We start from the raw sequence: 70071 nt of genomic DNA, 5'->3' as shown, positions 1-70071 counted from the left end.
ATAGAAGCAAGAAATATTTAAGTACTCATTGGAGTTCACATGTTTGGGAGATTTCAGGGTTTAGAAAGAGATATTGGAATTCACACCTCCCTTGAAGTTCTTAGGACCAGAGAGCACTCTGGGAAATAACCCATAATCCCTCTTTCTCAGAGGACCTTTAGGAGATCATATATATAGAGGAAGCTCTTAGAGCTTAGAGAGTCTTACTTCAGAACATTGACTGGGGTCGGGGAGGAGCACTCTGGGAGGAAGCCCACAAGCCCTCTCTCAGAGACAAGAGAAATTCATTGCATCTTCCACCTTGGTGCTGGTTGGAGGCTGAAGAAAGCAGTTTATTGTTTCTCTTCTTATCTTGTCTGCATTAGTTTTGTTTGTATAAAGACTTTTTACTTTAATATATCAAAATTACCTATTTTGTGTTCAATAATGAACTCCAGTTCTTTGGCCACAAATTCCTTCCTTCTCCACAGATCTGAGAGGTAAATTATCCTTTGTTCTTCTTTGCTTATAATATCAATCTTTATGTCTAAATCATGAACCCATTTCGACTTTATCTTGGTATATGGCCATCTCCCTTCAATCAAAAGCAATCATAACATTGGGCTCATCAGTTTGTATATCCTTCAAAGGGTAGGTATTCAATGAGGAACTGAGAGTGACATCATGTCACCCTTGGACAGAGAAACTCATTTCTATACCCAGACCACCCCAGCCTTGGGCAATCTATTCAAAGAATCTGTCAACAAGCCAGCTGTAGAACATAATGGCTACTTGACCATTAATTGGGTTCTTGAAGAAAAAAGTTAATGCAATCTCATTATCAGCAATGTCCTTCAAGAGACTGATTTTTTAAAAAATCAGTACTTTAGAAGGGGAGAACTCTGAATATCCCCAAATCATTGGTCATTAATAATTTCTCTCATATGTAAGTGCACACCCTAATGCTCTTTCCAGTACACTCTCTTGTCTATACTGTTTGTCCTATGAATCTAACTCTCCTCTCTACACAGATAATTCCCTAATCTCAATATGCAGCTTGTGTTTTACTGTTTAATTTCAGACTAACATCAGCAAATATCGAGTGGGTATTTTTACCAGCAAATCCAATTTTTACAATGGTTCCCAATAATTTTTTTGTTCCATAAACCCCTTTTTAAAAACAAAAATGTACAGCCAAGATAATTTAGCATTCTAGATAATCTTTACAATTATTTGCTATTTAAAGCCCAGATTAAATTGAGGATTCACAATCCCATATGGGGTCTCATAACTGAATTGGGGGGGAAAAATTATGATTTATTATCAGTAAATCTTATATTTATTTTATATACCTGGGATCATGTAAAAATTTCCAGGGTGAAACAGACTCAGTGGAAAAAAAGTTGAAAAGTCCTAGTTTAAAGCATCATTAAAGAACCTCTTGGATCATCATTTCCAACCCTTCTTCCCCTCTATCCAGGGTTCTTTTGAGCATCTCATAAGCATCTTATAAGCATCTCAACCTCAACAAATCTAAATTAAAGCTTGTTATCTTTTCCCTACTATTGGGGAAGGGACCACCTTCCTGGGAGCCACTTAAAGCCTCAGTATTATCTTTAACTTCACCTATCCAATGGGTGGTCCCATCTTGCTCATTCCCTGTTCACAGTATTTATAGGATAAGCTACTTCTCTTTATTCATATATTCCCCACCCCAATTAATAGGACCTCACCACCTACTGCAAAGCCTTTTAGCTCTGTCCAGCTTCAAGCTGAGTTTCCAAAAGCCCAGATATGACCCTGTCATTGCCCTACTCACAAAGGTCCCGTGGAAACTTGTTATCTCTAAGACAAAATGCAGGAAAGCCCTTTACAATTTTGGCTCCAGCCTGTCTTTATAGATGTTATTGAATGCTATTATTGTCTGGGGACGACATACTCCAGCAAACAGGGCTGTACACGATATTCCATCTTCTGTCTTCGTGGTTCCCAAAGCTACATCCTCCTCACATTTTCCTTTTAGAATTCCTAAGACTTCTTTCAAAAGTCAAGTCAAGCACTTCTTCTTACATGAGTCCTAATCTCATTCCTCTCTTCTCCAAGTTTTTAGTGCTCTCCCTCTTGGATATGATGTTGTGAATATATATATTTTTTAAATATTTACTGTGTAGTGTTTTGCCTTCCCTCAATAGAATGTAAGCTTTTGAGGGCAGGAATTGTTTCATTTTTCTTTGTATTCCTAGCACTAGTATAGACAGTGCCTGGAAAGCAGTAGGCACTTAACAAATGCTCATTGAGTAAGTGAATTCAATGGCAAATTAAATTTATTTCAGCCATTACAAATTTATAATGAGTAGCATCAGCTGGGTCTTTGCCATAGTTCAGGCATCTTCCCACTCTATTGTCATCCACACAGTGATGGTTCCGGTCTCTCTTTTTTCCTGTCCCCAACCACCACCACCCACACTTAGAGAAACCCAGAATCATGTTTCACAAACAAGAATGAGGTCATCCAACTTGAACTCCCTTCTTTAAAACTTCCCACCATCATCGCTCACTCTTCTCTCCTCTCTGATCTTTGGAGAAAAGATTTCCTGATTCAGTCTTATTTGAAGAAATATCAATGTGTATGTTGATGTCTTTGAGTACAGTCATGGACAAGAGTTTAGAAAAGGGAAAAAAGACTTAGTACTTATGAAAGGGAACAGTTGGGAGAACATAAAACAGCTTTCCCTTGGAAAAGCAGGGGCATAAGTGGCCATAAGGATGCAGGAGAAGGAATTAGGTACCTGAACCCAGATTTTCCTTGATGTTGGGTGGACAACTGCTCTCATGTACCTTTATTGAGTCTGGTGTGCGACCAGACATGAGAATATTCATCTTTGAATATCCCTCAGTTGTATCCTGAAAATAGAGAACCCAAGTTCTCATGGAAGTATCCAAGTGATTGAGAATCACAGGTTGGAAAGTCTTGGATTTCCCAGGGGGAATGGGAAGAGATTAATTCAGAAGTCTAGTAAATACCCATTTTTAAAGAAAATGATTTGGAGTCTTGTAAGCTTCCTCATCCCCTGGGAACTCGACCTCTGCCTTTCCCTTAAGTATAATGTATCCTAACCCTCCCACATTTTTTAAGCCAAGATATTATCATGCTGGTCTCAGCTGACATCCCTGACCTTCTCACAAAACATTCTGTTATATTCAGGTTTTCTGAGTTTATATCCTGAGAAAAACACAAAATAAGGTGGAAATGTATGAGTAAACATCCTGTCTCTAGCTCTTCTTACTAGATGATGAACCTAAAAAGGAGGCAGCGTTAGCGGCTGCCTCCTTGGTTCTGGACTCAGAAAGACCGGAGTTCAGATTCTACATCTGGCACTGAGGGTCTTTGTGGCTTGGACCCCTTTGTGCCTCAGTTTCCTCAACTGTAAAAAGAGGAGCTTAGACAAGCCTCTGGCCTTCCTTCCAGTTCTGGATCTATGGTTTTCATCACTAAAAGAACGCCCACCATTTCCCATTATTACCCTGTCTGGCCACCAGCTGAAATGTTATTAGCATGGGCTTCTCTGATGCTTTGAAAGGGCCCAGGACAGGGGAGCAGCTAGCCTGGGGCTTTTCTGTAGAATCAGAAGCTGGAGTTCTCTGGGGCTTGAACCCTTTGATCTCCTACCCTAATGGTTACAAGACCGCAAGTAACAGGTTTGGCTGGCTAATCTCATCTGCCTGTGTGGGCTCTTGCTGCCTGATCTGGGGGAGTTTCTCCTCTTTTGGGGAGAAATAAAATAGCTTACTTTTTCTCTCTGGAGGCAAAAGCAATTCTTTAAGTGCTGGGGAGTGCAGAAAAACATCCTGTGAAAAAATTTGCTAGAACTCTGCGTGCCTTCTTTCCACGGTGACTAAACCCCTGGAGCTCGGCTGACTCCCACGGAGGCTGTGTGGGCTGCAGGCAGCCATTGGTTCAAGGAACCTTTAGATAAATTCATGAAAGACAGATGGAGTGTGGACTGCTAAGGAAAAGGGGAGCTGTACAGGCTATGGCATCCTGGGAAAAGAGAGCTGCCTGTGGAGACTTAGGGTCTGGAGACCAAGATGGGCTCCTTGTGTAGCCTTTGTTACACACACACACACACACACACACACACACACTTTATTTCTATATACACACACACAGAGCCAGAAACAGACATAGATATATGTATATATAGATATAGATATAGATATATATACATACACACGCTCTTGATGGTGTACCTGCACACACACTCAGACACACTCAGACACACACACACACACACAAATCCAGACTTGGATGCATACTAGCTGTGTGATCCTGGGCAAATCACTTTGTAAAATGAGCTGGAGAAGGAAATGGCAAACCATTCCAGCATCTCTACCAATCTACCACAAAAACCCCGAAATGGGGTCATGGAGAATCAGATGAGACTGAGAGGAGTGAACAAAACCATGGACATGCATAATGCATGTATGTATTTTGTAGGTATGTATGTGCACATGCACAAAGACATACAAAAACATGCTTATATGAACCTTGGTGCACATGTGTGTGATGCACACACTGAATGAATAGACCAGAGGAAGTACAATAAGTTATGAATCTAATAATCCACCAGAAACTCAGGTGCTGGGATGGGGGGTGAGGAGAAAGGTAGCCCATATACTTGAACCTTTTAAAGGCACTTTTGAAGTATTTCTATCCACCCCAGTGTGACAAATGTATGAATGCATGCACACATACCAATATACACACACACATGTAAAACAATGGTACGGGGCAGCATGAGTAAGGGTGTGACCATCCCTTAGTGCTTACCAGACTCCAGTGGGGTCACAAACAGTAGGCCCCTCATTTGAGGTAACATGGAGTGGGGTACAGCCCTGGCCTCGGAGTCAGCTGAGTTCCAATCCCAGCCACAAACAAGTCCTTTCTTTCTCTTGGCCTCAGTTGGTCTCAGTAAAGTGGAGAGAATTTAACCACCTCACAAGACTTGAACAAGGTATAGATGAGACAGTGAATAGAAAAGGTTTTGCCCACTTTAAAGCCTTTGTGACTATTACTTAGTACATTCTGTTTCTTCATCTGTAAACGGGGAGGTCTGATGAAACTTTCCAAGAGCTATATCTCCACAGAAGTGGCAAAGGGTCATTTATAATCATTTTAACTATAGCTAGCATTTATATAGCACCTTCTGTATGCTAGGTACCGTGCTAAGCACTTTACAATTATTCTTATTTGATCCTCACAATGATCTTTTGAGGGAGGTACTGTTATTATCCCCATTTTTACAAATGAGGAAATTAAGGCAGAGATGAAGTGACTCACCCAGGATCACACAGCTATTAGTGTCTTAAAGATGGATTTGAATTCAGGTCTCTCTGATTCCAGGCCCAGTGCTATCCAGAGCTGGAAGAGGATTGGGGACATCTAATTCAACCCTTTCGTATCTTTTCAGATGTGGACCCTGGGTCCCTAAGAAAATGACATTTTTGTGGTGGTTTTCCTGGAGGCAGCCTTATTGAAATAAATAATTACTCCAAAATCGCAGCCAGCTGGTAAAAATGCAAACGTTTATTTCTCCTTCCAAATTAGCCTGGTTAGTTGAGGCCTATCTCTCTGCCTGGCTCCAAGAGATCTTGCAGTTTTGTCTTTGGCTTCTGCCTCTGCTTTCTTCAGCCTCCAGCCAGCTCCGACTCGTGGCTTCTCAATCTCCAGTCTACATTGAGCTCTCAAATGTCCAACTTTTCCACACTGAAAACATCGACGAATTTCTCTAGAAGTTCCTTGCCAAGAGGGACCCTGTCTTTCCATGTTCATCATAGTTTGGGTAAAATAAGCATTTGTGCCCACTGTGGCACACATTTTTCTCCCTCTCTCTTTTAAAAAAAATATTTTATTCTTAATTTGTGGAACAAAACAATTATTTCCATAACATAAGACAATAAAAAAGATGAAGAAGCACTAAGTCTATCAGAGTTGATCATCTTGTTATTGTGAACAATGTTTTCCTGGAATAAACCCATTTTAAATATTCCACTAACAAGTACCAACTATATTCTAGACCCTGTGCTAGGTGTTGGGTATACAAAGATGTTACCTGCCCTCAAGGGGCTTACCTGCTTTTTGGGGAAATGTATTTGCAAAAGAGATACAATGTGATTTTTGCAGGGAGGCCATCAGGGCTCAGGGACAGGAAAGGTGAATCCTTGAAGATGGTCAAAACTTTTTCATTTTCAGGTCAGGTGAGCTCTGTTAACTCCAGGTATATGTATTTTATTATAGCTTTTTATTTACAAGATATATGCATGGGTAATTTTACAGCATTGACAATTGCCAAATCTTCTGTTCCAATTTTTCCCCTCCTTCTCCCCATCCCCTCCCCCTGATGGCAGCTTGACCAATACATGTTAAATATGTTAAAGTATAAATTAAATACAATATAAGTATACATGTCCAAACAGTTATTTTGCTGCATAAGAAGTATCAGATTCTGAAATAGTGTACAATTAGCCTGTGAAGGAAATAAAAAATACAGGTGGACAAAAACAGAGGGATTGGAAATGCTATGTAGTGGTTCACACTCATCTCCCAGAGTTCTTTCTCTGGGTGTAGCTGGTTCAGTTCATTACTGCTCTGTTAGAACTGATTTGGTTCATCTCCTTGCTGAGCACGGCCACGTCCATCAGAATTGATCATCATATGGTATTGTTGTTGAAGTATATAATGATCTCCTGATCCTGCTCCTTTCACTCAGCATTAGTTCCTGTAAGTCTCCCCAGGTCTTTCTGAAATCCTCCTGTTGGTCATTTCTTACAGAACAATAATATTCCATAACATTCATATACCACAATTTGTTCAGCTATTCTCCAATTGATGGGCATCCACTCAGTCTCCAGTTTCTGGTCACTACAAAGAGGGCTGCCACAAACATTCATGCACATAGAGGTCCCTTTCCCTTCTTTAAGATTTCTTTGGGGTATAAGCCCAGTTAACTCCAGGTATTAATAATTTTTAGGGAGTTCTCTTTTTCGTAGATAGATTCAAGATTCATTGTGTGTTGGGGCCAAAGGATGAGAGGATGGCCTAATCCAACAGCTTCTTAAGAGTATTCCTTTGGGGAGGTATGAGTGTAACACATTACAGATTTAACTAAATTTATGGTTAATAAAAACCATAGTTTTTATAAAAACCTGAAAAAAACTTGTAGATTTTGGCACAATGAGAATTTTACCACTGATTTCCATTATAAAATGGGAATATGTTCCTCTGGAAAGTAATTTTGGTTCTAAAATATATTCGTTTATTGGCGAGACCTACATGAACTGATGCTGAGCGAAATGAGCAGAACCAGGAAATCATTATATACCTCAACAACGATACTGTATGAGGATGTATTCTGATGGAAGTGGATTTCTTCAATTATTTATACCTTCTAAATCCAATTCTCTAAGGATGGACAGAAGCAGCTACACCCAAAGAAAGAACACTAGGAAATGAATGTAAACTGCTTGCATTTTTGTTCTTCTTCCCAGGTTATTTATACCTTCTAAATCCAATTCTCTCTGAGCAACAAGAAGAGTGTTTGGTTCTGCACACATATATTGTATCCAAGATCTACTGTAATCTATTTAACATGTATAGGACTGCTTGCCATCTTGGGGAGAGGGTGGAGGGAGGAAGGGGAAAAATCGGAACAGAAGTGAGTGCAAGGGATAATGTTGTAAAAAAATTACCCTGGCATAGGTTCTGTCAATAAAAAGTTATTTAATAAAAAAAAATAAAATAAAAATAAAATATATTTGTTTATTATTATTATTATTATTATTATTATTATTATTTTGCAAGGCAATTGAGCTTAAGTGACTTGTCTAAGGCCACAGTATTAAGTATCTGAGGCTAGACTTGAACTCTCTCCTCCTGATTTTAGGGTGGATGCACTATCCATTACATGATCTAGTTTCCCCTAGGATATGATATACTCACACCCAAGAAGACAGCAAATATTGTGAAATCTCATAGATATTTTTTTAAGATGAGAATTTTCTTTAAATGTTTATTTTCATCTTTTTTGTCTTTACATCATCTTACTTTTATCCCTTCTCCATCTCCTAGCCAGACAAATTGGGGTAGAGTCCCCCCCACAAACCTCACTTGGTTGTTGTTTGGACTGTGGGTGACCGTTCTGAGTGTCTTTCCCTCCCAGATTGAAGTTTTGTTTTTTGACTAGGTAGAAAAGGCCATTCTCTGCCTCTTTTCTTGCCTAGCCTTAATCACTGCATGAATGTTGCCTTAGTGAAACTGAGACCTGTTGAAGACCTTAGCTTTAAAAGCCTAAGGTCTCACTGCATCCAGGGCCATCTCCAGTCATCCTGATCCATATCTTCCACTGGACCCAGATGGTTCTGGAAGAGAAGGCAGGTGACTTTGCTCAGCTCTCCTTCAGTTAAATCCAACTCACTTGCAAGTCATGGCAGCACCTTCCTAATGTCAAGATCCTCTCTGAGAATGAAGGACAAACAACAATGACTCAGATAGAGAGCAGTAAGCAAAGCCAACCGATCATGTCTGATACTCTGTGTCATAATCCATATCCATAGTTTCTCACCTCTGTAAAGAAGGTCAAGAAAAACATTTTCTGATTTAAAAAATAGAAATTATATAAGAATAAGTAAAATTTCAAAAAATATCTCCAACAAATAAGATAGAATAAAATAAAAATAAATAACAAAACCTTTTTAATTACAAAAACTTTTGGGAGGTTTTTGGCCAGTGTGTTCTGCATAAAGATGTGATAGATTTTTAGGGGCAAATTCATGGACAATGAGTATCTTCAGATACAGAAAGCGTTTTGACCTTGGGCTGAATCAGAGGAGGAATCAATGTATCCACAAGTTCAAGCAGCCGGACTTCTTCCCATGACCTTGTTTTCAGGCCTTCCCCTTCCCTCCCTCCCTCTAGCTATGAGCTCCACTGAATGCAGGAAGAGGAGGATGCTGGGGAGATGCTTGTGTGGGAACTTCTAAATACTGTTTTAGTTTCCAAGTTTTCAACACTTCCATAGGTCCCTGATCTCAGTGATGGAGCGCTCCATCCAGAGGGGCAGATCTCAGGGTGACCGTGTCTTCTCATCCTGTGGGATGCTTTATAGACTTCCATAATCCCTTTTTTCTTCTGTAGAAAATTCCCTTGAAGTCTTGGAGGAAGGGGCTTTTTAAGTTGCTTGGTGATGGGTGAGCCAATTAGCCTGCCACATGTCATCCCTAGTCCTTGCTAGATCACTGGGCCACTTCTTGTCAATGCATGAAATAAATAGTGGGTATCCCAAAACCATTAAGTTATAATAGTTTAAAATCACACTAGTTGGAATTTTGAGACACTCTGAATTTTGTGCCACTTTATTTGTAGAAATCATCTTGGACAAGATCCTGCAGTTTCTTTATACCCAGTGTACATGTGAAATTGTAAAAACAGATACCCATCAATCAACAAGCATATTAACTGTCCAGTATGTGTAAGGCACTGTGACAAATGTCAGGGGCACAAAGACAAAACATCTGCATAACTTTTTTTATTTACTTACTTATTCATTCATTCATTCATTCATTTATTTGTCTTTATTCATTTATAACTTTTTCTATCTTCCCAGGGAATTGTGCTTTATACCAAAGACTTTTTTTTTATTCTGTCAAGGTGAGAGAACAAACAGTTCAGCAAAGTTAACCAACACATCAGTTGTATCTGGGATCAGGAACCTTGGGTCCAAATTCCTGTGTGGTTTCTTACCTCTATAACTTTGGACAAGTTGGCTTTTTGTCTCTAAAATGGGCTCACAGGCCTTGGAGGTCTATGTCTGTGACCCTATGGATCTAAGCAGAACTGGTCAGCTGAGCACCTCTGCAAGGGAGGGAGGGAGGCACATTCTCCTATCTCTTCTTCTGCAACAGGCTTGGCCATTATCAGTACACTGTGTTCATCAGTGTTATTCTTGTTCTTTCCACTCAGATCATTGGTGGGGTTTGTATTGTTTTGTCTGATTCAGCGAATTTCATTTCCTTGAGGAGAGCTACTGACCTAAGTGCCCCCTCTTTTAAAAATAATAATAGCTTTTTATTTTTCATAATACAAGCAAAGACAGTTTTCAACATTCACCATTGCAGAATCTTGTATCCCAAGATTTTCTCCCTCCCTCACTCCCTGTATCCTCTTTTCCTTGACAGCAAGGAATCCAATATAGGTTAGAAATGTGCAATTCTTATCATATTTCCACATTTATCATGCTGCACAAGAAAAAATCAGATCAAAAGGGGGAAAAATGAGAAAGAAAAATGAGCAAGCAAACAACAAAAACAAGAAAGGTGAAAATACTGTATTGTGATCTATATTCAGTCCCCGTAGTCTTCTCTCTGGATGAAGATGGTCCTCTCCATTAGAAGTCTATAAGAAATGGCCTGAATCACCACACTTTGAGAAGAGCCAAGTCCATCACAGTTGATCATCACATAATCTTATTGCTGAATACAATGTTCTTTTGGTTTTACTCACTTTATTCAGCATCAGTTCCTGTAAGTCTCTCCAGGCCTCTCCAAAATCATCCTGGTGATTATTTCTTACAAAACAATAATATTCCACAACATTCATATGCCAAAACTTATTCAGCCATTCCCCAGCTGATGGGCGTCTCATCATTTTCTAATTCCTTTCCACAACAAAAAGGCTTCTACAAATATTTTCCCACATGAGTCCTTTCCCCACTTTTTTATGATCTTTTTGGGATACAGGCCAGTAGAGACACAATTAGATGAAAGGGTATGCGCAGTTGATAGCCCTCTGGGTATAGTTACAAATTGTTCTCCAGAATGATTGGATTAGTTCACAATTCCACTAACAAAGTATTAGTGTTTCAGTTTTCCCATATCCCTTCCAACATTCATCATTATCTTTTCCTGTCATTTTAGCCAATCTGAGAGGTGAGTAGTGGTACCTCAGAGTTGTCTTAATTTGCATTTTTCTAATTAATAGTGATTTAGAGCATTTTGTTCATATGAATAGAAATGACTTTAATTTCTTCATCTGAAAATAGTCTGTTCATATCTTTTGTTCATTTATCTTTTTTTTTTTTTTTTTTTAATTAAAGCTTTTCATTTACAAAGCATATGCATGGGTAATTTTTCCAGCACTGACCTTTGCATGACCATTTGTTCCAAAGATTTTCCTCCTTCCCCCCATCCCCTCCCCTAGCTGGCAGGTAGTCCAATATAGTTAAATATGTTGAAATACATGTTAGATCCAATATATGTATACTTATTTATACAGTTATCTTGTTGCACAAGAAAAATCAGATCAAGAAGGAAGAAAAAGAAAAACTGAGAAAGAAAACAAAATGCAAGCAAATCAACAAGAGAGAGAGTGAGAATACTATGTTGTGTTCCACACTCTGTTCCCTTGGTTCTCTTTCTGGGTGTAGATGGCTCTCTTCATCATTGCACAGTAGAACTGGTTTGAATCATCTCAATGTTGAAAAGAGCCACGTCCATCAGAATTGATCATCTTTGACCATTTATCAATTGGAGATTGGCTTGAATTCTTATAAATTTGAATCAATTCTCTATATATTTTAGAAATGAGGCCTTTATCAGAATCCCTTGGATGTAATTGCTTCCCTTCAAATCTTGGCTGTGTTGGTTTTGTTTATACAAAAACTTTTTAAATTTAATATAATCAAGATTATGCATTGTGCATTTCATAATGTTCTTTAGTTCTTTGGTTATAAATTGCTTCCTTCTCCACAGATCTGAGAGGTAGATTATTCCTTGTTCTCCTAATTTGCTTATAGTAGCACTATATCTAAATCATGAACCCATTTTGACCTTATCTTGTTATAAAGTGCAAGCCTAGTTTCTGCCATATTGTTTTCCAATTTTCCCAACAATTTTTGTCAAATAATGAGTTCTTATCAGGGTCTCCTTTTTAAGTGGAGGTTCTGGGAAGAACTGTCCATCAGATGAAAGGGGCCCAGCATCAGAAGACATCTTCTCCCTGCTCTTCCCTATTTGGAGGTGTATCTTTTTGCCTTTATTTGTGTCCTGGCCAGTGCCTGGAATGTATGAGCTTTGTCAATCCCTAAATTATTACTTTCCCCACTTGTGACATGGTTTTGCTTATTTTTTTCCTTAGTTTTAAGCATTTAAATACTACTACTGAGTTTGTATGAGAGATGAGCCATGCTGAGTGTGATTCCCTGGGTGACATAATAAATTTATAAATAAATGTATATGTTTATATATATATGTATATATATATATTTATATTTATAAGTAAAAAGAATAGAATAGATTCTAATTTATATTAGCAGAAGGATTGTCCTTTCTGAGAATTCCTAATACCACTGTAATCACAGATTTGGTTTAAATATAATAGCAACACAATTTGAAAATAATGCATTCAGTCATTTCAGATTCTTTGTGATCTGGCAAAAAAAAAAAATGGTTTTGTCATTTACTTCCCCAGCTCATTTTATAGATAAGGAAACTGAGGCAAACAGGGTAAAGGGATTTGCCTAGGGTGATACAGCTAGCAGTATTTGACACTAGATTTGAACTGGGAGAGGTGAGTCTTCCTGACTTCAGACCTGCTGCTCTATTCACTTCACCACCAAGCTGACCTTTGAAAAATATAGTGAACCAGCATTTATTAGTGCCAGGCACTGTGCTAAGTCCTCAGGATAGAAAGAAAGGCAAAAACACAGTAGGCTTTCCAGAAACTCATATTCTAATAGAGGGAAACACATACAAATAACTAGTTATCTATAAAGTAAAAAATAAAAACAAAAGCCCAGTATAAGGTGGAATTGATTAGTTTATTCACTCAAATAATTCCTTCCCACCTAAAGTGATAAGATCTTCAATTACAGACTTTAAACCAGCTTTTCTCAAACTTTAGTCTCAGGATCTCTTTACATTCTTAAAAATTATAGCAGATCCCCAATAAGTTTTTTTTAATATAAATTACTTATATCTATCGATAACTATCATATTAAGGATGTAAATATCTTAGTATTATTATGAAATTATTTTTGGTCTCCTGACCCACTAAAAGGATCTGTGAACTCCTAAGGGTCTCCAGAACATAGTTTGAGAAACCTAAGTATAAAAAATCTTAAGCCACTGGAAAAGTAAAATGACTCTAGACAGGAAGTCTATTCCAATTGCCTGAAGGCTTCCATCACACTTTCTGGATCTTGTATAAAAGCACAGAGTGAGCCAGCAAACAGGCAGTTCCATTAAGTGGCATAACAGGAGAGAGAAGGTTTCAACACATTCCTGAGTGAGAACCACCTTAGAAAGAAAGGAGACAGCTTGGCCACTGGCATGGCCTGAATCCCCTTTTCCTTCTCCTTCCTCTTCCTGCTTTGGACAAATTAGGACCTGGTGAGCTTCAAGGGAAGACTTGGCTCCCCCCTTCTTCCCAGTCAGTTGTTTACAATGTCTGCTTTGGGATGCATGGAGCCCAGCAAAGAAATCATGTTTGTGTAAAGGGAATTGAGCCTCCCATGAAAGGGAAAAAAGATCTGGCAGCCAAGAATTGGTACATGTGCCCCCTAAACTTGAACCCACTTTCCCAAGGACTTTGTATGTACTTAGGGGAGAGTATGTCTCAGACTTCTGTGGGGATTTTTTAATATCAATTATTTCTCCTACTCATTGTAAGGGTACTTCTTTTAAAAAGCAGCTTCAGATGAGCTGATTAAACATGCTTCTCAATTGATAATCTTGGGGGGGGGAGGGGCGGGAGTAAACTGGTGGAGTTCAAGACAATAATATGAAGGAGTCATTCCCAGAATCCCTTCTGATACCTTAGATATTTGGAGAGGGGTCATTCCCAGAATCCCTTCCGATACCTTAGAAATTTGGAGAGGGGGCGTTGTGTAGTTTTTCTCTGTGATTTGAGATTTTTCTGTAGGACTGAGAACTGGGATAAGAATCTAAGAGCTTCTATGCACAAAAGTGTAAATGGAAGGCAAAAGCTCAGAAGAGAGCAGCAAGTTTTTAGTGAGGAGAAAGGGCTGGGAAAGGGCTCCTGAGGAAGGTGGATGTTAGATCTGGGTCATAAAGGAAACCAAGGAAATTAGAAGTCAGAGCTGAGGAGAGAGAGAGTCTAAGCACGGGAGCCAGCCAGTGAAAAGATGTAGTCTGGAGTGTTCTATGCAAGGAATAGCAAACAAGGGGGCCCTTACGTCATTACATCAGTTTGAGGAAGAGAGGAAGACTGGACAGGTATGAAGGGGACAGGTGGTAAAGTACTTTAAATGCCCAGTAGAGTAGTGAATACATATTCACTGGTGGTGATCCTGGTGGTAATAAGGGAACCTTGTTATCTGTTAAATGTGGGACTTCATGGTCACATTTGAGCTCCAGGAAAATCAGTTCTACAGCTCTCTGAAAAATGAGGCGGAATAGGGGGAAGATGAGGCAGGAAGGCCAGAGAGAAGATTGTCCCAATATTCCAAGCTCTGCCCGTGGCAGAGGTCCAGTGGGGGTGAGGAGAAGGGGCATTAGTAGTAAGGCTGTGGGATGGATGGAAGGACAGATTATGATCAGAGAAGGGAATTTTCAGAGCTCGGGACATTTGGGGTTTAACTGTTATGGGCAGTTAGGAAGGTCCCTCTGGCAGCCTGATGCAGGACGTCTGGGAATCGAGGAGACCGGGGTGTTTCCAGGGCAGTAGGTGGCGCCCCGGGGCCCCGAGGACCAGGCCTGGCACATGCAGCACCTGCCCCCGGGCTGCTCTGAGGCTCCATTAACCCCCACAAGGGGCTCCGCACCCGGGGACTTTTGGGGTGGTTTCAGCCCCGGGCGCCGCGTCTGGGACCGGAGTCACGTGCTAATGCCTTGTGGTGAGCGAGTGTCCGAGGCCATATTGGAATCTTCCTGACTCCCGGCCCGGCGCTCTCTCCACGGCGCCACCTAGCGGCCCCTGAGGGCGAGCTGCTACTACTGGGGCAGGGAATAGGCTGTTTCTCTTGGAGTCGTTGCCTGGCATGAAGGCGACTATTCAGCCTCCCCTTCACTCCAGGCTTATGCAGAGTTAGTTACATGTTGGCCGGGCCTATCTGATGAGACTTCTTTCTCGTACCCTGAGTAATTTATGGCTTCCACACTTACTGAAGGCCCCGGTTAAGCTCCTTTTTCCTGATTCTCCCTCGTTTGACCTGTTTTATTGACCTACTTTTCACTTTTTAACCAGTCTCCAAACGGCTCTGATTGTAAAGCGCTTTGCAACCTTGGAGCCTCTTATTGGTGTTAAGTAGGATTCTCACAGGGCGAGTCAGATTACACGCGGGGTATCAATGATGACTCTCTACATTCAACCCTCCCCTGCACCCTTTGGTCACTTCCCTGACTCCCTTCCTGAGGATCAACTAGGGACAAATCTTCAGAAGTTCATTCAGTCGACTGGATATGTTCGAGCCAACCCAAAGCTGCTTTTGTTTCTGGGGGAGAAAACTGAAAGTTAAAGGAAGATTTATATGAATCATTAGCGTAGGATCCAAGAAAAAGGCTACAGGCACCGGCCAGACAAGAGAACCTACCTTATAACTCTACATGAGTGGAGTCTTCCAGGGTCACAGAGACTGTAGTTTTATTTTCTTATACTGGAAAGCTCATTCTGGTTGTTTCAGTAGATTTTCAGTATCATGTGATTCTTTCACACCTCTCCCTAGAGAGAAATTTTTATTTCTCTCCCTAATTATTAAAATTGGGAAGACCCAACCTTTTCTCTCCTTTCCTATTTCCTTGTCAAATCTCTCAAGGACAGGGCTTCTGGGTGAGCCAGTGTCCGAGGCCGTATTTGAATCTTCCTGACTCCAAGCCAGATTAGCTTTCTTCTTGTTCTGAGGATTGCTGTTCTTCCCAACTAGATCAGACTTTTAATCTAAGGTGAAATCCCCTTCTACTCAGGTTTGGGTGGGAGATAAATTCTTTGAAAAGACTAAGACTGGGATAAACTTGGAAGTAATGGTAAAGTTCATTAAAATAGGTTCAGCCCCTCACTGTAACATTCATTCTTTCATTAAATGTTAGCCAGAGTTGAATGCCACTCTTGGGAACCCCTCTTCCAAGGGCATATAAGCCATGAACCTGTCACCAGGAGGGCCTTTGGCATTCCAGAGTGCCATTTAAAAAGCTGGCATTAATAATAAAATGATTAGATTACCTAGAAATTATCTCTCTCAAACTTTTTAACCATCCTTCCCTCTACTGACTTGTGTCAATCAATGGATGCCTTTTGATCACTAAAAGTCCTCTTTAATTTCCTAGATGAAATCCAGCTTGCTTTCTGCCTATTTAGTTCTCAGTTACCATCCTCATCCAACTGTGGCTAGCTGATCAAGACAGATACTGCTGAAAGTAAAATCTAATAAACTACCCATCAACTACATGCAGGTCTAATCAACATGAATTTTTTTTTTTTAAGTGCACTTGGTTCTTCCTATGTGCATTGATGTCTCACTCTCAATTGAGAAGCCATCAAATGATCTTATTACGGAGGCTTGATACAATTAGTAAAATGTCATCTATAGAAAGGCTTACCTGGAAGACATCCATTTATCAGGAATCCTTCTCACATTTATATTCCACATGGACATCCTCTATAGTGCTAAGATTTAAGCCAAATTGGACCAGTAACCATTCTCAGAACTTGGCATTCTCTGCTACCTCTATTTTCCTTGCATTCTACTTCTGATTTTTCTCTCTCCCTATGAGTGTAAAAGCCCCTTGAAAGCAGTAGTTGGTTCCTGAGTTCTTGGTATCTCTAATGCCGGCACAATGCTTTACAGATAATGGCAGCTTAAAAAACCTTGAATGGCCTACGTACAGACCAAGGGCAGCCTTGATGAAAATATGACATGGGAATAGAGAAGCACTTGGGCAAATTTCCCTATCAAGCCACACGTTTATAGTTCTAACACAGATTGACTGAGAGGGGTAGAAAACTGGTGATCTTTTGGTTGTGGATCACAAAACAGCTTTTGACAGGGTGGAACAAAATGCTTCAGGCTCTGACAATTTTTCTCACACATATGTAAAATCATATATTCCTTGCCAAAGGCAAGCAGAGATAAGGGTTGTCTTATTATCTAGCCAGCAGGGAAATAGAAAAAAAAATTCCTCTAGGTAGGTAACATGTTTCCTCCACTTTGTTCCTGTGTTTCTCTGACCTCCCTTATTTTCCCCTCCTCAGCCTCAGTTCTTGTCTTGATAATTGGGGACCAAGCTAGAATAGGATCTGAGCCCCTTAGCTGACGTTGTGCCAGAACTGGATCCTCCTGAAGTCCTAAGCCCAGCAGTTGGGCTCCAACCTGACCCCGACACATCCACTCTAGCTTGCAGCTGTTGCCATGGGCATGGGATTGCCCTCTCAATGTGGCTTTGCCATCTGGCTGAATCTCCCTGCCTGGAATCCTCTCTTCCTGGGTCCTTTCTCCATCTCAGCTGTGGGTGCTCACCTCCTGCCTCCCCAAGAAAGGCGGTCCCTACTATTTCTCCCCTAAACATACACACTGAAGTTCCCAGCAGAACATAAGTTCCTTAGTTTTTCTTCATATACCTAGAAACAAGCACAGTGGCTAGCATATAACAAATACCTAATTAGTACTTGTGGAGCTGAATGGAGTGAATGTTCAAAAGGACATGATTAAACTCCAAATATTTAAGAACATTAAAAAAAGGCAATTGATGAGGTGTCAAGAGGGGCACCAGAGCTGGAGCTGTGAACCAGCATGGTGGATTCAGCCTAAGGAAACCGGGCTCCCAGAGCCTGCCCTGCTGGACCTCGCCGAAGCCCTTGGGAGCTCTCCAACAAGAGGGGCTGTGGCTTTCCCCTCCCTGTCCCAGCGTCACTAAAACAACTGTTTGGAATACTGGCTTCCACTAGGGTCATGGCAAAAACAGGACACCACACAGCATATTCAAAGCTTTAGCATCTTTTGTCCAAAATGGAAGAACATGACACGGTCTCATCCGCCCTCACAACATCCCTGTGAGGTAGGTTAACAGGTGGGTATCAATCCTTTCTTTTATAAATGATGAAATGAAGGAGAACAGAACAGAAGAGCTAGTAGCCTGCCCAGGTTACCCCCGAGCCAAGATTCATGGGTAAATAATGACCCCACTTTCACAGCTCTTGACCCTAGCTCTGTTTGGAAATAAAACACCTTCCCATTCTGCCCTCCCACGAACATTAGTCCTTATCTAAATACCCAGCTTTGGTCTACCTCTTAGCATGCTTATAAATGAGCTGCCACAAGAAAAACGATCTTTGGGACTCCATTCACTTCACTTTTCTTCCCATAACACCCAGGTCTGGCTGGAATCAGTCCCTTGGACCCACAGCAGATTCAAGCACCACAATTGATTACTACCTATGCCCAAAGGGAACTGCCAGGACACTGGGCTCATGGGTCTAAGGTTTTTTCTTGGAGAAAAAGTAGGACTTAGAGTCACAAAACCAGGGGAACTTTTTCCAAGTGCCAGAATGTCAATATGGAATGTTTCCAGAGACTGAGGGACAAAGCCTTAGCTGGTGGGAGAGTGGCTAGCTTTAGTCTGCAGCCCCAAAAATGTGTAGTGAGACAGAAGGGGGTGGGGGGGGGGTAAGGAAAGGGGGAAAACAAAGGAGAGATCCTATTATGACGTCCCCCTTCCAAAAGCCCCGATTCCAGGCCACCCTGGACCAAGGGAGGGGGGGCAAGAGCAAGTGCAGCAAGGATCTCTCCCGTCTCCTTGCTCCCTTCTTAAGTCCAACTTTTCCTTGCTCAGACCTTTGCGGCCCCCAGCCTTTTGAGGTTAGCCTGGGCTTGGACCAGCTGCTGATTCAGCCTCTGACGGGTGGTTTCTGTGGGGCCCCGTTTGAGGAGCCCCCGTATCTCCTCCACTATAGCCCTCTGGCCCGTGGTGTTATGGAAGACCCTCACCACTCTGTCTCCACAGGAAGCCAGGAACCGACCTGTAGTGTCAAAGGTCATTTCAGACACATACTCCCCATGGACCTTGTGAAAGTTTTCTTCTTCCTCGCCTCGCTTTGTGTTGAAGAGCCGAATGTTGTTGCTGCTGGCCAGAGCCAAGACCTGGGCATCCGGGGAGAGGGCCAAGATGCAGGGCATGATGGCTGCCTCATCATACTGGCCTGTCAGCAGGAGGTAGGGGTCTTGCTGCTGCTTGTAATCCACATCTGTGGCCCACAACTTCCACTTCCCATCCTTGGAGACGGTCGCCATCCTAAAGCGGGAAAAAGAGGTCCTCACTTGGGCCCTGCCCACACATACCAGGCAGAGAGCACTGGCCGCCAGGCTGGCAGCGGCAAATCCCTGGCAACGGGCCAAGAGGGCCTCTACTCACCGGCAGGAGTCGCTGGAGAAAGCCAGGAAGTGGATCCCGGCAGTGTGGCCCTTCAGTTCAAAGGCACGCGCCACTTCCCGGAATTGCCCACTTTTGCTAAAGCAAATTTCCCACACTTTAGCGTCTGGAGTGAAGCCACACGAACCCACGAATCTGCCGCAGAGAACCAGGGTCACTGTAAGGCTCGGCTCCATCATGCAAAGGCCCCCGCCCCCCTCCTCCGGCTCCTCCCCTCCTCCTCACCTGCTACAAGGGGAGATGACCGCATAGGTATTGTTCATCTGGTTCGTGTTGATGATGGACAGCACGTCCCCTTTCAGGGTCCAGATAATGATGGTTGTGTCACTGGAGACAGACATGATGAACTTTCCTGAGGAACAGGCAGGGACAGGCTGGTGACAAAAGGTCGGGGAAGGGGGGGAGGGGGAGAAGAGGGGAGGGGGAACGAAGGGACAACATTCCTCAACGGCTCCCTCTGCTGGCTACTGTCTCTCTGACCCTCCTCCCTCCATCTGGGGGTAGATCACATCTCAATGTTCTCTCCTTTCTACCACCATACCTGTGACTTACTGTGACCATGACTGGGGAGGTCTCAGTGCTATCTTGGAAAGCAGGACCTCAACAGAGAGGTCCCTTTCTCCCCGTTGGGTCTCAACAGGCCTGGAAACCTTCAAATTTTTATCTTTAGTATGTAGATATATACCTTATATATATATATATGTAGAAATATATACCTTAATTTTACAATCAATTCCTTAATTGTGTCCCTGGTGATGTGTCTGTGAACTCACGATGACATAAGTCTATTGTTTGTACATACCCATGTGCACGTATATATGCGTGTGTGAGTGTGAGTGAGAGACAAAGAGGCAGAGAGACAGAAAAGGGGGCCGCCCAACACCGTGAAAGAGAACTGGTCACAGAAGTGGGGGAACTGGGTCACTATCTTGCCTCAGACAAAATGAACTGTGTGATTGTGGGGCGGTCACCTAACTTCTCAGGGCCTCAGTTTCCTCATCTGTAAAAGAAAAGGTGGCCTGGGCTCCCCTCCAGCTCTCGCTCTCTGATGCAGAGAACTGTGCTCACCTAACTCTTCCATTCAAAGCCGTACTTTCCCAGGCCCTGAGCGGGTTGCCCACAGAGGCTCTGTCCTGGGGGTCTCTCACCTGTCTCAGCAATGCCAATGTTGATAACTGAAGCTTTGTGCTTCTTGGGAAAGTCTTCTGCAAGGGGCTGGAAACTATTGCTGCCATCTTCTTTCTTGTTCATCTTGAAAACCCGGATGGTATCCGCATTAGCCAGCCAGGTGACTAAGGCTCTGGACACAGGCGGAAACAATCAGGTTACAAAGACTTCTCCCGACTCTGCCCATCAGATCCTTCTCAGAGACTGGTCTTGGTTCTCCCACACCCCTGCCCCCCCCCCAGTCAGTCTCCAAAGTCAGAAAGGATTTGTTCTCCAAAGGAGACTGTGGGGATGACCCCGGAAGCCCAAAGGAGGCCATACGCACAGGGGCGCTGCCGCACCGCCCTCCTTCCAGAGACCCCCTGCCAGGCGCCAAGGGCCGCGAGAGGCCCTCTCCGAGCAACCCCAGAAGGAATGGCCCCGGGAGCTGGTGAGGGCTTGAGGCCCCACCCCATCCCACCTGCAGTCAGGGCTGAAGCGCACCAAGGTCGCATGGTCCAGTTTCACGTTCACGCGGAGGCTCCGATGCTCCCGCTGCAGGAAGTCCTTGGTGCTCCAGATGTGGATGGTGCGGTCCTCGGCACAGGTGGCCAGATATTTACCATTTCTGCTGAAGTCCATGCTGGTGACATTCCCGCCATGGCTCTGGGAGAGAGAGAAGGGGGGTTGGCCCAAGGCCCCCAAGCGGCCCCGGAAGCCCGCCTCCGCCAAGCCTGCAGGAGTGCCCCCCCCAGACCCAGGAGTGCAGGAGCACCAATCCCCGGCATTAAGGCTGGCATGGTGAGGAGGCCAGGAGGGTCCGGACTGACAGAGGAAGCAGGGGAAAGGTGCCCCCGCGGGGATGGAGCAGCTGGATTACCTTCAGTTCGGCAGCCAGGAGAGCATGAGTAAACGTGTGCTGATGAGGCCTTTCCTTCCGATACCGCTGCTTTTGTTTTCTGTGCCCTTGGCATTTAGGGAACGAGATGCCGTTGGATTTTGTGTCTGTAAGAGAGGAGACCCGGTCCCTCACACAGACCTGGGCACGCAGGGGAGGGAGCTCATGGCTCTCTGCGCCTCCGGGTTCTGGTTCCCAACCTTGCTGTCATTCTCAGCCTGGGATCGGGCGCTGGGCCCATCTCTCCCAGCTGCCCCCTTTTCTCCAGTCCGTCGGTCCCGGGCCGCTGCCATAGACTCCTAACTTGCCAATCTCAGACTTTCCTAAAGCCCGGCCCGTAGGCCTGGCCAAGGTGCTGCTCCCTCCCCGGCTCCACAGGTACACAAGTGTCTGCCCAGTGACCCGGTTTATTAGCAAGCGCTCCCCCTCCCGGACCTCCTCCCGGCAGCTCCGGCACAGGCTGTCCCAGCCTCCTTCCTGGCCCTCACCTCAGGCTCCCAGGGACCCACTCCCCGCGAGACGGGCAAACGGGCCGAGACATCCGGGAAACTGGCAACAAGGCCAGGGAAACTACCCGAGCTCCTCCGAGGGGGGTGGGGAGGCGGCCCAGCCCCTGCCCGACTCCCGACTCCCAGAGGGAGCTTTCCTTCCGATTCACTAAAAGGCGGCTTTTTGGACACGTTGAGTCCGGGGGGGGGGGGGGGGGAACTCGGAGGGAAACTGATGTGAAGTTTGAACTAAAACGAAACGCGCTTCTTGCGTCCCGGCCACTTCCCGCTTCCGGGCGCCCGCAGCGGCGGGTTAGCCCCAGGGAAGCTCCCCGAGGGCGGGCCACGGAGCCCTAACCCATCATTCATTGCTGGATCCATAGCTAGTCCTCACAGAGGGGCGGGACGAGGGAAACTGAGGCCTGGGGAATCAGAGTTTGCTTAAGCCAGGACCGCGTCCCAAGAACAATGTTTCCTCCTGGGGGAGGGAAAAAGCCAATCAGCCTCGGCCCGCGCCAGGCGCCACGTCACAGACTCTTCCGCACGCAGAGAACTCACGTCCCCTCCCGGCCCCTGTGATTTCCCTCGCTCCCCGGACCCCGCCCGCCTTCCCGGCCCACACAGCCGGCAACTTCTCCTAGCCGCCTCCCCCTTTTCGGCATCCGTAGCTTCTTCCGGTCTCCGCTTCCCTCATCCTTCCGGGCACCCGTAGCATTGCCTAGTAACCAGCCCTTCTCCGCTTCCGGGCTTCCGTAGTTTCTCCCGGCCACGAAGCTTCTCCGTCCCTCCCGGCACCCGTAGCCCCCGCTCACAGCTCGTGAGATCCTCGACAGCAGCACCTAGGCCGTGCCGTCGGTTAAACCGCCTCGGAATTCCGACGCTTACCGTCCCGGTGGCTGCGGGACCTCCTGTACCAGCCCTTCCGACCCTGCGCTGCGATCGCCACTACCAGCAGGGCGAACAACCCGAACAGCAGCAACGCCATCAGCAGCTCCATTACCTCCATCTTTCTGTTGCTGCTGCCACCTCGATGGGGGGGTGGGGGAGGGTCGCGGTGGCGCGGCCAGGGCGGGGCCGGGCGCGGGCACGAGCACGCCCGCCGCGGGGCTGCGCTCTTCGGGTGCAGCAGGGCGCAGGCGCAAGCCGTGGGGGGGAGGGGCGCCTGCTGCATTCCTCCGCTTGGAGGGAGGGAAACGGGATCCCCTCTGGAGTGTCTGGCCCCCAACAATACACGTCTTTATCCCGGGCGGACCGTATGACTATGGGCTAGTCATTGCCCCTCTTTAAGTCGGACATTACACATTTATTAGTCTCCTGCTGTGTACCCGGCAATGTGCTAAGCGCTGGGGACAAAAAGAGCGCCCCCTGTTAGTGGGGTCTGGCCGAAACCCCCCTGGGCGACCCTGTGACCTTGGACAAGACCCTCCCTCTCGACGAGGCAGTGGACTAGATGATGTCGGAGCTTTAGATCTGGGAGGTCAGCTGCCTTTCCCCCAAATTCTGGGGTCATAAATGGGGGGCCACACACAGTAGGTGTTTAAAAAACATTAACTAAATGACCAAGTCTGACCTCCCTGACCTCTTCAGGGATTTTCTTGGCAGAGACTCTGCGGCGGTTTCCTTTTTCTTTCTGACTCATTTTACAGAGGTGGAAACTGAGGCCAACAGTGACCTGCCCAGGGTCACGCAGCTCGGGCACGTGAGTCCCTGATGCAAGTCCGCGCTCTGTGCCCTATGGCGCCCCTTAGCGGCCGCGGTCCAACCCTAGCAGGAAAAACCGAATCCCGGCCCAGTGGCCGGGTTTCCCCCATTGGTGGCGAGGCCTGTGCAAGGGGCGGGGCGTCGCTTTCCACCAATGAGGAGGGGGTCCCGGCCAATGGCCTTTGGGACCGGACTTGCACATACCCCTGCGCAAAGTCAGTGAGTGTGCAATTGCTATCGTGGAACAGGAAGAGGGGCCGGATTGTCTTTGGGAAAGTGGAGTTTTCTGTGTTAGTGATTTCCCTGTAACCAAGGATGGCCCTTCTGTTTCATCCATTTTTATTTTCAAAATCTCGTGGGCCTTTCTGTCATCGCGAGGCTTCCAGGTCAGATGTATCCCTCATCCTTCAGATCTTTGCGCCTAGGCTGAGTAAACGAAAGGCGAGGAAAGCGGCAGAACAAGGGCACGTGCTGTTTCACACCCCTCGGCTCCCACCTCTCCAGAAAGAGAAGGCAGCTTTCGGGCTGAATTTTGTGATTACAAGGAGAAAGCTTGTTCGGTTTCATTTTTCTGGGGGTAGGAAGGAGTCGTTCAGTTCGCTTTGCTGTAGCGACCGCCTTTTGCTTTCCTTGTTCGGCCGATTTCCCTCAGGCTTCTCAGACTACTACATTGCATTTGTGCATCAAAGTTTGTTCAGCCATTCTTCCATCTCTGAGGCCTGCCTTTCCGAACATTCTGTTGGTGGACGGTTGCAAATCGTGGAACCAGACAGTTGCTGAAGTATTAAAATGGGGGATCATTCCGTGGGCCGTGGAGAGGGGCGTGGAGGGCATGACTAGGCTGCAACACATCGCAAACCGATAATCACGTGGGAGAAGTTGCGTGAAGGTAACACCCAGTGAATGTCCATCAAAAAAGATGCGCTGTTTTGTGGTAAGACGGTCGAGCTCCGTTGGCACCCGGGCAAAGCATCCTTGGGTCAGGAGCATGAGGGGAATGGATGGCTTCAAATCTGCATTTTTGCAGGGAACACCCACGTGGTGAAGGCCAAGGAGCCAATGGAGTGGATGCTGTAAGATGCAAAGGGAGACATACTACAGGGAAATGCTAATCCTAGGAATGATAAACATTGGAGACTCTGCAAATAGTCCCGAGAAAGAATCTTCACATTTTTCATCTAGTATTGTCTAGGGTAGAGAGAGCTCTGATTCTAGTGAACAATAATCTTTTTCCTCCATAAGTAGAGAATGGGGTTTGACCAAGTCACTCCAGCAGTCAAGGAAATATCTTTTAAGAACAGGTAGTCCTTGTTTAATCATTTCAGTTGTCTCTGACTCTGTGGTCCACCCTCCTTTTTTCTTTTATATATATATCTATAGATAGATATTTTCTCCCAGTTACCTGTAGAATAGTTTTAACATTCATTTTTAAAACTTGTGAATTAAAGATTCTCTCTCCACTCTCTTCGATTGAGAAGACACATGTGAAATTGTACAAAACATTTCCATAAAAGTCTGTTGCAAAAGAAAACACAAATCTCTGCCCTCCCTCCCCCCAAAAAAAACCCTCAAGAAAAATAAAGTTTTTTAAAAAGTAAGCTTTGTATTCAAACACAATTGGTTTTCTGGATGTGGATAATATTTTTCATCATAAATCCTTCAGAGTAATCTTGGATCATTGTACTGCTGACAATAGCAGCTATTCACAGCTGATCATCTCACAACATTGCTATTACTTTGTACAAAGTACATTTCAGTTTGCTTGAGTTCATGGGGTATTTTCCAGGTTCTTCTGAGCATCCTGCTCATTTTCCATAGAACAATAATATTCCATCATAATCACATGCCACAATTTATTCAGCCATTTCCCAATTGATGGACATTCAATTTCCAATTCTTTGCTCTAAGAAGAGAGCTGCTATATATATTTTTTGTGCATGCAGGTTCCCCCCCACCCCTTTTTTTTTCAAATCTTGGGATTCATGCCAAGCAGTGATATTGCTAGGTCAAAGGATATGCATGATTCCATAGCCCCCAAGGCATAGTTCCTATCTTTTGACCATTCAACTGGGGAAGGGCTCTCATTTCTTACAAATTTCACTTAGTTCCCATATGCAGGAGAAATGAGGCCATGAGAGAAACCTGCTTCAAAATAATTTGTACAATTTCTTTCATTAACTATTTCCCTCCTCTCCTGTATGTCTTTTTCTGTTTCCTTTCACCTATCCCACCTCAAAAAGTGTTTTGCTTCTGATTGCCCCTTCCCCTAATATACCCTCCTTTCTAACATCCTCCCCCTTTCTCATACCCTCTTCCCAACCTGATTTCTCATAGGATGTTAGATTTATATATTCTTATTGGGTGTGTATGTTATACTGCTGAGAGTAAGGTTCACTTGATCCCCTTCTCTTTTCCTCTTCCCCTCCACTGTAAAAGCTTTTGCCTTTTTTAGAGCAGATAATGAATGCCATTCCACCTCTCTCTTTCCCTTTTTCCCAATACATTCTTCTCTCACTCCTTTTTGGGGTCTTCTTGGCAAAAATAGTGATTTTCCATTTTCTTCTTCACTTTTTTTTTTTTTTAACAGATGAGGAAACTGAGGTAAACAGGATGTGTAATCAAAAGATCCGGTGGAACTCAGCAGGGTTGGGAAGTAAGCCCAGGGCATTGCTTCCCCACTTGCAAGCTAAGCCAGTAATAGTATTACAACCAATGCTCTTTTAGAAGAATCCTTTATTCAGTGATTCTAGTGAGAAGCAGGTGAGGTCAGAGGCAAGACACACTCCAAGTGCTGAAAGAGAGCAAGCTTTATACAGTTGGTGTGATTCCTTATTCTTCCCTTCACGGTTCAGATTGGTCTGATTATAATCCTCTCTATTCACCCATGGACCCTAGCCAGATTGGGTCAGTCTAAACCTGGGCCCCTTTGTTGTGTAGTCAATTCCTTGACACTCACCGTGATTAATTGGAGATATTTTTTTTTTTTTTTAACAATAGCTTTTTATTTTCGAAATACATGTAAAGATAGTTTTCAGCATTCACCCTTGCAAAACTTTATGTTCCAAATTTTTTCTCCCTTTCCCCTACCCCCATCTCCTAGACAGCAAGTAATCCAATTTCTTCTATACATATTTCCACAAATATGCTGCACAAGAAAACTCAGATCAAAAAGGAAAAAAAAAATGAGAAAAAACCAAAAGCAAGCCAACAACAAAAAAGGTGAGAAAATATGTTGTGATTCACTTAGTCCCCACAGTCCTTTGTCTGGGTATAGATATCTCCATCTTAAGTCCATTGGAACTGGCCTGAATCACCTCACTGTTGAAAAGAGTCACGTTCATCAGAATGGATTATCGTATAATCTTGTTGCTGTGTATAATGATCTCCTGGTTCTGCTCACTTCACTCAGCATCAGTTCATGTATATGTAAGTCTCTCCAAGTCTTTCTGAAATCATCCTGTTGATTATTTCTCATAGAACAATAATATTCCATAATATTCACATACTATAACCTATTCAGCCATAATCTCAACTGATGGGCAGCCATTCAGTTTCCAGTTTCTTGCCACTACAAAGAGGGCTGCTGCAAACATTTTTGCATATGTGGGTCCTTTCCCCTTTTTTATGATCTCTTTGGGATACAGACCTAGTAGAGACACTACTGGATCAAAGGATGTGCACAATTTGAGAGTTCTTTGGGCATAGTTCCATTTTGTTCTCCAGAATGGTTGGATCAGTTTACAATTCCACCAACAATGTATTAGTGTTCCAGTTTTTTCCATATTCCCTCCAACATTTTTCCCTGTCATCTTAGCCAATCTGAGAGATATGTAATGGTACCTCAGAGTTGTCTTAATTTGCATTTCTCTGATCAGTAGTGATTCAGAGCATTTTTTCATATGACTAGAAATGGTTTTAATTTGTCTAAAAATTCTTCATATCCTTTGACCATTTATCATTTGGAAAATGGCTTATAAAATTTATAAATTCTTATAAATTTGAATCGATTATAATTTTATAAATGAGGCTTTAAGAACCCTTGAATGTACAGATTTTTCCCCCAGTTTTCTGTTTCCCTTCTAATCTTATCTATATTGGTTTTGTTTGTACAAAAACTTTTTGTGAAGGACCATGCCTAAGTGAAGGGGCAGGTCAGTTCTCTGAGGGTCTCCACAGCTGGGAATCATCACACTTGAAGGAGTTGCAAAGCAGCTTTTAGACGCAGATGTTCCTTGTGGAATGGGAATTAAATTGGAGGCAAGAGGGAAGAGAAAAAAGATCATACAATACAACTGCCTCTCAGTGGAGCGGTCAGAGAACTACGTCTCTGTCTCCTTGTATCATCCTCTCACATGAAGAGATCCATTCTACAGGTCTGAGTTAGACCTCCAGCAGCCACTGACAGATGACTCCTGTATCACAACAACTTTTAATATAATCAAAATTATCCATTTTTCACTTCATAATGTACTCTAGTTCTTCTTTGGCCACAAATTCAAGGTAAGTAAATGTATTGTGCCCAAGTTAGAAATGAGTTGAGCCTTGGAGAGTTTGTCTTACACACTGTCAGGCAAATTGTGTTAATGTCTTTAGAGAACCACTCACTAGAACCATGGGATTTAAAGTCAGAAGCGCCTTTAGAGGCCATGCAGTTCATTTTCTCCCCATTTTATAGCTAAAGACAGGCCCAGAAACTGAGCGCATCAACCTAGTCTATATAGTAAATAGTAGAGGACCTACTCTAAAAGTAGGTAGTACTTAAATCTACTTTAAAAGTAGATTTAAATCTGCTTCTGTGACAGGACAATCACTATCTTAATAGATCTGTTTCCCTTTTTGTATTAAATAACCTCTGAAGTCTCTTCCCCCAGCACCAGATCAGTGATTCTACATATATGAAAGGATTTAGGGTCTTCTATCTCTGGATCTCTTGATTCTAATAGCCTATCTGATCTTTTTCCCATTATAAATACATTGACCACCTGATTCATTAGTCTCTTATGGACATAAGTAGTATGAAAGAATTGCTTATTGCCTGGTTATTCCCCTAGAATCGTTGAATCTGGGTTCCTGAAGCTTCAATATTGAAAACTATATCTGAGGAAACCCCATCAAAGTCTGTTGGTGAGGTCCAGTCTGAGGTACTAGTTTCTTTTAAGCTCTTCCTTTTGACTCTATGTGATGTATTTCCTAGGGGGAGCCCTAGGAAACCTATCCATAGTCTGGTCAGGGAAGCCATTCTTTCATTGGCTGATCCAGGGGAACAAGAGCACCCCTCCCCACACATTTACTGATCCTGTAAAGCTTCAAGAACTCTACTTAAATCTTGCAGGAAACGAAAATGGTAAATTTCTGGACTAAAACCTTTAATTTCTAGCTCAGAAACCAATCCAAAAGCCTTTTATCTACCTTTTAGTTATGATATGGAAACGGAAGAGTGGAGCCTATCCATTTCAAGATATCCTGACCTTTCAGAAGCTGGCTCATCAAATACATGAGTCACCTACCAAGGCTCTCAGGAATGGGTTCTTTCTGTTTACTTCCCCATTGCATCCACTTTAACATGGGAGTGCCAGCATTTTCTTTTGGAACTTCCTTCTGTGTATTTTAAAATCAGTCATTCTCTTTTTTTCTTGCATCACTATTACTACCCCTCTCATTTTCTTCCAAACTCTCTCCTGCCTTCCCCCTGCACCTCTACAAAAGTCCTCCCTTATTGCATTAGTAGAATCAAAGCAAATTTGTGTTGTAATAGTTGTGTTTGAAAATGCATGTTTAACATCTCCCCAAGAAGTGGGAAGCAGGCTTGATCATTAGTCCTGAGAAGGGAGAGGGAATAAGGCTGATGATTTCTGTGGGTTTATTTTGTACCTTATTGCTTTCCTTGATGTTGTCAATTGTCTTAATTTTTTAGTATATTGTGTGAGATAGTGATCTAAGTTTTAATTTCTCCCAGATGATTTTCCCATTTCCCCAGCAGCTTTTGTAAAACAGAGTCCTTATTAGCTTAGTAGTTTGTGTCCTTGGGTTTATTGAATTCTATGCTACTATATTCAATTACTCCTGGATCTTGTGTACCTAATCTGTTCTACTGACCAACTCTTCTATTTTTAACCAGGATCATTTTGATCATTTGCTATTTTGTAGTGAACTTTGAGATTTAGGTTCTGCTATGTCCCCTTCTCACTTTTTTTTTGTGCGCTGAGGCAATTGGGATTAAGTGACTTGGCCAGGGTCACACAGGGAGGAAGTGTTAGTGTCTTGAGATCAAATTTGAACTCAGGTCCTCCTGAATTCAGGGCTAGTGCTCTATCTACTTCGCCACCTAGCTGCCTTCCCCCCCCCCCCATATATATTTATAGGGTAACCTTTTTAATATGTTGTTGTAATTTCTTTAATATAATTTTATTCAATATTTTTGCATTGATATTCATTAGATATATTCATCTATTGTTTTCTTTCTCTAACAATTTAAGTATTGGGACTATATTTTGCAAAGAAAGAATTTGGTAAAATTGTGTATTTATTTATTTTTACAAACAATTTATGTAAAATTGGAGAAGTTAATTGTTTGATGGAATACACTCATAAGTCAATCTTGTCTTTTTTTTTTTTTTCCTTCTTTGAGAATTCACTTATAGGAATTTGATTTCTTTTTCTAAGACTATTATTTAAGCTCCCTATTCTGGTAATCTGAGTATTTTATATTTTTTTGTCAAAAAAATTTGATATTCATCTATTTTGCTTATTTTTTGTTGGCATATATTTGCACGAACAGTTCTAATAACACTTTTCTTTCATTTTTCACGTTAGCAATTTGGTTTTCCACTTTTAAAAAATCAAATTTGATAATCGTTTATCTATTAGATTTTTAAAAGCTCCTTATTACACTAATTTCAGTAGTTTTTTTTAACTATTGTGTTTGTTACTTTGTTAGCTTTTTTGTTGTTGTTGTTGTGTAAATTCACTGAATTGTTCTTTCTTTCATTATAGAAAGTACATAGGCATAATTTTTTTTCCTTGACCTGGGAGTTCTGGAATTTGGCTATAATATTCCTGAGAGTTTCCTTTTGGGATCTCTTTCAGAAGGTAATGATGAATTTTTTTCAATTTCTATTTTACCCTCTGGTTCTAGAATATTAAAACAGTTTTCCTTGATAATTTCCTGAATGATAACATCCAGGCTCTTTTTTTGATCATGACTTGATATTCCTTGTCATCATCATAGCTTTCAATTGTCAGAAACTTTTTCTGTTGTCCACTTATTTTCCTAGTCTATTACTCAGCTTTTAACTCTTTGTTAAAGTAGGGCTCTGTTTCCAGAGTGGAGGTTGCACTGTCTCAGGCTTCTGGGGTTTTGTGCAGCTGTTTTCAGAGATCCTTCTATCTGACCATAAGCACTCTTTTCTGTCCTGGAACTGTTAGGGTCTCCACCCCCCCTATAGCTCTAAGATTTAGTGTGCTAAATTAACAAAGTTGTACTTTGCTGACACTGGGGATAGGGCTGTGCTGGAACTGCACACTGGACTCCTACCCCATTGCCACAGATCCTCTCCGTTGACTTTCTAAGTCCTCCCTAGTGTCCTTGAGCTGAGAAGTCCAGAAGCCTCCCGCACTGCTGCTGATTCAAAGGTCCCACTGAGGCTTGGGCTGGGGCTGTGCTGCACCAGGAGTGTACACTGGACTCCCACCCTCTTGTCACAGATCTTTTCTGCTGTCTTTTTAAGTTGTCTTTAGCTGGAAAATGTTTTACTCTGTCTTTTTGGGTGTTCTGATGCTCTAACATTTAAGAGTCATTATTTCAAGAATTTGGAGTGGTTTAGCACAGAGGTTGGGCAAGTTCCTGTCTTTACTCTGCCATCTTGGCTCTGCCTCCCAAGACACAATTTTTCTTAAGTACCACTTTGGCTGTATTCTATAGATTATGGTATGAAGTCTTATTGTTATCATTTTATGAAATTGTGTGTTGATTCTAATATTTTTTTTGATTCATCAATTTCTTAGAATTAAATTATTTAATCTTTACTTAAATTTTAATGCTTTCTTAAGAGGCCTTTTATGGATTAGAATTTTTATTTAATTGTGGTTAGTAAGGGATGGATTTAATATTATATATATATGTATGTATATGTATATGATGTGTATATATATATGTATATATATATATATATATATATATATATACATCAAAGTGGTACTTAAGAAAAATATATATATAGAGAGAAAGTACATAGGTTTTATCTGCTACATTCCTCTTCACTAATCACTGAAAGTTTATCATGTCCAATTTCTATAATATTATTTTGGTTTTAAATTTCTTATTTAGATTTTTGTTAGATTTGTCTATATCCAAAAGGAGTACATTGAGGTCCCTAAATTTCACAATGGGGCAATTAACTAGCTTAATGGATAGAGGGCTGGGCTTGAAGTTAGGAAAACTCATTTTCCTGGGTTCAAATCTGGTCTCAGACATTTAGTAATGACCCTGGGCAAATCACTTAATATGTTAGCTTCAGTTTCCTCATATGCAAAATGAGCTGGAAAAGGAAATGGCAAACCACACCAGTATTTCTGCCAAGAAAACCCGAATGGGGTTCCTGAAACCCCATTTTCCTGAAAAATAACAGTTTTTATAAAATATATATTTATATATTAATACACATAATAGCACACTGTGCTATGCCATTTGTGTATATCATGTATTGATATTTCATTATCTGTGACAATGGACATCAAGTGAGGTCCTTGATTATCTCTTTTAAGTAAATCTGTGTTTTACTCTTGCTTTATCTGAGATCATGACGCTTACCTCTGAGTTTTTGAGATTCCCTGAGACATGATAAACCCTGCTCTAGCCTTTCATTTTAACCTTTCTCTCTGTTTCTTGTAAGTAGGATATTGTCGGATTCTACTTTCTGATCCATTTTTACCTTGTTTCATCAGAGAGTCTGGGTGCTACTGTCTCCAAGACAGTATTTATATGGATGAGAAATGGTTTTTGATGTTGACCTCCATCTACATTCCTGCCTTTATTTTCAGTCTTCTGGTGGTCTAGTTTCTCATGGGTTCTGGTCATAGTTTGTATGACCTTTAAGTGGGAGTTGGTTCCATCCTCTGTTGAGATGCTAAACAACAGATTGGTTCTCCCAGAACTTCTCCGACACTGTGGGGAACTGTGGACCCTGTCTCCCAGGACTCTGTCTTCTTGTGCAGGATGCATAAGGCTGGTTCTGTTCCCTGTTTCAGCTCTGATAAGCTAGGGCAGGGAGCCTGATAAATGGAGCTGGCTTGATACCAGCCTGGTTCAGAACACTGGCTTCCAGTGCATCTCTTGGTCCTCTGCAAACTTCCCTGATGGGGATCCTCTCAGTGCCTTTCATAGCTTCTGGCCCAGTGAAGGAGGCTCCCTCTGGTCTCCTCGGAGGGATTTCATTCCCTGTTTTTGCTTTTCTGGTCACCTGTGCTCAATCCTGGCTCCCCTGGTGAGACTTTTCCACTGTTCCTGCCAACTTCTGTCTTTTTGGACTCTTATGGATTGGAGGCAGGAACTCACTTCTGCTTTTCAAGGATATTTCTTTATTAATCTTTCTGGGGTCCTTTGCATATATTTTCTAGTTTATGTGGGAAAGTGGGGCTTCTTTGTGGCTATAACTGGAGGTGAAATAAAGAAACATTTATTAAATATCTTCTGTCTGCTTAATACTCTGTAAAGGAACTGAGTCTACAAAGAATGAAACAAAGAATAAGAGAGTTTACATTCTTTGGGCAGAAACAACCTGTATATAAATGTCTAGAATCAGTGCTGTGAGTGTGGTAGTGTATGGGACTAGTAAGGGCTTGGTTCTCCCTCCTAGTTCTCTATTTCTTGGTCAGGCTTGGTTCTTCCTCTCAGCTCTGACTTTCTTGGCCTCGGCTCACTTTTGTGAAGGATTTGTCTTTCTTTAATACCAGTTGGGGGAAGTCTGTGAGAAGAAAGAATGACCAAAGCTCATCCTCATACCAGCCCCCAGTTCATCACTACCTCATCATCCTCAAAGTTGGTCTGATATAGTATGCACTAGCACGGGACCGCCCAGCATGGCGTCCCCTCATCAGAGAAGGGACTGTGCTCTGTGAGCAAAGCAGAGTGGAACAGGCCCAAAAGAAATGCAAGATGTGCAAAATCAGAGCAGCCGCCCAAATGTTCATGGGGACTATTTGTGTGCAAGCTGTGGCAGAGCACTCTGAGCTCGTATCGGTCTGATTGGCCGCAGTCGGACACTACAACTCGATTCTAACATAGTGATGTCATTTTGATCTTCAACAACTAATGACTCATTTGCCCAGAGAGATCTGTGTGTGGATTTCTTTTTTACTCTGGAAAGTTGTAAAGTTGTAAAAGGAATTGCCAAGTCTCTAAAGCTCTGAGCCGCTAGCCAGGAAAACTGCCTGCTATTTCTTTCTCTCTTTCTCCCAGTCATTGCCCCCCTGCCCCTTTTTCTGTTGCATTTGAGTAAGAAATGCATAAATCAACAATACCACATTTATACTAAAAAAGCTAAAGGCAAAGGAAAGCAAACTTAGGAAATAGAGATTCAAACAAAAAAAGGAAAAAAAGATTCAAAAAAAGATGGCAAAGAATCAAAAATGAAGGGGATGCCCTTCAATTAGGAATTGACTGAATGAGTTGTGGCATATATATGATTGTGCTATAAGAAATAATGAGCAGGATGGTTTTAGGAAAAGCTGGATAGACTTACTGGGCTGATGCAAAGTAAAGTGAGCAGAACCTGAAGAACACTGTATACATTAATAGTAATATTGATTGATGATCAACAATGACTTGATGTTGTCAGCAATACGACTCATGACCACTGTAAAGAGATCATGATGAAAAATGCCAATCTGCCTCCAGAGAAAGAACTGATGAATCCAAATGCAGATAAAAGCACCCTATTTTTTACTTCTTTTTTTTCTATTTTCTTTCATAACATGTCTTATATGGAAATGTTTTGTATGATTGCACATGTATAACCTATATCAAATTTCTTGCCCTCTCAATAAGAGGGGGGAAAAGGGAAGGAGGGAATTTGGAACTCAGAATTTTAAAAAGTGAATGTTAATTTTGTTTTACATATAATTGGGAAAATATTTTTAAAAAGAACTGGAGATTCAGGGGACATTCATTTCAAAATTTCTAATATACAACTAGTCATATGCAACTGGTGTTTAGGTAAGAAATTGTGGTGGGATATATAGATCTGGGAGTTAGCTGTACGAGATAATAAATAGACCTATGGGAGCTGGCAAAGTCACCAAGAGAGAACATAGAGAGAGGAGAGAAGAGGATCAAAGATTTTTTCTTGTTGGGATATGGAAGATAATCCAAAAAATGAACCTCCAACAAAAGAGTGATGGGCTAGTTAATAAAAGAACAATAGCATTACAAAAACACAGAGAATGAAGTGTCTGGGAGGAAACATCATCAGCAATGTGAAGAGAGGTCCAGAAGGATGGGAAAAGACCATCAGATTTGGGAATTCAGAGATTATTGGTAACTTTGGAGAGATCTGGGAATTCAGAGACTATTGGTAACTTTGGAGAGAGCTGTTTTAGTTGAGTTTTGGGACTGGAAGCTAGGCTTCAAAGGGCTGGGGAGTGAGTGAGTCAATGGTATCAGAGCATTTAAGTTTTGCAAAATGGTTTTCCTCACAACAACCCTGTGAAATCCATTATGAGAGGATGGCTGAGGAAAGTATCTAAAGTTGTTGGTCAGCCATGTCTGACTATGTGATCCCCATGGACTTCGTCTACGGGATTTTGGCAAAGATACTGCAATAGGTGGCCATTTCCTTCTCTAGCATGTCCCCATTTCACAGATGAGGAACTGAGGCAAATAGGACTTCAGTGACTTGCCCAGGGTCATATAGCTGAGGAAGAGAGAGAAAACACACATTACAGTTTAAATGACCTGACACAATCACATAGGTAAGAATTGTCAGCTTACTCAGTGTCTCTGTCTTTCCCATTAAGAACTTAACTGTCCACAAAACCCAAAATAGACAAAGCAAAATAGACCCCACCAGAGGACCAGGGGTCAGGTCCTACCTATTACATTAACTTCCTGGATGTATTTGGATAAGTAACTTTTCTCAACCATAAAAATGAGGAGCTGGACAATATGGCATCTAAAGTTCCTTCTAACTCTAGAATTCTAATTCCATGAGGAATTCTAAGGAGAAATGGCATTCTACATAAAAGTCTTTGCATTTAACAAGACAGAACCCCCAAATTAACAAACATTTAAAAACGCTTTTGTCCTATTTATACTTCTAATCTGAATTCTGCCACCTCTGGATTCAATTTTATCACCAATATTGGATTTCATTACCTTTGCTATCTTAGAAGGTATTAAGTGGGATCTTAAGGTTCTCTGGATTTAGATTTATGTAATTATTAAAAATTTCCATGTGATTGTTCTTAGTTTGTATCTCCTCTATCATAAATCACCTACTCATGGCCTTTGCTCTTTGCTCCATTTAGGAATCTATATTACAGTCATTATAGATACGTGATACTTCCTTGTAGGCTCTGAATGTCATATCTTTAACTGATATGTACAATGCAAAAATTTCTCCCTAAATTTTTATTTTAGAAATGTTGTTTCTTTGGGCAAAAAACTTTTCATCTTTTGCTTTTTCAAAAATTTTCAAATTTAAAGTGTTTTATTTTGGTGTAGCCTGTAAACTTAGAGGCTCTGAGTTTACATGGATTAAAGCAACTAAGTGATTGTTCCAGACTCAAAAGGATCTGAATATGAGGATCCAGCCTCATATAGTAGCTATGTGATCAGCTGGTGTCTTTGAATTTTCTACCACCTGTATCTCCCAATATATTCCTCTTCCCTCTCTTCCCAGAAAGTCACCTCTGTGAAACCCCCCCCCCCCCCCAAGTCTTTCTCATTACATTTGGAACAAAGAATAAAAAAGAAAAAAAAAACACCTTAAAAAGTTCAGCGAAAATGAACCAATGCATTATTCAAGGCTGTCATTTTATTCAGTGTTCCACAGTCATTGTCCCTCACTTCCAAACACTTGGCATAGTGCCTGGCAAACAGTAGACACTTTATAAATGCTTATCCCTTCTTGCCCCCCTCTTTACTCCCACCACCTTTACAAAGGATAGCAGAGGTGGATTCTTTTGATTCTACCTTGGGACCAAGCTTGACCATTATAGTCTACTCTGACAATTTTGTTATTTTAGTCTACATTGTTGTAGCTATTGTGTATAGTGTTTTCCTGGTACTGCCAACCATTCTGCATCACAATCCCCTAGCAATGGTCACTCCCTCATTTTATAAAGAAGAGGTTAGATGAGCTATCCAAGGTCATGCTGGTATTAAGTGGCAGAGCTGGGATTCGAACCCAGGGTCTTAGATATCAGATCTAGCCCCCATCCCATTGTACTGCACTGCTTAGCACAATTCTTTCTCCTGTTCTCAATAGTCCTGGGTTAGGGTTAGAGTCGGGAGTCGGGGGTTAGGGTTAGAGTCGGGAGGCGCATTTAGGGTTAAAAACGCCCCAGAATGTAAATTCTGTGAGAGTAGAGATTGTTTGATTCTTTGCATCCCTGGGGTGCACAGTAGGAACTTCATGAGTAAGTGCCTGTTGGTTGATTGGATGACGCAGAATACTAACGCCATGAGGATTGTTGGGATGGTAGTAGAACGTCAACCTTGAGAGGGATAGGAGCTCTCAGTAACCTTATCTATCAGGCTTGGCTTGGAGGGAGAGGATCATAGCAGACCCTTTGGCTATCCTGGTTACAAGAACTTTGGTTCTTTGTTGCCAGTCCCTTCTCAGAGTCGGTTGTGATCCTGACTCTCCTGTGGTGGAGATATGGGGGCAGATGCTAAACCGGGAGCTCTCAAGGTTCTAGCCATCAGCAGACTTGGCATTGAGAATAGGATTAGGATTTCCAATGAGAATCATACCCACTCCCACCTTCTTCCTCCTACACTCTGAGAAGAGCTGCCTCCAAGGACAGACAGACAACAAATCCTGAGGGAGGAACCCTGAAAGCAAGCGGGCGACTTTCACTTCCTTCTCCTCTGCTCTTCTAGGGAAGCTGGCATTTCCCTCACCCACAGGCAACTTGACTGGGGCAGTAGACAGTTATTGATTGGTCTTGCCCAAGGAACAGTGATTATAAAATCAGTGCTTCACCAAAGTTATTCTTGCCAGGGTGCGCAGGTAGAATGGAAAGGGAGGGACTAATGCTGGGAAGACTACTTAGGAAGCAGTTGCCGTCTATGTGTGATATGATGGAAATCTACCAAGCTGATGGCAGTGGAAATGAGGGCAGGCCCAAAAAGACATTTTGAGGATAGAAAGATCTGGTTGGATGTTGGAAAAGTAACTGAAAGCCAAGTTAAGAGAGAAGATAAGAAAGGAATCCAGCAAATTAAAATAACTTGACACAGAGTAATGTCTCAGGATGATAAAACCAAACCTTGTATATGTAATCAGTGACCATTGGACATTGTGATGTAGTGGATAAGAGAACTGGATTTAGAGTCAGGAAGCCTTGCATTTAAATCCCACCCTAAGCAGTCTCAGTCTTTTCATCAATAAAATGGGGAAAAGCAAGGTTATTTTGAGAATCAGTGAGATATGCTAAATGCATCTCAAACTTTAAAACCTGTATTTTGTTTTTGTTCATTTATGTCCATCACTTCATGACCCTGTTTGAAGTTTTCTTGGCAAAGATGCTGGTTTGGTTTGTCATTTCCTTCGCCAGTTCATTTTATAGATGAGGAACTGAGGTCAATAGGATAAAGTGACCCGCTCAGGGTCTTGTAGTAAACATTAATAAATGTCTGAGGCCAGATAAGACTATGAAGATGAGTCTTCCTCATTCTAGGCCTGGCACTCTTTCCACTGTGCCACCCATATGCCTTACCGACACATCAGCTATTTTGATCTGTGAAAAATTATGGGAAACAGGAAAAGTGGGTGAATGTCATCCTGATTTTTAAAAAGGAGTAAGTAGATTTTTCAAACTCTAGGCTGACTTTGTTACCTGGCAAAATTCTAAAATTTATTATAAAAAAAGAAAGTTAGTAGAAAGAAATAAGGTGATTATGGGGCAGATTTTTTTTTTTTGAGGGACAGAATGACCATATATATAGAGTGGGGAAATGTCATAGATACCACATACTAGATTTCAATTAGGCACTTGGCAATTTTCAAGAAATTCACGTGGACGAGAGATTGGAACTCACCCAAATTGTGGTAACTAATGGATCCCCAACCAACTAATGATTTCTTCTGTTCAACATTTTCATTGGCAACTTTAGGTGAAGATATAAACAATGGGGTTATCAAATTTTCAGATAACAAATCTGCAAATCTGATGCTGGGAGCCGGGTCAGGGGGCTGCAGAGTAGCAGAATAGGTTTAGTAATAGGAAGCCACTGTAGATATGTGATAATAGCAGGGGTTGGATGAAAACCACAAAGCCGTTTTCATATATAGTCTCTTGGTTAATAGAATATACTACCCTCTGCTCCCCCCAACCCAGGATTCCAGGCTCGCTTGACATTTCAGAAACCTTTCTTTATCTTCGTTTTTTCCACTTGACAGAACATTTCCTACTATTGTAACCTTGATTTTGCCAAGAATCCATCTTCTTCTCACTTGTGACATGGTCACCATGGGAAACTTTTGCCTTGGGGCTCTCCTCTTCCTGGTCACCCTCACCCTGGGATCTCCATTTTAAGAAGGGCCCCACCCTTGACTTCCTTCTTTTCAGTTAGTGAGTTACCACCCCCCCAACCCCCCCTTCTATAGCCCATTCATTTTTTAGTACTGCTCTAAGGCCTCTTCCATTGGAATGTAAGCTCTTTGAGAACAGACTCTTTTATGTGTATTTTTATTCCCAGTACTTACTACAGTACCTGGTACATTGTATATCCTTAAAAATACCCTACCTATCCATCTTTATATCTGTTCATCCATCTATCTATCCATCCATCTGTCTGTTAGATTTCATTTCAGGTTAGCACCATTATTAATTATTATTCATTATTAGATGGTACATGGACAAAGTTAGGGGAGAAAAGATTCTTTAAAGTCTGAATAGCTAGAAAAGTGGTAAAAGACCCAGAGAAAAGGTAATGAAATGTCCACTCCTTCTGAGAAGAGGTAGGATATTTCTAGGACAGATTATTATCCAATGTCAGATGTGACTACTCTTTTGATGTTTTTGCTCCTTTTTTTTTTTTTATCATCAAGAGAGGAGACTATCAATTTAGAGCTGGAAGAGACCTCAGAGGTCATTTAGCCCAACTCTCTGGCTTTACAGATGAGGACCCAATGAGATTAGGCGGCTTGCTCAAGGTAGTTATTGATCGCTAAGCTTAAGGCAGGATTTGAATCATTTCTTCCTGATTCCAGTATCAGAGAACTCTTCATCTGCCTCCTAGGTCACACTGACTGCCCTAAAAGGAAAAGCCAGCAGCCACTGGTACCACCCCCCTCCCCCCCCCATGCTGTCTTACAAGGCTAGCACAGACCTGCTTCACTTCAGAGATCAGACAAGGGTGGGGTTCAGTCCAAGGGGAAGGCAGAAATAACGGGGATGTGCAGACAAAAGGCATCAAGTGGGCATATTTCAATTAAATATACATTTTGTGGGAAGACAAGGTGTTCTCAGAGCTAGGGGGCAGGCAACCTCCAAGGGCCTTGTGGAATCAGGGCCTCACTTGACCCAATCCTGAACAAGAGGAGGCTGAGCCAGGTCCCGGCAGATTCTCACTTATTTTTATTGGACAAAAATTCTTCAGAAAATTCACACCCACCAGAAAGATGCCTGCTGTTCCTCGGATGATCAGGGGCTTCATTTGGGCCAAGCTCTCCTGGCTGTGTCTCCCTAGCCCAATCACCCTGGTCCCAGGGAGCTGTCCTACCATGGACCCCAAAGATGATGATTGCCAGGGGGAGAGAATGGGGCGATTGGTAACAAAGGCCCCTGGGACTTTAGCTGGGGCTCTCTCTCCTAGACATGCAGAGGTGGTCTCATTTAAAGAGCCAGAGAAGCATAGAGGAAGAAACAAGGAAAGAAGGGAATCTTTGTCCATCTGGAGTTGGAGGTTAGATTGGAGCAGGAGAGGGGAGGGTGGGTGAGCTTCCCTCCTTTTAGCCTAGTCCATGCCCTTCTTTTGCTCCCCACTTCTCCCTGGGCTCCTGGCAGAGATAACAGCACCTGGGATATCATCGGCAGCCTTCACACTTTATAGTGGAAAACTGAGGCTTAGGGGGACAAAGGACTTGTCCACATAGAAGGTCCCAGCAGCAATATGAAGGAACCCTGGGTGCTTGACTTTTTCTTTGTTTTTTCCCCTGGCACAGAACTATGCTTCAGAGCTGAAATGTGGGGGTAACCTTTGCCTTCTGGCCAGTGGCCGTGCTTGGAGACAGGAAGAGGGAGATGGTAGTTTGCAGTGGCCAGGGCTCCCTCCAGTTGCCTGGGGGGAGCTAAGGGGATGTACCATCTCCCTCCCCTCCCAATACAAATTAATCTTCACCTCTTTCCCTGGGATGATTCCCATTTGGGGGCTGAAATGAGGCACGGGGGAGATGAGGGATGGGAAAAGGGGAGATCAAGGGGTTACACAGTGGGATACACTAGTGACATCCCGGTGGGACACCCATTTGTAATTTCTCCATGGCTGGGTGGCTATCTATCATGGTTACAAATACCTACCATGGCGGTAGGGGAACAGGGCATGAGGCCAGACAAGCAGTCTGGTTATCTCCATGCTTCCCATACCCTACCACCCTCTTTCTCCCTGGGGTCTGCTTCCCCTCTCTCAAGGCTGGTGCAGCTTTTATGTTATGATCCTTGGTATATCTGTCTCCACCCTCTGACAGAAGGATTCTGGATCCTACATTCAGAAAAGAGGCACTGGGTGGGATGGGGAAAACCCCAAGTTGTCGAGATTCACAACTTAGGTCAGGCCAGGCTAGCTTCTGGACCCCTAGGAGGGGTTGCTGAGGTTGCCCTCTGTGACAGCTCGAGCAGCCTGCTCAGGGACACGGGCAGGGTCAGTCAGGATGCAGGTGGAGGTGCTCAGCTGGCGAAGGGAGCTCAGGACCGCTGGTGAGAGAAGGAGACAGCCATCTGTCAGATCATCCATGCCCGTCCTGCGCATGGCGTGGGGGAAGGAGCAGTGCTGGGTGCCGGGGGTGGAAAGGGCAGGTTCTGGGGTTTGATGGTTGGAGGGCTGTGATCTATGCAGTGGAGTGGGATGAAGGGAGTGGCGGTCGGGGAAGAAGGAAGGGTGTCTGGCCGGTAGTGGTGGTAGAGGGATTCGACCTACTAGGACGCAGGGCAGGCAGAGAACAATACTGGTCCAGCCAGGCCAGTGAAGTCTGGCGTAAGCTGTGTAGACTTGCTGTGGACACCATCCCATTGAAGGACTCAAACAAAGGCCGGATAAGGATGCTGAACTGGCAGCCCAGTGGGTTAAGGAAGATACATCTCAGGTAAGATTCCCCCTCTGTTCCACACAGCTACCCTTTCCTCACCATTCTGTGAGGTAAAGAGTGGAAATGCGGAAAGTGATTTCCAGGTCATAGAATTTAGAACTGGAAGAGATTTCAGAGACCATTTGGTTCAGCATGCCCCCCCAACCCCATTTTCCAGAGGAAGAAAATCCAGGGAAGTGATTTGCTCAAAGTGACAGGAAGGTCTTTTGCTCTAGTAGTTCCAGGCAGTGTGCTGAGAGGCTGGGAATACAAGGACAAAAGTGAGATGGGCCCTGCCCTCAAGAGCTTACATTTGGTTGATGCGGACAATATGGAAGTGTGCCCAAAATATATACCCTCCAAAATGAGTTATTTTGGAGGAATCAGGAAAAACTTCACGTAGAAGGAACTTGTTCCTTGTCCTCAGACAACTTACATTTTATGGGGAGCCAAAACTCATACCCAGCCTTTCTGACTCCCAAACCTGTCTTTGCCCTATTCCACACAGGCTGCCCAGGAATTCCCAGAATTCAGCCAAGTTTTGGCCTGTAAATAGTAGAGAGATATGACTCAATGGATGATGAGGAAGGAGAGGGAACAGAACAGGTCTCAAGTCAGAATTCAAAAAGTAGGGAGGAGAAAGGGACACCCACCAACCTGTTCCCACCATATCCTTGTGGAGAAAGGGTGGTGGATGAGAATGAGGGTGTCCCTATTCCACAGTTAGGGGGTGTAGGGAGAAGAGAGTGTTGCACTTGGGAGTCAGGAAGACCTGAATTTGACTCCGTCTTCATACACTAAATTTGTGAGCCTGGACAAGTCACTTAACCTTTATCTGCTCAGTTTGCTCATCTGTAAAATGGAGATAACCTCTAACTCCCACGATTTTTGGTAAGACCAAAGGAGATAACATGGAGAGTGCCTCAAAAGTCTTAAAATAGTTTTAAGCTAAACTGGGTCACCCTGTATATTAAATGCTTGGTAAACCTTAAAGCACTATATAAGTGCTAGTTATTGCTGTTGTTATTCCCAGTAGCTAGTGCTTAGTAATTATTTGAGTTAACAAGTCAATATACCTCTGTCAAGCAGTTAATATGCGCCAGGTACTGTCCTAAGCAATGAAATAATGAATAATTTAAGACTAGGGACAACGCTGGGCTTCCAGTGGGGCTGAAGGGTCAGTGCCGCCCACAGCCCAACTCCATCCCTGCACATCTTCCACAGGTCCTTAGATGGAGTCATCAGCTCGGACCCATAAAGCCCAGGTATTCCTCCCCTCCAGGTCCTGGAGGTTGGTTCTGGGGCGTTTCTTAGAACCCTCTGACAACGGGGTCTTTCTGCTCGGAGAAGGATACGACCCAGAATTTCCAGTTGTGCAGGGTGCGAGCCCGGACATAGTCATCAAACATGTCCCTCATCAGGTCAAAGCGCTGGTGGGTGATGGGCACGCCCGTGGCGGGTAGCTGCTGCTGGCAGAGGCTGTAGGCCCCAAGGGAAGAGAGGGGGTCAGGGCGGCCTGCCAGGGCGAGCGGCCGGCCCCTCTGCAGCCTCGCCTGCCCGGCCCAGCTTCCCACTCCCTCCTGCCCTCGGCTGCTAGTCTCCCTACTTGATGGCAGTGTTGAGTTCCTCAATCTGGTCCCGCAGGTGCTGGGCCTCTTCCTGCATCGCTGCCCGCTCCTGCTGCAGCATCACAATGTATTCCGCCGTCTTCTGCAGAGTCATGGCCTTGCTCACCTGCAACACGGGGCCGAAGCAAAGGGCTATGGGGGACCTTCCAGGAGCACAGGAGGCCCCTGGGGTGGGAGCTCGCCTCTCCTTGACTCATTAAAATAATAGTGTATTAAGCATGCATTGAATGCAAGGCACCATGCTGATGTCGGGCGCACAAAAATTCAGGGAGACCATCTCTGCCTTCACAGAATTTCTCTCTTGTTGGCCTGGGAGGAGCGACATGGACATACCCATGATTCCAATGAGAAATTCAACAGACGCACAACAGAGTCTGCAGCATGAAGGAAGGAAGGAAGGATGGACGGGTGGGGGGTTGGATGTATGTCTGTGTGTATATATATATATATATATATATATATATATATATATATATGGATGGGTAGATGTGTAGATGGGTGGGTGGGTGGCCCAGAATAGGGAGAACAACTAGGTCATTAGGCAGTAATTTGGAGGCGGAATAGTAATTCCTGAGCCTGGTTCTGGCATTAGAGGCTTTAGGTTCAAATTTTGCCCCCTCCAACACTCCCTGTGAGACTGGGTAATGACTTCTCCAGGCCTCCATGTCCTCCTCGGGGGTCCGGGGCAGGCACTCGCTCACCTTGAGGCTGGGCTGGGCACTGAGTGTGCTCACCAGCCCGCGCAGGGTTTCAAATCCCAGCTTGATGTTGAAACGCCGCTTCTGCTCTGCTGAGATGTGAGTGATACGCCGGTTCTCCGTCTGCAGGGGAGGGGCCAGGGTTACCTGGAGGGTCCCTGGAGGGAGGAGGCTGGGGAAGGGAAGGGCAGGAGGGGGAAGCGGCCCCACCTTGGTGTCCGGGCGCGTTCTGCCCAAAGTGGGCTGTGGGGGAGAGATCCGCGTGCCCAGCCCCGCTGGCCCAGGCATGGGAGGCAGCTCCCCAGACAGACGCCGCTCATTCCCTGCGACAAGACAGAAGACAGTGTTCCCGAGCCTCGGCATCTCCCACCCTTGCCACCCTTCAGTCTGTCTGTGGCTGCTGCCCCACGTCCCCTCTCCTGCTCTTGCCTGACCAGGGGCAGGATTTCCCGGCCTGCCCTTTCCCATGTGTATCCTCTTCTGCTTAGAAGGCAAGCTCCCCTGGGCAGGACGACGTTGCCTTTCCCTTTGGGACGCTCCGCACTCGGCCCTCTCCTTCAGTAGGTGCTCACTCTGTACTAGCTTTCCCATTCCCTCAGTAACTCTCTCCTTCCCAGCCTCTACCCGCTGGGTCCGCCCGTGCTTACCGGGCGCTGGAGGTGAGAGCTTCTCTGCTTTGGGCACCACTAAGGGCCCGGGAGCAGCCAGAGTTATGGGGGTCAGGGGGGGCTGGGGCTGGGCCAGAGGCGGGGAGTAGAAAGCACAGGGGAAGTCCGGGGGTCCTGGCTTCTGGAGGAAGATGAGGAGGAAGGCTTGGTCAGAGGGGAGGCTGACCCGGGACCACTCCGTGCACGTGCGGGTCCCTCCCCATCTCTGTGACCGGCAGCCTGACCCCCCCAACGGCCTCTCTTACCGGGGATCCAGAAGGCCTGAGGGCAGTGCTCGAAGGGAGTGGCGCTTCCAGCATTTGCTCTGGCTTGGCTGAAGAGGAGGGTGAGCAGTGAGAGGTGAGAGAGATCCCTGCCCAGGGCCAGTCTTTGCCCCCGCCCTCTCTTGTCTTGACTCTTAGCAGGATCCACTGGGCTGAGCACGGGACACTTTCTGAGCCCCAAGCAGCCAAAACTACCTCTGGAGATGGGGTCTTCTTTCAGTCCTCAGTTGTCCCTTTCCTTTCCACGGTCCCCAGCCCTCTGGCTTCCTTCCCTTGCATCCCTTCAACACTCCCTAAGGGGGGGTCCCTGCCCTTTCCAGCTCCTCCATTTCCCAACCCCCTTTCTACCAACTCTACTTCTTGCCCCCATTCCCTCCTATTTCCCCAGGGTCCCCCTTACAAGCAGTGAGCAGCTGTGTGAGGCAGGGGTTGGATGCCCCAGCCAAGGCCGGGGGGCTGGGCCTTCGCATCCGAGGGACTGGTGTGGGAGGCTTGCTTTTGAGCCGTGGCCGGGGCACGGCAAATTGGGGCTCACAGCAGGGCTCTGGGTATCCTGAAGGAAGGAGCTCCAGGGGGAAAGGGGATGGGGAAGGACCAGTGTTGGGGTGAGTCAGGGGGAAGTTTGTGGTGGTGGGGAGCGGGGGAACTGCTGGAGGGGGTACTGTATTAGGGAAGGGAAATCTGGGCGGATACAAGCAGTCCTCTTGCATCAGGAGAGGGGAAGGGGCCAGGGGCGAGAAGGGGGCAGAGGGACAGGGCTCCAGGCCCGGTACTTTGGTGGGAGTAGGGAAATGGAGGAGGGACTGGGGGGGCTTGGCCTTGGGGTCTTCCGGCAGGAGGAAGTCGGGGCTCAGGAAAGTTGGTGAGTCCAGGGGTCCAGAGCAACTGCTTCGAGCCTGAAAGAAGGGCAAAAAGTTCAGTGGCCGAGGGAGCCCCTTCCCCCATCATCTCCTTCCACTCAGGAGCAACTTTTATGGAGAGCTCTATGCTGGGCACAGTGAGGGGACAGGAGAAGGAGAGACAATGCTGCCATTTGGAAGCCCCAGGCTAAGGGCCCTCTGAAGGGGGAGGAAGGCTCCCAGCCCTGGGCCAGCTGGTCTCTGGATGTGAAGGACAGGACCTTTGAGTTGGCAAAGCATATCATTAGAACCCAGTAAGACAAAGAGACAGCCTAAGTGCTAAGGAAACGCACTGGGGGGAAGGAGATGGGGCCACTGGGCCCGGGCAGAGGAGCGGGAAATCCTGGTAGGCAAAGGAGACTTCCTGGAGGCAGGGGTTTTAAAAGGGGATTTCACAAGCCCGAGAGCCAAGGTCTAACAAGGCTGGTGGGGGGGGGGCAGGGGCAGAGAGGAAGGGATACGAAAGCAGCCGACGCAGAATGAACAAGCACTTCCCAGGGAAGGAGACGTCTGCCAGGCCGGGGCTGGGGGGTGGGAGGGAGATGTCTCAGCTCTAGCAGAAGCTTTGTTTTACAGGGAAGTAAACTGAGGTGCAGAGAGGTGAAATGATTGGTCCCCGGCAGCCCAGTTAAGTGTCCGGGAAGGGATTTTACCCCAGGCCTTGCTGCTAGTTCTATCACACTTTGCAGCCACTTTGTGGCTTACAGGATGTAAGCTCTCTGATGTTTCACTTTTTGTCTTCACACCCCTAGGACTCACTCAGCAGTCACACAGTGCTGGGCACACAGTAGGTGATTAATAAGTGTTTGTTAATTAATTGACTGAGTACCCTCCTCCCTATCACCACTGCCATCACCCCCATTCAGATATCCATAACCTCTTGCCTTTAACATAGCAACTCCCTAAGTGGTTTTTTATTCAGTCTCATGTCCAAGGAAAGGAAGGAGGGGGACACGCACTTATTATGCACCAGGTATTTTCCTAAGTTTTGGAGATAAAAAGAAAAAGCACCACTAGCGCCAGTCCTCAAGGAGCTTACATTTTCAGGTGGGAAGGACATGTACCCCTTTAGTCTATGCCAGATACACCAAGAAGAGCTGGAGGAAGCCCTCGGGCAGAAGGTGGGACTCGAAGGGGAGCACATTAGAAGGCCTGGCGATGGAGATAGAGCCGGGGATGAAGGCACAGTGGTCGCCTATATTTCTGCAGGGCTTCAAGCTTCAGAGCCCTCTGCAGCCCAGCTTTCCCTCGCATTCAGAACCTTGGGTTCTGGAATCTCCTAATTTTATGACCCTGGGCAAGTCCAAGAACCTCTTGGAACCTCGGTATCCTCCTCTATAATATGGGAATTTTGATCACGATGACCCCAGAACCACTGACCTAAGTGTCATGCTGAGAAAAGGGGCTCATAGATGGCCAAGAATTCCACAAATGATGTGACTTCTCCCCAGCTCCAGGCAAGCCCTTCCCCAGACATGTCGTGTTTGTTTCAGCCCCCATAACTGCTCACACTTTCCCCACCTCCTTTCTCTGAATCTCTCCCTGCCCATTTTTTGGGCCAGCCTTCAAGGCTCAGCTCAAGTTCCGCCACCTCTGGGAAACCTGGGATCATCCCAGCTTTTGAGGATGGTACCAGCTTCCCCCAGCATGGCCTGGACCATCCGGTGACACAGGGCCTACCTTATTTATTTCACATAATCTGGGACTTGGGGGAGTCTCCTTGGCGTCCCCCATGGTCTGGCTGGGGATGGAGTTTGTAGGTTATAGGAATAACGAGCAGTAAGAGCAGCAAACATTTGAATCATGCTTACTGGTGCCAGGCACTGTGCCAAATATTCACAGTTATTGTACAATATTTCAGAGTCTGATTCTTTTTGTACAGCAAAATAACAGTTTGGGCATGTATACTTATTGTGTATCTAATTTATATTTTAATATATTTAACATCTACTGGTCATCCTGCCATCTGGGGGAGGGGGTGGGGGGTAAGAGGTGAAAAATTGGAACAAGAGGTTTGGCAATTGTCAATGCTGTAAAGTTACTCATACATATAACCTGTAAATAAAAGGCTATTAAATAAAAAAAAATGACAAAAAATATTCACAATTATGATCATATTTGATCCTCTCAACCACTCGGGGAGAGAAGGGTTGTCCCCTTTTTACAGATGGGGAAACTGAGGCAAATAGTTTAGGATCATTTAGCTAGGAAGTATCTGAGGCTACAGTTGAACTCGAGTCTTCTTGCTCCCACTGGGCCTTTTAACTGAATGAGTGTGAGAATAACAAGACGTTAAGGGCTGAGATGAGGAGTTTGGGGGGGGAGGAGGTGGGAACACTCACTCACCTGTAGGCGGCTGCCCAGGAGAAGGGGCACCCCCGGGGGGGCCGCCGGGGATTCTGGTGCCAGGAACCCGCCGCTAAACAGAGGGTCGGCCATGGGGCTAAAGCTGGGGGGCTCTGGGAAGCTCACAGGTGTCGATGGGGGCCGGTGGTTGGTGAAGAAATCTGTAAGTTAAGACAGGACAGGCAAGTCAGGGGGCACGGGGGGAGGGGGCTTCTCTTTCCTTGGTGACCCTCTCTGCCACATCCCACCTAGGAGGCCTTGGAGAGGGACGGAGGCCTCAGTGCCCCCAAGAAGCCCGTTGGGGAAGGTCTCTGTGTGGCCGTGGGTGGCTGTGTTTTTACAGTAGATTGTGAAACTGGGAGAGTTTCTGTCTCACTCATGGGGGAAGCGGCTCTGGGGTAGGGTGGGGTGGGCTGGGCTAGAGGAGAGGGCCAAGACCCCCGGAAATGGCCCTCCCAGGGGTGCCCTATTGCCCAGCCCGTGACCCCTGTTCCTGGGCAGGGTTCTGCCATTCTGGTTGGGAGAGGGAAGGGAAGTGAGAGGTCAGAGAAGGGGGAGTCCGTGAACTGGACAGTGAGGGTACAGAACACCAGGGAGGGGCAGGGCGCCAGTGGGTGGAGGGAGAGAAGGGGGCAGGGGCAGCCCCAGCTTTGGCCCTTGTGGGGGTTGTGTAAGCTGGAGGCTATTCTGGTTTTGGGAAGCAGCTGCCTGTGGCTTAACCACATCCCGAGGGCTTTCCGAAGCGCCCGCTGCCGACTGCCTGCCCCCCTGCCCTCTTCCCGGCACCTTTCTCTGGCCCTGACCCTGCTGCTGGTACCCTGGCCCAGTCCGACTGTGGACTGGAGGGGCTGGAAGCCTGGAGAAGGACTGACAGCGACAGAGATTGAGGGATGGAGCCTCTTTCTCTCTCTTCCCCAGAGGACAAGGTGGGGGTGGGCTAGGCCCTTTCTCTATGGGTAAGGAGCCCCCCCCCCAGGAAAGCTCAGACAAGGAGGGGCTACCGGCCCTCCCGATCTCAGAGCAGCCTTTCTACATCTCGGGAGCTGATGGATCCCATGCAGACAATGGATGAAAGTGGCCCCTCACCCCCTCTGAGCTAACTAGGCACCCAAGGTGGGGAAGCAGAGACAAATGGCCCCGTCCCTCCCTTTCAGGCTTCCAGGAGCCATGGTCCCATACACCTCCAAGGCTGCAGACAACCTGAACCCGTCAGCTCACACCTTTTCCAGCCTTTCCCCCAAGGGGCCACAGTAGCCCTCAAGGACTCGGCCATCCACCTGCGCCCCCATTGCTCCTGAATGGAGAGCACTGAGCTCCCATCCCCTGCCACTGAGCCATCTCCGCTAGCAAGCCCGATACCCCGCATCGATTCTCCATCTCCCCCCCAGGACTAAGTCCCACCCATGAATGGGCTCCTTGCCCGAACATTGCATTGTAGCCTCAAGCCCACGAATCCCAAGACCTCCCCCCTGTTTGTAAGCTCCCCCCTCTGTCCCCGATATAACCCCAAGCCCCCCCGCACCCCAAGCGGAGTGTGTCCCTCCCCATCACCAAAGCCCCATGGGTGACCCTGAGCCCATCCCTGGTACTCCCCACACCCCCAGCCCCAATGCCCCGTCCTGGGCCCAACCTTCGGGTAGGGCACCAACTGCTGTTGGTCCCTGCTCCAGACTGTCCTCAAGCACAAAGCCGGGCCCATCTCTCCCCTGCTTGGGAAGTTCCCAGGAGATGCAGGCCCCCCGGCCGGGCGTTCCGGCTCCGGCCTCGATTTCTAGGTTTGTTTCCCATTCTTGCTCCTCACACTTTACGCACTGGTTCCTCCCCACCGGAGGTTCTGGTCCTTTGTGTCTGCTGGACCCTCTTTTCCCTGCTGCCCCTTAGCCCCCGGGTTCCTTCTTCTTGCACGAGGCTTTCTCTGGTCTCCCCAGCTTTTTGTGCCCCCACCAAATCTCCTTGACAAAAGGGGTTTGCTTAGCTGTGAATATAAGCTCCTTGAAGGCAGGGAGTCTTTCCTTTTTGACTTTGGCTCCCCAGCACCTAGTACAGGGTTTGGTATACAATAGGGGTTTAATAAATGCCTGTAGAAGTTAATGAAATCCTTGACACTAGAACCTCCTTTTCTGGCCCTGGGCCCCGACCCAGACACCAAGACTCCATTCTCAAGTCCGAGCTCCCTCCTCCCAGCACTGAGCCTCCAATATCTCCAGTCACTGAAGCATCCTCCCTGTCCGTGAGCCCTGGGCCTCTGCCTGTTTCTCTGCTAGTGAACCCAAGTCCCCTCCTCAGTACTGAACTGTCCTCCCTGTTCTGGAGTCTCTGGCATTCATGAAATCTCTCCCAACAATCTGGGTCCAGCATTAAGCCCAACGCCCATCATTTAGTCTCCAGCTACAAAGGCAAGAACCAAAAACTGCTCTGACTCGAGGTACTCTGGAGGCCCCCGAAGCCCCTGTCCTCGTCCCCAGCCCGGTACCGGGCCCCCTCAGCTCCGGGTCCTTCTGGAGGGACCCACATGGAGGCCGCCCGAGCCGGACTCCTCACGCCCTCCGTTCAAGCTCTCCGTGCCCAGCCTCCTCTCTCTCAGCCTCCCAGGGTGGAGCGGTCTCCCCTTCTCCCCTCACCTTCCATGACCTGGGAAAGTTTGCGGGCAGCCTCTTCCTACCTGGTTTCCGGGTGTCCATTCCCAGCCAGGGCTGTCCCCAAGCAGGGCCAGCCTGCTCCCCGAGCCCAGCCGTCGCCACTTCTGCCTGAGGCAGCCACCTCCCCTCTCCCCATGGCTGGCCCGGCAGGCATGGAGGCACGGGCTGCTTCCTCATTCCCAGATCCCCATTGGCCCCTGCTTCTTGAGTGGCAGATGCAGAGAACCTGTGGGGAGCAGCGGGGACACCAGCCCCATCTCAGCTCTCCCACCGCCCCCCCTGTGCCGGAGACTCCGGGGAGCCTCGGCGCTGCCCGTAGACAGGATTTCATCCCTGGTTTAGGCTTATTCCCGTCTCCCCCAGCTCGGCTCTGGTCCCTTGCCCTGGAGCCCAGTATTGAATTCCAAGCCCTCCCCCCCACCTCAGGGCACTGAAGTGCCGTCCTATGCTGAGCCCCCACTCCCAGGCTAAGTCTTTCTTCCTCTCGGAGGCTCCATCACTGAACCCCATTCTCCGCACTGAGAATGTCCCCTCAGAGCTGCACTTCCCCACCTGAAACCGCCCTCATCTGCTGCAAGAAGCCTCTGTTTCAACCTGGCCCCTCAGCCCTGACTGAGCCACCATTCTCATCCCTGAGCCCTTGGCCCCAGCCCCGAGTCCCCATCCTCAGCCTTTGCACTGGGCCCCCATCTCCAGCTCTAACATTGACTCCCCCATCTTCGGCCCCAGCCTTGAGCTCTTCAGTCCCAGCCTGGACCCCACCCCATCCTCAGCCCCACCTCTGAGCCCCCACCCTCAGCCCAGCTCTGGGCCTCTCCCAGAATTCAGACCCCACCTGGCAATGAAATCCTAGCGCAGCCTGAGGGAGCCTTCATCCCTGACGCCGAACTGTCCCTCGGACCGAACCTTCCTCCTCAGCACTAAGGCCGGGTCCTGAGCCTCCCTGACTCGGTGATCCCTCCCGGGCACTTTGGTCTGAGGGCTCCCTTCCCCAAAGCATCAGAGGCTCAGAAGAAACCTCTGCAGATGTCTCTGGGGCCCCAAGGGGGGCTTTGGCTACAGCCACGGTCCTGCTTCAGGACATCCCCTCCCCCATGGTGGCTCTCTGGCCCCTGGCCCCTCTCACCTGAAATGTCCATGAAGTCGTCCAGGCTGGGCTGCAGGGGGGTCAGGTCCGGTTGGATCATGTCGGCATTGCCAATGTAGGCTGGGGGGAGGGCAGAGGCAGCGTCAGGAGAGGTTGGAGGAGGCCCGGCCGGCCACGCCGTCTCAGAGCCTCTCGGCAAGGGCTCCCCTAACACCCTCCCAGGGGTCTCACGGGATCCCTGAAGCCCAGGACAGGGAGTGGCCTCGGAGGCCACCTGGTGCAAGCCCCCACTGACCAATGCTCCCTCTCTGTCCCTCCGCAGGGACCATCCGGCCAGTGGGAGGCCTGGGCCAGGGAGGGAGGTCGTGGCGTACAACTCAGCAGCACAAGCCGCAGCCTTGGTCGGGCAGGAGGCAGGCCAGGGGGCCTCCGAGATCCCTCTGTCTCCGAGAGTGGGTGACCCCGTGAGGACCCAGGCCCTTCCCCTTGTGGGGTGGGCACGCTGGATCTTTTGGTCCTGGTAATGCCCTCTGGGGCCAAGCAGGACAAGCCCAATCCTACACCGTGGCATGTCCCCCACCCTTGTCCCCGCCCCCGGCCTGCTCCGGACTAAACGTCGGCCACGTCTCCTGGGACATCTCGGCCCCTTCTGCCCATCCGTCTCCCTTCTGCTCACTCCTAGAGTCCTTCCCTAGTGGGCTCATCTCCAGCCCCCTCTGCCAGGTCTCCTCTCCGATCCTTTCTCCAATGAAGCTCTGCCCCTTCCTACCAGTGTCCTTTTAGAAGCCATTTATTCCAACCCCCCTTGTTACAGATGTGGAAACTGAGGTGCAGACATCCTAGTGTGGGATACTCGGCTGAAAGGCGACGGATAGCAGAACAGGCCCTGGATTTGGAGTCTGACGACCCGAGTTCAAATCCTGACTGTGTGACTTTGGGCAAGTCAGTGCAAGGCTTGGGGCCTCAGTTTCCTTATCTGCAAAATGGGGGCTGGGGATTCCAGTTCGAGAGTTATGGTCCTTCAATCCAGAAGTGAATTCACTTCCCTGCACTTCACTATCTTTATCTATAACATGAGGGGACTGGACTAGGTGGTTTCTGACTTCTTGTCCTGTCCTAGGTCTATAAGCCTATTGGGAAGTTGTAGCGGCCACTCAGTTCATGGATTTAATCCATTCACCCAAAAGCCAAGAGGGTTGAAGTAGGTGACCTCCCAAGTCCCTTCTAGTCTGCATCTGTGACCTTGTGTTCCTGAAGTCTCTCTGTGCCTCAGTTCCCCCTCTGTAAGACAGAGGAGTTGCATTATACGGCCTCCAAGTCCCTTCCACCTCCACATCTGAGATCCTATGATCCTGAAGTCACAAGCTCTCTGTGCCTCAGTTTCCCCCTCTGTAAGACAGAGGAGTTGCATTATATGGCCTCCAAGTCCCTTCAGCTCCACATCTGAGATTCTATGATCCTGAAGTCACAAGCTCTCTGCGCCTCAGTTTCCTCCTTCAGAAGGAGGCACTGCGAGGGCCCTTTCAGATCTACACCTGCCATCGCTTTCCTCTCAGAACCCCAGCTCGCCGCTCCCAGTGGGCTTTGCCCCAACACCGGAAGCCGCCGGAGCCCGGGCTTCTCACCATCATCGGGAGGCAGCTGGAGCGGGGCGGGACTGGGCTGGGTCATGGTGAAGAGTGTGTCAGAGATGTCGGACAGGAAGCAGTCGAGGTCGAGGAGCTGCCGGCCCCCTGGCTCTTCTTCGGTCCCCCCCAGCAGCACTGGCACCACACTGGAGAAGAGCTGCTCGCACCATCGTTCTGGTGGCCTCCACCCCCCCTCCGCCTGGGGAGACGGCACCAACCAGCAAGCCGGCGGGACGGGGGTCAGCCTACTGTCCGTCCCTGCCCCCCACTCCCACCCCCCGCTTAGAGGGATGGCTCCAATCATGGATCCTGCAGAGGGTGGGGGGACTGCTCCGAGGCACAGCCTCCCCTCCCGCCAGCTGGGAGATGGCCCGGCCCGGGGTCCCCCATTCCCTACTCCCATGATCCTTCTCTCTGCCCCCGCTTCCATCTCCTTGTGATACTTGGGAATTTTCTTTTAAATCCCACTCCCTTCTTCAAATAAAGTCTTCCCTCCCTCTTCCCCCACTCTTCCTTGTTCCCTGGAGCCACCTACCTGCTTGGGGGCCAAGAGGTCCCCTTCCCTGCTGGATTTTCGGAGCTGCAGGGACACACAGAGGGTTGGATCCCACCAAACATGCCCTCCACCTTCCCACCAGCAGGAGCCCCTGTCCCCGGGGGCCCGGCTCCGGGAGGAGGGAGGACATGGAGGCATCACATAGCCACTAGGTGGTGCTGCAAGGCTGGCTGGAGAGAAAGGGATTGCCTTCCAGGGAAGGGAAGGGGGGGGGGGGTGTCTGGGAAGGTGGGGAAGGGCAGCAGGAGCTGGGGCTCCCACCCCGAGCAGCTGGGGGGGGGCGCGTCCTGGAGGGACCAGGCTCTGGCTGCTGGGGGGAGGCCCCGTCCCACTCACCCGCTTCTTGTAGTAAATCCGCCACTTGTGGTACTCTCGCATGACAACTTCAATCCTCCGCTTCCAGTAATTCCCCTCCAGCACCACAGCCTGGGAGGGGGAGGACGGGCCTGGGAAGGGAGGCACTGAGGCCCAAGGCAGGGCCATCCCAGGAGCACCTTCCCAGTTCCCTTCCCCCCACCTCAGCCGGCCCCACTCTGTCCCTGCCGCCCCAGTTAAGGTAGCCCAGAGTCAGGCTGGCCTGCAGGGAAAGTTGGGGCAGGTTATACCAGTCACCCTTGGGGGAGAGGTTTGGGGCTGGAGGAGCCCGCTCTGCGGGGGGCCCCTCTCAAATACCTCTGGTTTCCGGTGCTCATCAGCCTCGGATCCCTGCAGAGGGGTCACAAAGCCACAGACGGGGCTCTTCCTCCGCTGGACATCTAGGAAGGAGGTTGGCCAAGTCAGGCCTCGAGAGGCTTCTGTTCTCCCGGCCTCCCTCCCCGGGATACTCCCAATGAGCAATGGAAGCCGCTCATTAACAATTACAGCATCATCCCAGGCTCAGTTCCAAGCCCTCCTCCTCTAGGAAGGCACCCAGATTTTATCCTCCATCTTTTTTCCTCCTGAGGCAATTAGGATTAAGCGACTTGCCCAGGGTCACACAGCTAGGACCCGTTAAGTATCTGAGCCCAGATTTGAACTCCTGAATTCAGGGCTGGTGCCCTATCCACCGCGCCACCCAGCTGCCCCATCCTCCACCTTTTGGGTCATAGCATCAACTGTGCGTCCCCTTCATTTCACAGAAAGCCCTGGGTTCAGGCCCTTCCTCTACCACAGCCTAGCCCTGTAATGCTGGGTAACCAACCTTTCAGTATTCCCCAGGACTATAAACTTCAAAACAGTTGCCGAGACGCAGCCGTTAAAGTAATTCCTCTCTAGTAATCCCCCATAATACTTATGGAACCATAGACTCGATCAGAAACAGATCATTCTGCTGTCTCGGCTGTTATGAATTATTTTTGTGTGCACGTGTGTGCGTGTGTGTATCTCCAGCTGGAGGAGAAGCCCCTCAAGGCCAGGGTCCAAAGGCCACGGTTCCTGGAGCTCCCTTAGGCGACCCAGGGCCATGCCCCAAAGGACACTCAACGGATGCTTGATGAAGGAAAGAAAGCAGAACTTTGGCTCAGTCCTAGAAGCAGAGCAGGCCTCCCTCTGAGGCCGTCTAATCCAGCCTCTTCATTTTCTAGATCAGGAGGCTGGAACCCAGAGGGCGAGGTCCCAGGGGTCAGAGAAACAATCGATCCGGGTTCTCTGCATCCCCAGCTGGGCTCCCCACGGGACCACGCCAGAGGATGACGTGAGGTGCTATTGCCACTGCTTCCTTCCAAGAGTTCCGCAGCCCAGCAGGAGACTGCACAAGAGAACTCTCTTCCGTGCTAGACTTCCTCTTTAGTACTATTATTATGACTATTAATATTATAACAACTATTAATATTAACATCAATTAATATTAATATTAATAGAATCATGAATATTAACATCAACATGAATAGGAAGATGAATGTTATTATGACTCTTAATATTAACATGGATTAATGCAAATATTAATAGAATTGTGAATTTTAATATTACATTAATTAATAGAACTATTAATATGGATATTAATATTTACACTAACTAATATTAATGTTAATATTAATAAATCAGGAGGGAGCAGATAGAGCACCAGCCCTGTGGTCAGGAGGACCCGAGTTCAAATCCCAGTTCCACATGTTATTAACCCCCCCCCCCCCAATTCCAACTCCGGCAACCAAGCTATTATTGGAGGAGGGACACAGGCCTTTGAAGACACCGAGCCTGTGCTCAGTGGGAGAGTCCTCCTAAGCTCCCAGGTCTCAAGCTTAGAGAAGGGCCCAGGAGGCAAACCATCCATCATTACATAGGCATTAGGGAAGGGGTCAGCAAGAGAGCTGCACTTTCTTTCCTCCACACCTAGAAGACCTAAGTTCTTTCAATTCTAGACTCAGGGAGCTAGAGAGAGTCCAGACGGAAGGAGCTCAGAGGATGTCCTGGACACAGAAGATAGTGGGAAAGGACAAGTCTCGAAGGAAGGAAGTGATTCGCATTGCTCAGTCTTCTTGGAGGCTAGTCCATCCTTCTGTTTCTAGTAAGGGAGGATATTATCTGTGTCTCCTCCTGTCTTTCCATTCTGTCTGCCTCAATTTCTTAATCTGCAAAATATAGATAACCATACTATCTACCCCTCACGGTTACAGTGAGGAGACAATGAATTAGTATTTTAAAAGCCCCTTTCAAACCTTAAATCATAATGTAAAAATGCTAATAAATATGAGAAGAATGGAGCACAGGGCGGGATCATCACCAAAACCACTTGCTGAATAAGTAATGGAAAGAGCAGCAGGTTCAGGGAGTTCAGACTTGGTTCAGGTCCCGACTCGACCCTTTACAACTAGATGTACCTCAGTTTCTTCAGCTGTAAAATGAGGATCCAATCGTACTTTTCATTACCTCCCTCCCTTTGGAAATTCTATGATTTTGTGGTTGGGAGCAGACCCTCCGAGAGTGTAGATTACAACCCTTCTATAACTTGGTTGACAGTTTTCCAGAGCTGCTACAGCAGAAAAGTTCATTTTTGGCCATTCGGGTGGTGAATCTCTGAAATGAGCTGGGTGGTCCCGAGATGAGAGTCTACCACGCAGCCCCCCACATTGGCAGCTTCCAACATCTTTAGAGATGGAAAGGATCTCGGAGAGCATCTAAACCAACCTCTTCATTCACAGATATTTCAAGTGAGGACCAGCAAGAGAAAGTGTTTTCCCAAGATCCCACAGTAACCAAAGAGCTTTCTCTTGTACGACGCTGCCTTTCTTATAGAAAGCCCGTGCTTGCCTTTCTCTGGCAGCCTTTCTGGGAGCTGAAGCATCAGGTGACCTAGCCCCCTGGAGAGGTTTCTGAGCCCATGAGAAGTGGAAAGGGGGATGTGATCTGATGCTTTCCCACACGTAGGATGAGTGGGTGGAACCTAAGGTCACCCCCTCACGCCATCTCAGAAGTAAAGTTAGACCTCACCTGCTTCAAACTGCCCTTAGCTAACTAAGGTGGATGTGTGACTCAAGGCTTTTCCATATGTGTATCTTGGCTCTTGGCGGGGGCGCAGTCTGGGGAAGTCTATGGATCCTTCTCAGAATCAAGCTTTTAAATGGATAGAATAAAATACATAAGCCAGTGGTCCTCAAACTTTTGTTCTCAATATCTTTATCCTATTAAAAATGATTGAGGATCTGTCCAAGGAGTTTTTGTTTATGTGGTTTATAGTTATAGATATTGATCACATTAAAAATAAAAACTATGAATTTGTAGCTCTCTGAAAGGATTTCAGAGATTCCCAGGATGCTCTGGACCAGATTTTGAGAACCACTGACATAAGATGACCACAATTATGCTGAAATATAGGGACCTAAATATATTTTTTTAATTTTTTAAAATTAAAATTTAATTTTTTTTTTAAAGTTCACAGACCCCTGGATTAAGAATCTTTACATTAGCTGATCTTAAAACCCCCTTCCAGCTCTATCACTCTAGGGCTCTAGATTTATTGTGTCATAAAAAGACACAAAAGAAGCTGGAAGGGCTCTTAGAGATCACTGGTTAAACCCCTCCCATTTTACAAGTCAGAAGACTGAGGCCACTTGCCCAGAATTATACAGTTAGTAAATATCTGAGGTGAAATTTGAATCCAGATCTCTCTGACTTGGAGTGCAATGTTGTAACATCTGAAGAGAAGGACGTGACTTTGCTTTAAGTTTTATTTACGACTCTCTCATTTTGATCTTTTGTACCCCTCATGAAAAATCATCCAATGAGATATTTGTAAAAAGTGCTAAGCACAGTGCTGGGCACATAGTAGGCACTGTATACTTATTCCTTTCCCAAAGTCCGGCACAGAGTAGGTGCTAAAGAAATGCTTCCTGATTAAAACCTTGCAGCTACCGCCAGGGCTAAAAGAAAGAAAGCTTTCAGATGCCTGTGGGGATCAGGACCAGACCAAACCTGGGATTTCATTAATGTAGGCAAACTTTGGGATAAGGAAATTCCGTTCACTGAAGTAGACCAACATTTTCTCTGCAACCCGTTGCCTGGGTCACAAAAACCTCTTTTAGGTCACTGAGGCAACATGTTCCAAGTTGGACTTGAACCTAGGCTGCCTTGACTATGGGCACCTGGAGTGAGATAGGGGGAAAAATGAGCTCAGTCCCCCTCGAAGGGGATAGGCTGAGTATATGAGCAGATCGGAGCCATATATGGACAAGCCTTAGTTGGCCGAGAGTACAAAGAGGTGAGGCTCACCTTTAACCTGAGATGATGTAAGGGGTAACTTTAGATTCCCTCAACCTGATTGACAAAATCTGGAGCTCGATGGATTATGGATCTGACCCCGATGGACTATGGATCTGAGCCCTGGGATGCAACTGCTGCTTGGAGTCAAGCACCCCCTGTTGTGTAGGGAGCAGGGCACCGTATTTGGAGTCAGAGGGAGAGGGGGTCGAATTCCAGCTGCTACTACCCACCTGTGGGACTTAAACAAGCACCTTGACCCCTTAAGTCCTTAGCGTCTTCTTGTGTCAAAGAATGGGCTGGATGGTCTTAGGATCAGAGCTGCCAAGGGACCTTAGAAGCTACCTAATCCAAGTCCCTCAATTTACAGATGAGGAAACTGAGGCTCAATGTCTCACAGTTGGATGCTAGCTGCCAGGATTCTAACGGTTTGTCAGAGGAGGGATTTGACCCCTAAAGTCCCTTCTTCTTCCAAATTTCTGATCCTATGATTGACTCCACTCCAAATTTATGCCACTAGGAGTCTAACTGGAATCAATCTGGGGGGCTTCCTGGAGAAGCCATGACTGTAAGATAAGCACAGGGCTTGGTGTCGACTGAGGTGAGGAGCAGAGGAAAATGGAGGCCCCAGCCCGGCTGCCCGCAGCCCCCCGGCTGCCCTCCCCCACTCACACTGGATGTACCAGGCCCTCCAGATGGCGTTGTTGAGGCGAATCTTGTCCCTGCAGAGTAGCTTCAGGCCTTTGAAGTTCTTCCACTTGGGAGACACCAGTTTCCCACTGTCAGGGGCAGAGCAGATCTGGGTCAGGGAGGACATAGGGACAGAAGGGAAAAAAGCCAGCCCTCTCCCCCAGCTCCGGGCACCACCTACCTCCAGGAGAATTTCAGATGCCCACACCTCCAGTCCTATACCAATGGCAGCAGACGGGCACCTGGGATCTGGCACTGGCAGTGACCTGAAGTCCTCTATTACCCCCCACTTCCGTCACCACCTCTGAAATCCCCACCTTTTACTCACACCCCAAAATCTCATTCAAATCTGCATTATGACGTGGCTTGGTGAAAATACCGTGTCCCAGGAATCAGGAGACTGGAATCCTGGCTGGATTTATTACCGATTCCCTGTGGGATCTTGGGAAAGTCACTTCTCAGACTTTTACAATAGCCTGCTAAGAGGGCACCCTGCCTTGAGCCTCTTCTCACTCCAATACAGCTTCCAAACAGCTGCTCAAGTGAGTTTGCCCAAAGTATAATTTGGGCCAAGTCACTCTCCTATAATAAACTCCAGGCTCCCTATTGCCATATATAAACACCTTTCTTTGGTACGGAAGACTCTTCCCGATTCCCCTTCCCAGTCTCCTTATACTTGAGGCTCTTTTTTCCCTTCTGTAGTCCAGTCATGCTCACCCATTTGCCATTTCTCATGCAGAATGTTCTATCTCCCAACTCCCCGCCCGGTCTGGTCTGCACTCCTGCCTCAGGTCTCCCTCATAGAATCCCTGCTTTCCTTTCAGTCTCTGTCCAAGTACATTAAGCTTTTCCTCCCTCCCACCAACTATCCCGTATCCCATTTCCCCCATTGTATTCATTTTGTATATTTTCCGTATACCCAAAGATGTATGTGGATTGCTTCTTGCCCTAGAACGTAAGCTCCTTGAGACAAGGCCTGTTTCACTTTTTTTTTAATATCTCCAATTCTTAGCATGGCGCCATATATACAGTAAGGGTTTAATAAATAGTAATTGATTGATTCTCCATGGATCCCAATTTACCTCTTCCACCGTCAACATTCCCAGCTTTATAATTATATTATCTGGGAAACATGATGACACATTAACTCAGGATCAGTCATTAACACCTTAGTTAAAATTACTTTATCAGATTTGTCCCAACAGAGACCCGTAATGAGAAATGTGACACGTTCAGCTTGGCTGTGACGGAAAGAGCGAAGGGCAGGGAAATAGAGGAGAGGCACAAGATGGGGTGGCTTCTCCCCTCCACTTTTTAGTATCTTCTTTTCTCTCCCAGAATCCCTCCGTCCTGGTTTCCTCCCAGTTTCCCCAATCCCAGTGCACTCCCTTGTCCTGGGTACTGCTCCCAGACTCCTGATAACCTCTGCTAGGGACAGAGCCATCTGGGTCCTACCTTATCTGCACGGTTGCATGGGAACTTTTGGAAGGAAAAAATGTCACCCCCCCCCCATAAGGAGCCCTTGGCCTGGCACAGCCCCCTGTGCCCTTCCAGCTGGGTCAGGCGAGACGTGTTGCCTAGAATCCAAGTCTCTGGATGGTGTCCAGCTGCTTGGATCCCAGTTTTTCTCTGGGGAGTATCATGAAATGAGGTCGGGGAGAAGGAAAGCACACCCCCTCCTATGATAACATCTGAGGTCAATCTATGTTTGCCCTATGCTAGTTATAGCTGGCCCCGGAATATGCTCTGGGATGAGTTCAAGCCAGCTTGGCACCTTGGAGAATAGACACGATCACTGATTCTCTCTACTGCACAGGCCCCAAAGACCTCAGACTCATAGGGGGATCTCAGAGGACCTTTTACAGGAGGGGAAACTGAGGCACAGGAGAATAATGTGATTTACCTAGGGGACAGAAGAGGAATGTTGAACTCAGGTGCTCTGACTCTTGAGCCTCTAAGCTCTACAGCCTTCCTCTGTTCCTCAAGGAATTCTGTTCCTTTCCTAGCTCAGGCCTGGGGCTTGGGAAGAAGCTCCAAGATTGGAGATGGCTTATGGGAAGGCTGTGGCGTCCCTCCCCCTGCCCCTGTGTTTGTATGAGGATCTGCGCTTATCTGGGCTCCAGGGCTAGCTCTCCTGCGGCCCCCTCTCCACCCCCATCTGGGCCTTCCCTGGTATCCAGGCTGTGTATTTGCTCAGCAGCAGCTGGAGGGGGCTGGGCCAAGGCCCCAGCGGTGAGGGCCTCATTGCTCTAACACAGTGTACATAATACAGCCTGGGCTCATGCCCCAGAAACAAAACACCATCTGGGAAGGAAGAAGAAATGGAGGGCGGGAAGGCGGGGCTTGGAGCCCCTTCGTGCCTCACAGAGCTTCACTTTCATCATTGGGGGGTCTCAGGGCTGGAAGAGCCCAAGCCTCTCATTTTACAGATAAGGAAACTGAGACTCAGAGTGGTTAAGTGCTTTGATCAGGATCACAGAGCTAAAAAAATCGGAGGCAGGATTTGAATGGGGGTCTTCTGGGCTCCAAATCCAGCACTCTAGAACCCTGAGTCAGCTTTCTCTGACAGGCCAAGGAGGAATGGACCCAGGCTGGAGGGGTCAGGCTAAAAGCTTTGAAAGGAAAGGGAGGGGAATGCGAAGCCTTTGCTGGCAAACACTTTAAAAACCTAAGGAGGTGAAGAAGATGGGAATGATGGGGAGCAGAAAGCAGGGAAGGGGAAGAGCTGGTTTGATCAGGAACATCAAAGCCATTTAATGAGCCTAAAGGCTAAAGTGGAGCCCTGCCTCCCCACCCCCCCCCCCACCTCCCCAAGCAGGGACCAACTTTCAGGTTAGGATTACTTGGTCTCTCCAATTTAGAGGGGAAAAAAAATCATATAAAGGGGACTTCACAAATGCCAGCAGCTGTGTACACTGTGGGGTCTGCTAGTGCACGGAACACATCCTAAAGACTGGAGTCTTAACCTACATGGGCTCAGTACAAGCTTACTGGTGCCCGGCTGGTGGACAACTGATTATTTGAAATTTGTATCTGGAATTGTCTATTTATTCTCTCTCTCTTCCATCCTGTTTTGTATCAATAACTGTGAATCTCTGATATCTTTTGGGGGCAATGGATAGAGCACCCGTCCAAAGTCAGGAGAACTTGAGTTCAAATTTGACCCTTAGACACTAGCTGTGTGACCCTGGACAAGTCACTTAACCCTTTATGCCTCAGTTTCCTCATCTGTAGAATGAGCTGGAGAAGGAAATTACAAACCATTGCCAAGAAAACCCAAAACTGGATCAGAGAGAGTCCAAAAGTACTTAAAAACAACATATCCTTTTAGGCACAAGATACTCTGTACTTAGTTTCATTATTTGGATATTTTATACTCAGTGATCCTGAGTATGGTTTCCTTTGACCATTCCATTTTGACTTTTTTATCTACATAGGTATTGCCATCCAGTTGGAGTACCAGTCAAGGACTGATGATGTACCCAGTTGGCTGTCCAGAACTTAGTGGGTATCTGGGAAGAAGCCCTCCCAGGGATGAGTGTGTGGACAAAGGTCTGATATAGAGCTTGGCGTGGTGGGGTGCCATCCTTGGAGACTGGCCAACTTTCACTACAACACGTGATTTGGATAATGGATAGATATTTCTTCCTCTACTGAGACTGTGATGAAGGTGAATGTTAAAGGCGTGAAGGAGGAACCACTTAATTTCAACTTCTGGCTTGAAAAGTACAGGTTGGCTGAGCCTGTCACCTACCCCATAGTTGAGTGCTGGGACCCAGTTCAATGTGGCTGAGAGGATCACTTTTGAGGATCCCCGTGTCCTTTCTCCACTCTCTCATTCGATGATTTGGTTCTTTAGGGGAGTGTTCCCAAAGTTATTTTTCCTAACTATGTGAAGAACTTAGTCACCTGGAACAATACAGAGTATGGAAGAAGGAGAAGTAAGGAGCTAGACCCCGAGACTGAAGGGCTCCTGCCTGGATTTGCCCAGTTCTATTAGCCATTGTGAGAAAACCCCGTCTCTGACATGGCAGGTGTCTAGTTCCCTAATGAAGGCCTTTATTACTTCTGGTCAGGGTCATTGCAGAAGCCTCCTAACCCATCTCCTCTCTCCGACCTTTTCCCTCTCGAATCCATTCTCCATGTGGCTTTCCTGAAGTACAGATCTATGTAACACTCCTACTCCATAAACCTGATTGGTTCCCCATGGTCCAGAGGATCAAACGCTCACTCCTTTGCTGATTATTTAAAACCCTTCAGGACCTGCCTCCAACCTACATTTCCAGCTTCATTCTACATTATTCTTCTCTCTCTGTGGGCAAAGAAGTCTCCCTGGTGTTTCTTTCCTTGGACATTCTGTCAACCATCTTCCTGCCTTTGGCCATGCCCAGGTCATGTTCCATGCCCTATCTCCATGATACATCAGGGGAGCTGACCTGCCTCTTAGCTTGCCCTGAACTCTCTCACCTCCATCCTTTCTTTTCTGCCCTCCTCTATTCCTACAATCCTTTTCTCTTCCTGTTTAATTCCTTTCAAACCTACCTTCTCCATGTTATCTCCCTGCTATCTTTGGTCTATAATGTTGTCTTTTGTCCTAAGAGGACCATGACATCAGGGAAGTGATGCTATGACATTCAAAGGAATTGTATTTATGTGAGGGAGGGCTGGGTAAAGTCACCTGCCTCACTTTCCCCTCCAGTATCATTCAGGTCCCATGGCCAGATATAGATCAAGACAACTGGAGATGACTCTGGATAAATTGGGAGACTTATGGCCTTCCCCTTGGGCTTCAGCTCCAATGGGCAGAGGTAACATTGCAGATTAGGATTGATTCTCATTCTCTCTCTCTCTCTCTCTCTCTCTCTCTCTCTCTCTCTGGCAATTGGGGTTAAGTGACTTGCCCAAAGTCACACACACAGCTAGGAAGTGTTAAATGCCTGAGATCAGATAGTTCAGGGCTGGTGTTCTATCTACTGCACTACCTAGCTGCCCTGATTAGGATTATTTTCAACTGCCTCTTGCCCTCTTATTAAATATGAGCTCCATGAAGGCAGAGACCATGTTTTTCTCTTTTCTCAATTTTACAGGTTCCAATAGAAGATCCCCTGACCATACTAAACACTTATAACACTCCCCACAGATGATACGCTAAATATGGGAGGCATTTAATAAATATTTTCTGAATAAACGACTCCCTTTCTCATTTGACAGTTCTTTCCATACATTCCCCGGGTCTACTCTTCTCTAGGTTAAGTATTCCCAGTCCCAGACTCCCCATTATCCCGGCCATCTTCCTCTGGATGGATCGGAGTCATTGTTATTTTCTTCCCCAAAGGGAAGTCCCTTTGGGGACAGTTAGGGTATTGCCAAGCATAGCTTAGTATAATTCTGGACAAGGTACGCCTTTTACTTTACAAATTGTGTAAATCCACCGGCAATCCACAATTCTATTTCCTGAGCCTTTTTTCTCATCTATTAAATGGAGATAACACTTAATACCGAAATAACTGTGTAACCATAGGCAATTCATAAAAGCCCAAGCCTCTGTTTCTCATCTAGAAAAGGGGGATAACAGTATCTGTAGGGAGGCAGTGGTGTTGTATGGATAAAGAGGTAGCTTAGAACTAGGAAGACCTGGATTCAAACCTTGCCTCTAACTCATAATGACTGTGGGATGCCAGGCAAGCGACTCACCCTGCAGACAACCTTCTCAGACTACAAGTTGCAGAGGAGGCGCTGGCTGCATCAGTGGAGAGTTTCCTCACCTGAGAGTTCTTATAGCAATGAAACCATACGGCCAGCCCTTACCCTGCACTCCCTCCTTTCCGGGGCTACTGGGAGGCTTAAATGAGACTATAGGTAAGGCCCCTCTGAAAACTTTGGAGAACCCTTCAAATGCTGGTTAACTTCTCTAGGTTTCTAATTCTTCCTTCAGGAAACTGCCATTAACTAGCCTCTGCTGATTGCCGAGCCTCTCCAGTGTAGTCCTGGCTGGATCTCCTCTTCCCCTTCAACCCTCAGTGTTAGGCTCTCATTCTTAGCATTTATCACTTCTAGCTTCCTAGCACCCCCCACTCCAAGCCAGGGCTAGGGAGAAGGAATAGCAAGGCGTACCCAAGAATAATAGCTAACATTACTTATAGAAAACTTTAAAGCTTGCAAAAAACACTTAACATGTGACTTTGAGCCCTACAATCACCTGGTGAAAGCTGCAAGTATTATCCCTATTTTACAGAAATGCAAACTGAGACCAAATCTGTTAATAGTCTTGTCCCGGCTTACACGGCTAGTGGGTTTAAATTCAGTTCTGTGAATCCTATGTCCTATGATCGAGCGCCATTTTCAACATTCTGAACTTGCCCAATCTTTCTTCAACCTCCCCACAAGCCCCAACACAAGGACATTTGGTTACAGATTACATCCTCAATGCTGCTGACAGAGGGCGACTGCCCAGATTGAGGAGGCCGGTTGGAGCTTTGCCACCTCCTAGGCTGGAGGTGGTGGGGACCCCTCAGAGCTCACATCCTGGGACTGTGCCTGTCTGGGGTCTGGGACTGCCCACTTGTACCTCTGCTCAACATTAGGAGACAAGACTCCTGGGTCCTTGTGACACTGCCTCTCTGGGCAGCTTGGACTATTTTTAGAGCACATGTGTTACCACGGGGGGAGGGGAAGCAGAGGGGCTGAAGCCATGGGCAAGGGGGGAGGGAGCTGGCTTGTGAGGAGGAAATCTTTTCTTTGGGGGAGGGATAGGACTCTTAGTGGCCAATCCCAGAGTGAGACCCATCCCCCAGGCCTTGGCCCACAGTCCACCTGTCCCCAAATCTGAAGGCAGGGCAGGACAGCAGGGAGGGCAAAGAAGGAGGAACAGCACTGAGGGGCTGAAGGGCTCAAAGAAACTCTTCCCACACATGTATCCCTTGTACCATAGGGACAGTGGGAAACCTGGCTGAGTATTTGTAGGGTACACCCTGCCCTCTGCCTTGTCTTCTGGGAGAAACAGTGGCCAGTGGCAGAAGGCCTCTCCCTGTGAGACACAACTAGCATTCATTCCACAGGCCAGGGACCTTTTTTTTTGCGGGGGGGTGGGGTGGGGAGGAGGGTTAAGGGACAGAAAGGACCCTAACCTCTTTTAGAGTGAGCCCATACTCAGGACCTGAGATGCCCCAGACTGTCCTGTGACCTGGGAGGAAGAGGGAGGGGGAGGGTTGAGGTGGGAATTTGAACTTTCCACATTGGTCCCGGCCATCCAGCCGATCGAGTTGCAACATGACCTGGGCATCGTGCCAACTTATGTGGGCCAAGGTTACCCGCTGCTCGCCTGGCCAATAGATTCTCGGCGTCGGGAACAAGGGCTCCAATCCCCAGGTTGATCAAAAAGAGCCCCTCCACCGCCCCCTTGCCATGTTCCCTTCTGGAACCAAAGGGAGGTAACTCTCCTCCCCTTGCCAGGACCCCTGGGTGTTTGAGGGCAGGGGGAAGGGCGGGCAACGGATGCCAGCGTTTCTCAGAAGGGGGGAGGGAGGGAGGGAGAGATATTTGCAGAGAGAGGATCAAGGTCGGCCTATCCCCCTTTCTCTTCTCCTATTCCCAGTTGATAATTTATCCCAATCCCTGGATTGTTCTGTTCTTTGCTCTGGGAACTTTGCTCTGGGACATCCAGGGAACTTGGCCAGGAAGGGGGCAGGGAAAGGGGCTCCTGTGCACCGGGCTTGGAGCTGGCTGGACGCAGACTTCCACACCCCTCGAGCTGCCACCCATTCTCGGTCAGCCCCCTCCCCCCTTTGAGGCTCTAGGTTGGAGCCCCTCTGCTCCAAGCTCCGAGGCAGTGGCGAGGTGCTGCCTCTGGGACCACGGGTCCCCGACCGCCCAGCCCGGCCCGGCCCTCCCTCCAGACCTGGAGCAGCTGGGACCACCGGCCCATCCCAGCCCCGGATCCCCCAAGCGGCCTGCAGCGCCCCCTGCTGGGACAGACTTCCTGCGCGGGCTGCAAGAAGGCATGGGGCTGGCTTGCAGGGAAGCTTCCTCTAGGTCAGGGGAACTTCCCAGGGGAAGTCACCACCGGGTGAGGCTCCTAGTGGGCGTCTTGGGAGGGGGCAGAGGAAGGTCCCCTCCACACTAGGAGGAGTTTCTGGGTGAGGATGAGCCTGGGGGCACTCAGGTGGGGCCAGTTTCAGCGAGACTGGAGGAGGAGACGGAAGATGACGGTTCCGAGGTGAGAGAAGGGCGCTGGGGGGGCTCGGGGAGAGCAGTGAGGGGCCCAGGCAGGAAATGGGCGGGAGGCTGGAGTCCTGAGGAGGGGACTACGGTGGGGATGTCTGGGGCCGGGGGGGGGTAGACAGCCCCCGGAAGCCTGTTTTATTGTGGACTTGCTCTGTCCCTGGGCAGGGGGATGGTGGGAATTTGTGAGGAAACTTGGGGGATTTCGGGAGGCACGAAGAAGTTCCAGTGGGTTTTTCCCGAGGTCCCGAAAATGCGGGTCTGTGGGAAAGGTCCCGCGGCCGGGCCAGGATCTACCAGTGGGGAAGGTCCGGGAGGTGGGGCTGCGTCGGTTCTGTCCTGTCGGGATCCGACGCCACGGGAGCGGGGAGAGGCCCCAGGGGAAGGAGCGGGGCGCATCCCGGGCCAGCTGGCGCAGCGGCAGGTGCGAAGGCGACCTCGGGTCCTGGGTCCCCGGGGTGACGGGGGTGGAGGTGCCGGGGTTTGGGGCGGGCCAGAGAGGAGGAGCTCCGGCGCGTCCGCCCCAGGTGCCCGCGTGTCCCGGGTAAGTGTGCGCGGAGCGCTGGTCCAGGTGAGGTTACGGGGTAGCCCCGGGAAGGGGAGACGGGCTTTGGGGGGACCCTACAAGGGCAGGGCGGCCGCGGGTCCGAGAAGAAGGAAGACCTTGGGGCCGGCGGGAACACCCCAGCCAGGGGGCAGCGGGCTCGGGGGGAGTCGAGCCTTGGCACCCGGGGGGGGGCTCCCCTGCTCGTTCCGGCTCACCTGTAGGCCAGGCTCATGCACTCGAAGAGACGGGTGAGCGTGGGGTCAATGCTGCGCGGCCCGAAGTCCGCGGGCCCCACGGGCCCCTCCTGGGAGCCACGCCGGGGCACCGCGTCGCTGTGCGGCGACGACACCATGAAGTGGCCGCTGTGGATGACCTGCGGGGAGCGGAGCAGCGAGGCGGCCCCGCGCCGGGGGCCCGGCCCCTCCGAGTCCGAGTCCGAGTCCGAGTCCGGCGCCGGCTCCGCGCGCGGCCCGGGGAAGCCCCCGGCCAGCCCCGCCAGCGCCCCGGCCATCGCCGCGGCCCGTCCGCCCCGCCCGCCGCCGCCGCCGCCCGCTGCCTCCGGCCTCCGGCCCGCGCGGCGGGGCGCTCTAATTAGCATGACCCGCCCCGCCCACCAGGCCCCGCCCCCGGTCTCCTGCCAAGCGGCTGGGCCGGCGGGGGCGGGGCGAGGAGCTCATTAGCATAATCTATGCTCCAGGTGTGCTCCGGGCCGCCGGGTCCGCGGGGGCTGGAGGGAAAGCTGGGGAACCTCGAGCGAGAGGGGAAAGCCGCGGGGAGGGAGAGCTGTCGCCCCCACAGCCGCCGCTGTCCACGTAGCTCGGACTTAGGGCTCGTCCTTCTTCATTTGACAGTGGAAGAAACTGAGGCACGGAGAGGGTACTTACCCAAGATCTCTCGGACCGACCCTGAAACTCTGGGGCGATTGTGCACCTCAAAGCGGCTACGTGCCGCGCGTCAAGCGCTCTATGAGTACGTCCAATCACGGCCATCCTTCTGTCCGGACTCGGCTCGTCTCGCCTCTCAGCCTTTGCGCTGACCGACTCCCCTTCCCCTCCCCCTTCCCCCACCTGCCATGAGCTCTCGCTTCCCCTCCGCCCCCTAGAATCCTTCGTTCTCTTTCCGGCTCCGATCAGACCAAACCTGCCCGTTAAATCTGCCCGTTCCCTTCAGCGCCGGGAGCCCCCTGCAGCTACTCTGTATCCCTCCGTGGTTACTTCGTTCCATTTGTTTGCCTAACAGAACCATGGAACTCCTTCAGGGGGCGCGGTTCCAGGGGGGGCAGGGACTGGGCCTCGGAGTTTTTTTTTTTTTTTTGGCTGAGGCAATTGGGGTTAAGTGACTTGCCCAGGGCCACACAGCTAGTGGGCCTCGGATTT

At 47.4% G+C, this 70071-nt stretch overlaps 2 protein-coding genes across 6 annotated transcripts; both read right to left on the bottom strand.

Moving 5' to 3' along the window:
• Nucleotides 1-17965: 17965 nt before the first annotated feature.
• TBL2 (transducin beta like 2) lies at nucleotides 17966-23184 on the bottom strand. 3 transcript variants are annotated; one of them, XM_003770197.4, is made up of 7 exons: nucleotides 22831-23184; nucleotides 21440-21564; nucleotides 21041-21225; nucleotides 20562-20713; nucleotides 19639-19765; nucleotides 19396-19548; nucleotides 17966-19275 (listed from the first exon to the last, which is right to left on the bottom strand). In XM_003770197.4, exons 1-7 carry the CDS (start codon nucleotides 23114-23116, stop codon nucleotides 18813-18815), a joined length of 1491 nt encoding a protein of 496 aa, XP_003770245.2. In that variant the 5' UTR covers nucleotides 23117-23184; the 3' UTR covers nucleotides 17966-18812. The 3 variants fall into 3 exon arrangements, with proteins under 3 accessions (XP_003770245.2, XP_031823813.1, XP_031823814.1); XM_031967953.1 differs by lacking the exon at nucleotides 22831-23184 and adding an exon at nucleotides 21946-22470; XM_031967954.1 differs by lacking the exons at nucleotides 21440-21564; nucleotides 22831-23184 and having other exon boundaries at nucleotides 21064-21164.
• Nucleotides 23185-40426: 17242 nt separating this feature from the next.
• Nucleotides 40427-69221, bottom strand: MLXIPL (MLX interacting protein like). Of its 3 annotated transcripts, XM_031967952.1 has the most exons (18): nucleotides 67056-67423; nucleotides 63683-63837; nucleotides 59911-60017; nucleotides 55240-55322; nucleotides 54904-54993; nucleotides 54547-54591; nucleotides 54009-54210; nucleotides 52423-52503; nucleotides 48658-48818; nucleotides 45813-46308; nucleotides 45395-45462; nucleotides 45129-45270; nucleotides 44692-44804; nucleotides 44485-44604; nucleotides 43762-43889; nucleotides 43511-43634; nucleotides 42008-42137; nucleotides 40427-41784 (listed from the first exon to the last, which is right to left on the bottom strand). In XM_031967952.1, the coding sequence occupies exons 2-18, from the start codon at nucleotides 63685-63687 to the stop codon at nucleotides 41666-41668; spliced, it is 2214 nt and encodes a 737-aa protein (XP_031823812.1). In that variant the 5' UTR covers nucleotides 63688-63837; nucleotides 67056-67423; the 3' UTR covers nucleotides 40427-41665. The 3 variants fall into 3 exon arrangements, with proteins under 3 accessions (XP_031823812.1, XP_031823810.1, XP_031823811.1); XM_031967950.1 differs by lacking the exons at nucleotides 63683-63837; nucleotides 67056-67423 and adding an exon at nucleotides 68911-69221; XM_031967951.1 differs by lacking the exons at nucleotides 63683-63837; nucleotides 67056-67423 and adding an exon at nucleotides 68911-69221 and having other exon boundaries at nucleotides 45129-45267.
• Between the last annotated feature and the right edge of the window lie 850 nt (nucleotides 69222-70071).

Source organism: Sarcophilus harrisii, chromosome 4 (assembly GCF_902635505.1).
Source record: "Sarcophilus harrisii chromosome 4, mSarHar1.11, whole genome shotgun sequence".
Classification (NCBI taxonomy): Eukaryota; Metazoa; Chordata; class Mammalia; order Dasyuromorphia; family Dasyuridae; genus Sarcophilus; species Sarcophilus harrisii.
Note: the sequence above shows the minus strand (reverse complement) of the source record. Positions and strands in the feature narration are given on the sequence as shown.

Excerpts from the sequence above, each read along its gene's own strand:
- MLXIPL (XM_031967950.1), bottom strand. The coding sequence starts at position 69,206 with ATGGCCGGGGCGCTGGCGGGGCTGGCCGGGGGCTTCCCCGGGCCGCGC. Across the intron at positions 60,018-68,910 it reads TGCATGAGCCTGGCCTACAG|TGGGAAACTGGTGTCTCCCA; the intron begins GTGAGCCGGAAC and ends TGCCCCTGACAG. Across the intron at positions 55,323-59,910 it reads GAGGGCCTGGTACATCCAGT|ATGTCCAGCGGAGGAAGAGC; the intron begins GTGAGTGGGGGA and ends CCTCCTTCCTAG.
- TBL2 (XM_003770197.4), bottom strand. The coding sequence starts at position 23,116 with ATGCAGCAGGCGCCCCTCCCCCCCACGGCTTGCGCCTGCGCCCTGCTG. Across the intron at positions 19,549-19,638 it reads GTCATCTCCCCTTGTAGCAG|ATTCGTGGGTTCGTGTGGCT; the intron begins GTGAGGAGGAGG and ends TCTCTGCGGCAG. Across the intron at positions 19,276-19,395 it reads TTCTCCAGCGACTCCTGCCG|GATGGCGACCGTCTCCAAGG; the intron begins GTGAGTAGAGGC and ends TTCCCGCTTTAG.